General features: G+C 48.3%; 2 protein-coding genes across 5 annotated transcripts in view; both read right to left on the bottom strand.

Moving 5' to 3' along the window:
* The window catches only part of FAM83F (family with sequence similarity 83 member F), a 29,338-nt gene extending 22,369 nt beyond the window's left edge, over positions 1 to 6,969 (bottom strand). Inside the window, exon 1 of one of the 4 annotated variants that reach the window (XR_014252493.1) lies at positions 6,390 to 6,967. Coding sequence is in view for 3 of the 4 variants with exons in the window: in XM_082420619.1 (XP_082276745.1) it covers positions 6,390 to 6,878 (489 nt within the window). In the remaining variant the exon portion in view is untranslated. Of the gene's footprint in view, positions 1 to 6,389 lie in introns of all 4 variants that reach the window. The other 3 variants (XM_082420619.1, XM_082420618.1, XM_082420620.1) reach the window with 3 other exon arrangements.
* A 19,067-nt stretch (positions 6,970 to 26,036) lies between these two features.
* On the bottom strand, positions 26,037 to 46,047 carry GRAP2 (GRB2 related adaptor protein 2). Its single transcript, XM_082420695.1, has 7 exons — positions 45,811 to 46,047; positions 39,031 to 39,122; positions 35,896 to 36,015; positions 32,210 to 32,378; positions 30,174 to 30,362; positions 28,820 to 28,942; positions 26,037 to 28,218 (listed from the first exon to the last, which is right to left on the bottom strand). The coding sequence occupies exons 1-7, from the start codon at positions 45,886 to 45,888 to the stop codon at positions 28,039 to 28,041; spliced, it is 951 nt and encodes a 316-aa protein (XP_082276821.1). The 5' UTR covers positions 45,889 to 46,047; the 3' UTR covers positions 26,037 to 28,038.
* Between the last annotated feature and the right edge of the window lie 25,029 nt (positions 46,048 to 71,076).

The raw sequence follows: 71,076 nt of genomic DNA on the forward strand, positions 1-71,076 counted from the left end.
CAGCCTCCCTCTTCTCCAAAGACAGAAACACAGCCTGTCCCCCACCTCAACCCACCCCACCCCCGTGTCCCCATGCCCCAGCGCCTACTTGTGCAAGCTTTAGTCCTTGACGAGTCCTTCCAGACTGCCCTCGGGCTCTTTGAGCTGGCCCTTCCGGGTGACTCTGCAGGGGAACGCCCTCAGGGACCCCTGATTCAGGGACCGGGGAGCCTCCGTGCCTTCCTGTCTCATTTCGGCCCGTGGCAGATCCTAGAGAAGACCCTTGGCTGAGTACTCAGTTACCACAGCCCTGCAGACGAGAGCCGCCCTGACAAACGGCCACATCAAATCAAGGCAGCTGAGAAGTGTGGGGGTCGGGGGGGAGGGAGGGGAGGGCAGTTGGAGCTGCTCCTCTCACCCAGAGGAGGAAACAGGAAGCGCACCTGCACGGGGCCTCCAACCTGAGGACGAGAAGCAACCCCTGACCGTCCTAACTCTGATCTCCTGGCCGGCAGCCCCGCGTCCCGGGAGGAAGCTCAGCCACACTTCCCTCCCTGCTCCGAGAGGGGAGGGGACAGCGACGGCAGCAGCACCTCTCCAGGACAACTGGTATTTGTACGATACTTTCTTGGTATCCTCTGCTTCCATACAGTTTCTTCTTTATTTTTCAAAACCATCCAGAAATCTAGGTAATGCCCTCCAATTTTGCAGGTCAGGAGTCCCAGGGAGGGAAGTGATTTACCCCAAAGGAACACAGTTTGTAAGTAGCCAGGTCAGGACAGAAATCAAGACCTTTCAACTTCAGAGCCTATTCTCTGTCCTTGACGTGAAGCTGGGTCTCCATTGCCCAGAAACCCCAGCTCCCAGGATCAGTGACTGAGCATAAAAGACTCAGAATCCAATAGCCACAGAGCCAAGGGCTTGGCAGGGATGCTGGGACGGGCCGAGGCAAGATCCTGGAAGGACTGTGAAGTGCTCGGTCCCTGGAACTGCAGCTGCGTCATTATCCGCCAGCCTCAAGGGGACAAGGACTGTGGAACTGCCCCGCGCCTCGGAAATAACGCCCGTGAGGAATGGTCACTCAGGGAGGGAAGAAGAGTTAGGCAGGGGGGACAGTGTGTTGGACCCACAGGTCACGGGCTGCCCTGAGAGGCCTTTTCTTGCTCTGCACAGCGAATCAGGCTTTTCAAAGGCAGCTCAGAAGCTCTAGATAAAGCCTCTGACATGGAACGTCAGGAGAACGGGGAAAGGTATCAGGCGAGAATCGGGACCAGCTCTCGAACAAGGCTGCGAGGTGGCTAACGAACGTATCATCAGACTCAGATTTCACAAACCAGTAATATTTAAGTATATATATATGTAAACGCTTTCTTTTGTTTCCTCTCTCTCTCTCTTTTTTCTTTTTGAATCTGCTTCATGTCAACATCCCAGTGCCCAGCATGGTGCCTGGTACAGGCACCTGGTACAGAGAAGGTGCTGCGTGCTATTTGCTGGATGTATCTGAATGAGGGAAGTGCCAATTTGAGGCTAACGGGGGAAGACAGTGGCAAAGGCTGCCACCCGAAAGCTGAGCCTCCTGGTGAAGTGAACTGGAGCCTCTGAGACTTTGCCACATCCCCTGGGCATGTGTACCCAGCTGTTCACCCCCATCTGCTGCCCAGACCTCTAACCAAGGCTGCTAACCTGGCCAGCCATGCCTCCTGCCCTGGAGCCTTTCCCCAAAGCCCTCTGCACCCCCTCCTCCCAATTTAGAGCATTCTTCTCTCTGCTGCCAGGTGGCTTGTAACAGTGGGGATTGAAGGGGTCCCTCGGTAATGTGCAGTTCAACTGGGGACTCTCCAGACACTTGCTTCCCTAGAGGGATGGAGAGGGGCGGGTGGCCAATAGGAGGCAGTTTCCAATCAATTAAACAAACATCATTGGTTGCCCGTGCCGCTGGGGCCCTACAAAGATGACGGAGAGGTGTAGGAGGGAGTCTCAGCTCTTCCAAAGCTGCTATTTCCCGAGGATAAAATGGACTCTCCTAAATCGAGCTGTGTGCCAGGCACACACGTGGCACAAACCAGGAGCCATGTCTGAGAACAAAAAGTCACTTTTGGATTGAAAATTTGATAAACAGCCAAAGAAGGGTTAGCTTCTGAGCCAGACCCTGAAGGAAAGGGACAAACCATTGACAGGCAGAGATGGGGTAGGGCTGGGCCTGCTACCCATGCCCCTCTGTCCCCCACCAACCAGGTGGGCCTGTTCCTCTCACTGCCACAGGAATAAAGAGCAGCAGCTTCCAGTTAATCACAACTTCCTAGCCCAGCAGCCACCCTCTCCTGGGTTGTGTTTATATCTACACGGGGTCATTGGTAGTTCTGACCGGGGACCTGGGGAAGCTGTGTCCTCTCCTTGTCCTTGGTCTGAAGACAAGTCATTAGACCCTTCTGGACCTCAGGGGCCTCCCCTCTGCCCGACATGGTTTTTGAGGCCCAAAGGAAATGCTGGGGGGAGGCACGGTGGTAAGCAGTGAGGAGCTGGGTAGTTGGTACCCTTGAGTGTGGGGCTCAGGAACGCAGGGGCCAAGGATCAATCTTCAAGGTGGGTGGCCAGTAGGTTTTCCTCTGCTCCTGGAGCACAGGCAATACTCTGTAAACCTACCCAGCAGACCCAAAACTGGATGCCGCTGGTCAGAAGGGAGCTGGGGTGCAAAGATGGGTGGATGCTTGGTGCAATCTCACCCTTCTTGCTGCATTCAGACACGCCTGTAGACAGGCCCTCAGCATCAAAGGTCCTTCCCTCACCCGGTTCAGGGGCTGTGTCAGTGCCCCTCCTGCCATGCCCTCTGTTAAGCACCCATCATTCTGTATTAAAATGATGGTTTATTAGACTATTAGGCTATTTAAGAGCAGAGGTGTGTTTTATATGTCTGTTTTCTACTGAAGTGCTTAGCACATAGTAAACCTCGAAATATTTGTCCAATGACCAAATGCACTATGCTTCCAAACCGCAGTTATTTGGTCCTCTCACTCTGCCCTTGTAAACGAGAACCGTTTCCTTGTCTACACATGGTCTCGATTTAAGTCCAGTCCCCCCTGCCCCCTCCCTGCAGTTACAGTGGTCATAGCAGCCCAAGCGGCAGCAACCTCCCCTGGTCCTCTCTGCCAGCGTGGGAGAGGCCACGGACTCACTTCTGGGTCCCTGAAGGCACGTTTTCCGCCTGTACTTTAAGCAAAGTACATCATTCAGTGACACTAAAATAAGCAGATCACCTAAGGGGGATTAAAACAACAGGAAAAACTGGCCCCCCCACATGGAACCAGGGCCGAATGTCTCAATGCTGGCTCTCCAGCACAGCCTGGAGGGCGTTCTGCCATTTGCAGAGGCCCAGACAGCAGATAACTTAAGACTGACCAACTCAAAGGCCTCCTCCCATTCCATGCGGTCCCACCTCCACCCCTGCTGGGCTGTTTCCCCACTGGCCACCACCCTCTGCCCCTCCTCCCCAACCTCCAATCATATTTTCAAAGTGTCCCCTAGTTAGGCTCCTTTGTCCATAACCCTGAGGCCCAGGTTCAAAACCCCCACTGGTCTGCGCCTGTGGGCAAGTCACAGCCACTCCCCCTGAGGCTTGGTTTCCTGTTTTTCATTCGGGAATAAAAATGACAGCCCCTCACGCAGTTATTCTGAGGATTAAAAGAGATAAAATATGAAATTCTGGCACACAGCTGGACGTGTGTACTAGGTCCTTCTGACCCCCCCTCCCCCTTTTCCCCAACAGTCACCTGTGTCTCTGCACATAAACCATCTCGGTCTGTCCCACCCAGCCTCACAGCAGCCAGAATCTCCCTGGAGACAAAGGAAACTCCCTCCAGGGTGTTTCAGGGTGAAAAGGAAGGGGGAAGGATCTAGAGGGTTGCTTGCCAGTTGGACAAGCTGGGGTTGGGGAGGTGGGCAGGTAGTTGTCAGAAGGTGTAGCCTTTAGAGCGGAAGCTAGGGATCTGGGTCTTTCCATAACCAACCATGTGACCTTTGGGCAAGCCCCTTTTCTTCTTTGCACCTCAGTTTCCTCACCTGTGAAACAGGGTCAACCTCTCTGCCCTGCCTACTCACAGGATCTTTGGGAAGAAGGTACTGCACAGATGTGAGTGGCAGTGATTAACAGTTGGGGTCCAGAGGGCTTGTGGGTTTTGGGCACAGATGGGGCCAGAAGCTGCTTCTTCCTGAGGGGTGGTCACCTGCTTTGGACCCAGTTTTAGGACCAGGCTCTAAACACCAGGCCCCCCACATACTCAGCTCCCACCACAACAGCTCTTTCCTCCTGCCAGTCAAAGCCACTTGCTGTTTTGAAGCGAAAATCTCTCTCTCCTGAGTCTCTTAAGGAGAAACTGCCCATTCCACTTTCCTTCTCTCTCTCCTTTCAACTCTGCAATTTACGTCCCTTGGGAAATCCTCCAGATTGGGCATATCTAGCCTCAAAAACTGTTTTCCTTCCAGCACATCTCCCAGCATTTGAATTAACTCTTGGAGGGCAAAGGCCACCTTATATCCTCCTATGGCTAGTGCCTGGCACACGGTAGGCACTCAGGAAATAATTACTGGTTTAATATGTATGCATTGGATCGGTTCACAGTTGTTAAAGTTTCTGTTGTTAAATATTTAAAGAGTTAAGAACACTCCACTACATAGGAGATTCCTGACATCCCATATGGGACTAGAAGTTCCAGTGGGCAGGGCCCTGTCTCCACCTTCTTGTAACAGGGGTTCACAACCTGCAGCCCAGGTTGTGACCAGGCTAGTTCCATTCCAGCTCCTTGGTTTAGACTGTTGCACCATCATCCGACAGCACAGCAGTTAAGAAGAAGGATTTTGGTGTTTGAACCCTGGCTCAGCAAGTGACTTAACTGTTCTGAATCCAAACATAAGGAAAATACCCATCTTACTCCGTAGTTGTGAAAAGCAAAAGAAAAAATGTAGGTAAATCATTAGCACAGTGGCTGGCACATATTAAGAATGCATAAATCAAGGCTTGTTAGTATTACATCGTGAGCCCTGACCCCTGACCCCAACTGCACCCTGCTGCACGGTATTGTCACCCGCGTCCTTTCTCCTCCTCTGTCCAAACTTGTTTTTCTCTTTTGCAGAATGCAATATACAAAGAACGCTCAGGTAGACAAGCTGGAATTCTTTAGAGAGGGAGGGTGGAAACATGGACAGTGAAAAGTTAACCCTTCCTTCTGGCAGCCAATCTAGCCGACTACCTGCATTGCGCCTTCCAGGAAGAGGAGGCCCACCACTGGTCTTTCTAGGCTCGTTCAGCCTCCAGGGATAACAGGGCTCCAACCACAGTTACTGAGTTGAATCAGAATGGTGAACCCAAGCCACTCCTGCTGTATATTCTGAACTGGGCACCGAAGGCTGCTGATGTTTCTTAACAAATCTCAATGTAGGGGAACCAGACTTAGCAAATAAAAATACAGAATGTCCCCATTAAATCTGAATTTCAGAGAAACAGTGAATGACTTTTTAGCATCAGTATGTCCCAATGCAATATTTGGGTCATACTGAATAATACTAAATTTTTTCTTGTTTATCTGGAATTCAAATTTAACAGGACATCTTATATTTTATCTGGAAGCCCTACCCAGGTACCCCTACCCAAGGGCACAGAGTAAATCTTCCCCCTGCCCTATGAACTACTGGCCCTACCAGTATTAGAATACCAGCCACTCTGGAAACATCACCTCCTTTCAATCCCCAGGTAGAGTAGACGCCCTAAATGGGAGCTTCTGCTTGACCTGCTGAGTCCAGGGATCTGCCTTGTCAAAGCACCCAGCACAGAGTCAGGTACACAGTAGGTGCTCAAAATACATCCCTTAATTCATCCTAGACTGCTTGAGCTCTAGCACTGGGCCCAGAGCCGGAGTGAATGCCAGGGGCCAGGGGCCAGGCCAGCCTTGACTCTGGGGGGCCTCCTAAGAGCAGCGAGGCTTGGGGTGGGAGGCCACACCACACTTCCTGAGGTTGCCTGAGGATCAAATGAGAAAATGGCCAGGGACATGTTTTGTAAATCCCTGGGCAGCACATAGGTTATTATCAAGACCTCTGAGTGGCCCATTTTACCACAGGACTCCACAGCCCACACTCTTCTCTAGGGAGAGAAACCAGACAAGGAAACAGAAGCACAGAGCAGAGGAAAGCCAGCGCCTCTGGACACTGTAATGGTGACGACAAGCAACTGTCCCAGCACCTTGTAATTTGCCAAACACGTTCACATCCATGCTCTCCAGAGGACTCACCAGCCCCACGTTGGAAGGGAGGGTTCTGGGCCCATTTTCCAGAGGGTGGTCAGGGGGGCCAGGCCCAGGCCTTGCCTCGGAGGTGGCGCCTGGTCCGAGGGGACAGGCGTGGGGCGGGGCGGGGCCTACCTTCTGGGCCTCTTGGATCATCTGCCGGACCACCTGCTTCAGGTGGGGCGCCTTCTCCTTCCTAGGGGGGTGAGTGAAGAGGGTGACGCGGCTCACACCGCGGTAGAAGCACGATTCGGTCCAGCCCAGCTCCAGCGGGGGCACCTCGGTGTCGGAGCGGTCGGGCCAGTAGGCCAGGGACTCGCCGGACTCGGCCGCGGCCTGCGTCGGGGTCTCGGCCGCGGCCTTGCTCTTGCCCCGGGCGGCGGCGGCGGCGGCGACTTCTTCGTAGGGGCTCCAGGCGGCGCCGAGGGCCTGACGCTCCTGGCTGGAGAGGAAGTCCCGCAGCTGCTCCTCTTTGACCCGTTCGCGGTAGGCCTGCTCGCCGCCGCCCAGCAACGCCTCGAGCGCGGCCCGCCGCCGCTCGCAGTAGTAGAAGGATGCCTGCGCCGCGGTCACCTTCTCGTTCACGTGCGCCTCGTCCAGGCAGCCGAGCTGGGACTCGGCCATGGCGCCCCGGCCCGGCCCCGGCCCGGGTCCTACCGCCGCACCTGGAGCCGCCGAGGGGCGGGGCGCCTCACCTGGACGAGAGAGCGGCCAATCGGCGCGGGCGCGGGCGCAGGCGCGGCCGTCGGGCGGGGAGGGGCAGCTGCGCCCTCCGCCTCTGCGGGGCGCGAGCGGCGCAGGCGGCCTCGGGGGCTCGGCAGGGGACGCGAGGACGCTTGGGCCTGCGGGGCCCAGCCCGGGGCGGGAGCCCCGGAGCGGGCCGGAACTGGGAGCCGGGCCGTAGTTAGACCCACGTGCGGCCTCTGGCCAGCTTTCGTCTCCTGGCCCCGACCCTTCGGTGGGGGAAAGGTTGGGGACCTAACCCTTCCTGTTGCCGGGCCGGCCAGACACGTCCCAGCACGTCCATTTCCCCCGCTGTTAGGGCCCCGAGCACGTGGTCTGGCCAGGGTGCTTCTGGGGTGGCCGATCTGACCACTCCTCGGTTGGGGGTCCGGGGGCCCTCTGCTAGGCCGGATTGTGACGGCCTAGCAGGGGCGGTTGGTGTGCAACAGCAAAATGCTAATAAAACCCCCAGCTCCTGGCCCACGTCCACGTGTCCCAGATTGAGATCAGAGGCCCCTCCAGGGGCTGTCAATCCAACACTTTCACCAGGACAAAAATTTCTTTAAAAAAAAAAAAAAGCCACCCAGATACAGCAAAAGTGTAAGCAGCAGCAGTGGAATTTTTTCCCCCCATTTTAATTTGAAGTGGTGTGTGTGTGTGTGTGTGTGTGTGTGTGTGTGTGTTTGGGCAAGATAGGCTACCAGAGGCCTGATTACTATATTAGTGATCTAAAATATATGTTTGAGCTCAAGGGAGGAAGACACACACACACACACACACACACACACACACACACACACACACACATCACCAGCAGCAGCTCTGCTGTTTCCCATTGGATTAAGTACAATCTTCTTAGTCATTAACATATTATTTTGTTCATGCACTGCTGTACAGTTTGATTCTCCACATTCAAAATATTTTCAGATCATAGCAACCAAAGGTTCACATTTCTCTCATTTTATAGCACGGCATCTTAGAGCTGGAAGTAGCTTTAGAAACTAATTCAACCCCCTCATTTTACGGAAGAGGAAAATAAGGCCTAGAAACATGTGGTTTGCCCAGGTCTCCCTGTAAAGGAGAGGCAACACAGGGGACTATTAGGTTCTCTGTGTCTGGGAGATCTTTGCCCTGCACCACGGCCACCTTTGCCCTTTCTACTTCTCTTGTGAAATGACAGAAGGTTACTGGGGACATGGTTTTAACCCTGGGGACTTAGAAGAGATCACCTAATATTTCTGGGTCTTCCTTTGACGGCCTGGAAAAATGAGGGTTAGAGTTTCAAATATCTGCAACTTTTGTGACAGTAGTCAATTCTGGCGTCCTGTGTCAGGTCAGGGATGGGGAGCAGAGACGTGTCCATCATCTCACTTGTGTCCTCTGCTATTCCTGGGAATTGGAAGGCCTCACTGCTAGTAACACTCTAAGTATAGACAAATTTCATCTTTAGATGGGAGAGCATTTAGTTTGTTTTCCAATGACTTGAGGCCCTATAAGATGCCAAACTCTATGCCCTGGGTATACAGAGGAGCTCAGAGCAGTGGGAGGAATAGAAAAACAAACACACAGGAGAATAACACAGGTGTGATGAAAATGCTTTTAATAAACTCAATCAGCAATGCATTGGGAGTAAACATTTACTCAATGCCTACTATGTGCCTGGCACACAGTATGTACTTACTACGATTTCTTTAAAAAAGAATGTATTAGGGCCAAGAAAAGGGTAGGTGCAAGGAGCTGTGGGGACTTTGAGGGAAGAAGAAATTAATCTGACTAGCGGGATGTAAATAAGAAGGTCTTCACCTAGCAGGAAGGGATCTTAAGTGGAGCCTAAAAGGAGGAGAAGAAGTCAAGGGGGAGAGAGGGAGTGAAGACATTCCAGGCAGAGGAAGTTGGGATTGGGTGCGGTCAGAGCATCATGCTGGCGTAAGGCACACGTGGGTTCAGCTCAAGATACGCAACCCTCAGAGCCTTAAGTATCCTCATCTACAAAATGGGATAACAATGCTGACCACCCCCCGACCCTGTGACCTCCCAGATTGTTGTAGGGAATAAATAAGATCACATATTTGATTTAATTAGCAGTTGTGTCTGACTGATGGAAAGCAGTTTACAACAGTACTTCTAAAACTTTACTGTGCCCAGTAGTCACCTGGGGGGATCTTGCTAAAATGCAGATTCTGATTCAGTTGGTCTGAGGTGAGGCCCAAGAGTCTGCATTTCTAGAAAGCTCCCAGGTAATGTTCGTAGTGCTGGTCCATAGACCAATTGGCATAGCAAGGATTTCAGAAGCCAGTGAATAAGAGGGTGAACTTTCATGTCAGAGAGTCCTGGAATGGAATCCCACTTTCTTGGTGTAAGCTGTGTGTCCCTGGGGAAGTTACTTCTCCTTTCTGAGCCTTGGCCACATCATTAGTGACATATGGGTAATAATAAGTCCTACCTAATAGAGCTGTGCGAGAAGGGAAACAAATTAATGGATATATACCACTTAGTGGAGTGTCTGGCACAGCGTGGTAGCCTGTGAAGAGTAGTTAGTGTTAAAGTGTGGGAAGATGGGACTGGAAAGAGAGGGACCTGGAGTACAAACTGTGGGGACCTTGATTTTATTTTATTTTTTGACTGCACCACACGGCATGTGGGATCTTAGTTCACTGACCAGGAATTGAACCCCAGCGCCCTGCGGTGGAAGCGCAGCATCTTAACCACTGGACCACCAGGGAAGTCCCTGGGGACCTTGACTTTAAATCTTATTCCGTAGCTAGGGGAGCCATTGAAGGTTATTAAGAGACTGATATGGTCATAAAAAAAATAGCAGCAATTACTATGTGCCAGGCACTGTGCAAAATATGTATCTTTCAAATAAATTCATATAATCCTATTAGAAAAATTATTATTATCCTCATTTTACAAGTGAGAAAACTGAAACACAGAGAGGTTCAGTAGCTCACTCTAGGTCACCCAGCTGCTAAGTAGAAGAGCCAGGATTCAAACTCAGACCACCTGACTCCAGGGCTTGCCTGCCTGCCCACCTTGCTATACTGCCTCGGTTGAGAATGCTGGAAAGGGACATTAGAAAGAAAAAGAATTCCCCTTGTTTAATAATTTATCCATTCAACAAACATTTGCTGAATGTTTGTTGAATGGATAAATTCAACAAATGAGTGGTCAGAAACCACTCATTCATTTACCAAATCCTTATTGAGTTGTAACAATCACAAGGCCCTGCTCTAGGTGCTGAGGGTACAGCTCTGAACAAAACCAAGTTCTTGCCCATGTGGAGCTTACATTGAAGTGAATGACTGAGATAAGGATTTTGCTCTCAAAGACACAAATATTATGTGACACAAGTTAGAATAGGACAGAAGGTTAGAATCAGAGTAGACTATTTTAGTAACAGTTCGCAGTGGAAAAGAGCTTTCCTAGATCTAACTGCTATGAAACACACAGTGATCTTTTCGTGATAGTTCCCTTTACATACCAATGACTTATTTATTCAGCCAACTTTTTTGAGCAGTTGACGTGTACTAGATAACATGCTTGCCACTGAGAATAAAAAAGAGGAATCAGACGTGATCGTTAGCTGCTCTGGTGGCTCCCTTGGTTTAGCTGGGAGTCAGATACCCACAGCCTTCTTTACAAGGCAGGGTGACGAGTCACACAGTGGCATTCACAGAGAGGTTATAGGCTATGGAGGCACTGTCACGTACAGTTATCTAATTTGGTCCCCCCAATCTTTGGAAGTAGGCTGTGAAAGGGACTACCGTAAGGTGCTGCAGATGAACACGTTGAGGCCCTGGGAGGTGAGACAGCCTCTTCAAGGTTATCAGCCAGCAAGTGGAGGTGCTGGGACATGCATCCCTGAGGCCTGATCCCCTGTGCATTATTAGTGAGATTTTTTAAACACCTTACCAGCCCAGGAACTGATTTCTTTTGGGCACAGGCCCAATTTACCTTGTGTCTGTGGACATCCTATGCGGTGGTGACTCCCTAGGAAAGCCTCTGGTCCTCTACCGGTCCCTCAAGTCCTGGATCTGGTGTTTCCCTGAGCTGGGGGGCCCATCACGGTTGCATTTCTTCCAGCTTCGGAAGCCACCTTGCCCAAGGTGACTGGGCCTTCCTGAGAAATTGTGCCTCCTCCTCCAGTTCCCCTCAGGCCTCCTTCTCCTCCAGAAGACACCTCCCGCTCTGCCTGGGCTCTTGGCTGTCACTCGCCTTCCCCTCGCCCCGCGCACACTGCCGGCTGGGTGTGCAGTTGAGATCTGACCCCTTGGCGTTCACATTCATTGTAGGTGCCTCCATCCCTGTTTGCGTCTATTGACCTAGGTCCTCCTGTGTAATTCGAGTCACAGAATAACCCACCTCATGATATATTCTAAGATAAGCTTCTCAGGGCTGACTTTTTTTTTCCCTCTGCGGCAATTTGTGTCATGAAGACCTGTTATAAAACTTTGGGGGCTTTCTCACGCCTCTATGAGATTCGTGCTTTGCTGCCTATTCCTGGGGAGGATGAGGGAGGAAGAGGAGGTGATTATAGCTGGGGCCGTGGAGGAGGGGTGTAGATCCTGGTACTGAACTAGCTGAGCGGCCTTCACCTCCGACCCACTCTGCAGCCCAGAGAAGTGAACACACCGAGGCCTCTCCCCTGCCATTCATGACATATCTCGGGCTTTCATCTGTTCGTTCAGGGGTGATTTATTGCACGCTGATTTTGGACTAGGCAAGTACCTGCCCTCCCCGACCTCCAGACTTGGGGACTTGGTTGTATCTGCAACTTTGGAAGCCTATAGGCTCCTCTCCCTGCCGCTTCACAGCTGCCCTTGCTTCCCGACAGCCCGACTCCCTGACCTCTCTGCACCTCCCGCCACTCCTTCTCCGCCTCTTTTGTCCATCCCTTCAACGTTGGCGTCCCTCAGCGCTCGGCCTTGGCCTCCTCGTTGTTTAGACCTCACACGCTCCCTGGGTGCTCCCACCTCCCCAGGGCTCGAAGGACTCTCCCAGTCCTCTCTCAGCTCCAGAACTTTCTCCTCTGCTCCATACCAGTAGATCAGGCTGCCTGCTGGTCACCTCTGCTCAGACGCCCCACAGGCACCTCTGAGGCAGCATGTCTCAAAGGAACCCCTCACCCTCTCCTCCTCTACCTGCTCCCACTACACGTCCTTCTGGGTCCCTCTCCTCCAGAATGACACCACTACCTGCCTGGTGGCCCTAGTGGGACACATGGATGCATTTGGACTCTTCCCCCATCTCACAGCCACCAGGCCAGACGAGGCTCCTCTGTGATGTCTCCCATCAGCCCTTTTCACTCCATCCCTGTTGCCACTCCCCCCATCCCAAGCATTGTTACGAGAGCCTCCTAATGAAACAGAGCAGGACCCTCTGGTCCTTGCCCCTGCCACCACCATGTCTTCAGCCTGCCTTTTGTCTGTGGAAAACCTTTAGCCAAAGAATAAGTTTAATCAGAGAAGAGAGAAAATGCAGAAACAAAGGAAGACCGTCAAAGGAGACCAAATAATCGCTTAGTCATATAGTCAAGGACCTTTTGTGCCTCCTCAAGGGCTGTAGACAATATTCTGAGCCATGTCCTGTGAGCTGTCTTATAGATACTGAAACTCCCACCAGGTGGAAGAAGTGAACTACATGATGACCAGACTGTAGCCACGACATAAGCTGCCACAATTCTGAGAAATGGCCTCAAAGAAATGGAAACAAACCGAACCTGGAACTGAAGATTAACTGTACCTAAAACAAGCAAGATGAGGCTGGTCAGACCACCAATGACCAATTTCAAGATGACTGTCAGAGCTGACTGTATTGTTTCTGCATGTAGGCCCCTCCCTCTGTCTATAAAAGCTCTTGCCCCCTGATTGTCGGGGGCGGGGCATCGGCCTTTGGACAGACGTCCACACCCACCCACCCCACCCATCCCCGGGTGCCGGCATCCAAAATAAGGCGGCAAACTTTCCTTTCCACCAAACTTGGCTCTTTATTGTCTTTTGAGCGGCGAGCAGCCGGACCTGGGTTCGGTAACACTAACTGGTCTTCCCAACTCGATCTTGTCCCCCCAAATCCTTTCTAAAATGCAAATATATTATGACATTTCCCTGCACAAAACTCTTCCAAAGTTCCCTATTATCCCTACGCTACAAGTCAAGCACCTTGTGGCCGTTTAGGATCCAAACCTGTTAGGTTTCTTCTCCCCCTTCCTCAATACGTCATGGCTTTGCTTGGGGACTTCCTGCTGCCGAAATGCTTTTCTCTTCAGTCCATGTGCTACTCTTCTGAATCCTTTGTCTTCAGCCTGGTCAGTTCCTCCACAACATCTCTCCTGACCCTCCGGGTCTGGGTCAGGGCCCCTCACTTCACGCTCAGCCCCTGTTTAGCACTCAAGCTCTGTGCTGATGGCCTGTCTCCCCCAGCAGGTGGTAGGTTCCTGGAGGTCAGGACTGTCTTATTCAGTGTGGTGTTCCCAGGCATTATACCCTAAACACTGGACTTTCACCCCAGTTTCCCCCTTTTCCACCATCATTTTACTTCAAACTGACCAGGAATTCCTTCTTAAAAATGGGTAAGTGAAATAGATAGCTAATGGGAAGCAGCCACATAGCACAGGGAGATCAGCTCGGTGCTTTGTGACCACCTAGAGGGGTGGGATAGGGAGGGTGGGAGGGAGACGCAAGAGGGAGGGGATATGGGGATATATGTATATGTATAGCTGATTCACTTTGTTATAAAGCAGAAACTAACACACCATTGTAAAGCAATTATACTCCAATAAAGATGTAAAAAAAAAAAAAAAGGGTAAGATTTTCTCTCTTCCTCAGCATAGATGAAGTAAGAACATAGGAATAAGAACCTGGAACAAAAAAGGCAACTCAGTTGAATGTCCTTTCAGCCATTCAATTACACAGCTGAGAGAGAGAGAGAGAGAGAGAGAGAGAGAATATGTGTGGTAGGGTATACTTTAAACATGAAGTCGGGACTTTCCTGATGGTCCAGTGGTTAAGAATCTGCCTTCCAATGCCTGGGAGGCGGGTTGATCCCTGGTCGGGGAACTAAGATCCCACATGCCGCGGGGCAGCTAAGCCCGCGTGCCACAAACTACAGAGCCCACGCGCGGCAACAAGAGATCCCGCATGCTGCAACTAAGAGCCAACGCAGCCAAAAATAAATTAATAAATAAATTAAAGATGAAGCCGGATTTTGCCATCCACATCCTCCTGGGAGGTGCAAACGGAAGGGCAGGTGGGGTTGGGGGCAGGATCAGGAAGGGAACAGAGGGCAGAGTTCAGCCAAGGTCCTGCCTAGGAAGAGGCCCAGGGGATTGTGCTTTTCCCCACCTGGAGACTCCTCCCCTGGCCCTTCCCCCTGGGGCCTGGTTGCTGCGTTCCTTGTCAGAGTCAGACCACTGTGTGACCTGGGATGCAGTGACCTAGAACAAAAGCTGGTCACTGGAGAGGTGACCATGGCAGATTAGCTTGAGTTCTGCCCTGTGGTCTTCAATGCCTCGTGCTCTGCCTGTTTCCGCTGGTTTAATATCAGAAGGAGATTCCTGGCCATGAAGTAGGCGGACCAAGACAACCTTACGCCCCAAACCAGGCTTTTGCCCCCCCTCATCTCTCACTGCCCGGGCAGAGGCACTTAGCCTGACCAGAAAGGCCCCATCCCAGGGGCTTCACACCCAGAGTTAGAGGGCAACACGATCGCAAGCAAACGTGTTGCCTCCTCTGTTAGATTAAGTTTCCAAGGTTAGGAACTGTTGTGGTTTGCTTTGTGTTTCCCATAGTATCTAGCCAGAGTGCATGCACTAAATATTTATTGGACTGAATTCTGAGTATTGTTATCAGTGAATACAATGATTCTATCAGCAAACATACATAAAGCATTATGTTACAGGGGACTTAAGTAAAAACATGGACACACTCCCAGCTCAAAAGGAGCTCAGAAAACAAAGGGACTTCCAGAACCTGTCTCCCCTGCTGTCCTTGAAACATCGAAGGAGGCAGGATTTCTATATTATTTCAGGCCAACTGAATATATTCAAAAGACTTCAAAAATATTGACAAGGTTAATAATAGGATAGGACTCATGATCCAAATAATTATTTAATTTCTAGAGACAAAAACTCAGATTCAACATATTTTCTAAGCATTTTCTAGGCTCCAGGCATACATTTGCTCATTTCATCTTTACATTTATGTGTTACAACCTGTTCATGATGTAACTGATAAAGCTGAGGCTCAGAGAGGTTTAGCAACCCAATCAGGGTCACACAGCTAAGGATTCAAACCCAAGTCTACTTGCCACCAATTCCGTGGGACCCAAGGGCCAGAAGGTTTTACAGTAGAACTGCACTGTCCAATATGGTTGCTACTATTTAAATTTAAAGTAGTCAGAATTAAATAAAAGCTATTAGAAAGCTGGCTGAATAGTAAGTACTTCTAGGAGAGGTAAGAAAACTGTGCTCTTCACATTTGCATCCCAGCTTTAATATGGACCTGGCACCAAGGGAATGTTGGATGAATGAATGAATGAATGAATGAGTGAATGAATGTAATGCTCAAAGCAAATACAGGTTAAACAACAAATTAGTTTGGGTCATGTAAGTGTGTATATATGTGTGCATTTATGTGTGTATATAAAGTGTGTATTTGTATGTATGTGCATGTATATATGTGTGTGTATAAGCATGCATGTGTGTATATGTGTATGTCTGTATACATGTATGTGAATATGTACATGTGTGTGTGTTTCAGGGATCGGGCAAGGATGGGAAGAGCGATGGGCCAGAGATATAGGTTGCCTCATGAAAGTTCTTGAATCTTTTAATCTTGAATCTTTGAATTCTTGAATCTTTGAATTCCCAGGTGAGTTTGAACTTAACTCTGTTGGCAGTTGGGAGCCATGGATGGTTCGTGAGCTGGGAAATGGCAGGATGCAAATGGTGCTCGAGATGGATGTGCCTGGCAGAGGGCACAGGACGGGCCAGAGGCAGAGAGAGCCCGTGGTGGACGACATTAGGTGTTAGAGAAAGAACTGTGCTCTGAGGCTGGGAGGCTTTAGGAGGGAAGCTGCGGGGAGGGACGGAGCCTCCTCTCACTTCCTCTTGGCGGCAGCACAGACGTGGGGAGTTCCTGGAGCAGCACACCTGGTAGGCTGTAGACGCAGGGCAGACACGGGGCAGCGTGGGCAATCTTCACCCCTTTGGGCAGAGTGCTGCGAAGCACCTCCTCTTCCCAGTGGCTGGCAGTGCTGGGAACTGGGCTGTGTCTGCAATAGTTTTAGACAAATTTTATGACAGCTCTGACCCAACCAAGGGACCTGGGCTGGAATTATTTGTTTGCTTAGTATCTGCTCATCTCTGTCTTTGGGGAACTGGAACCCCCAAAGTCACAGGGCACAGGCTTCGAGGGCACACATCCCTCCAGGGCAAGCCCAGAGAGCAAGCGTCAGGAGAAGTTTCTGCAGAGGGAGAGTTACTCCAGGCTGAGGGTGGAATCAAGGAATCAATCAAGGAGGTGGCATTTTCCCTGGCCTTGCAGGCTGGCTAGGATGTGGACAGAGGTAAATCGAAAGGAAGGGGAAATTCAAGTGCAGACCTGCAGAAGCACAGTCTCCAAAGAAGGAAATGCCGGGCAAGGTTCAGGGCAGAGGAGCCCAGACATCCTGCCTCGACCTTCCCACCGCATCTCCGGGAGGCTGCTTGAACCCCAAGCCAGGCGTGGCAGGAGAAAGGTTTTCCAGTAGAGAAAGTGCCCGATCTGGGTAGCGGAGAGCCTGGGGGCAGGCAGACCAGCCAGAGGAAGTCATGGTGGCTGCGGGACACCTCTGCCTGCCCTGGCATTCTCCCTTCAAGAATCACTCCTTCATCTGGCCAACACCCTCTGTACTTTGTCCCCGGTGGGCCACTATGGCAGGGCAGCCGTCACCCGGAAGGGGGTGGGTGAGGCCCAGGGAATAGAGCTCCCCCAAAGTTGATTTACTACATCAGCAAGTTATCAACTTGATAGGGGCGGAGAGACTCACCCCAGGGGGCTGAATACAGGGCAGGTAAGTTTCAAAGCAGAGGAGGCCTTTGCAGCAACATGTCTGGGGTGGGGTGGAGGCGTGAGGAAGCCCATCTCTGCCAAGATGGCAGGGGTGGGGGGCTGCCCACGGTTTGCTGGGCCCTCACCAAGCAGTTCCTATCATTCCGCTTACTTCTCATGACAACTCCGTGCTACTCTCTCCAGTTCTCTAGAATAGCTCAGAGAGGTCAAGGAAGTTGTCCAGGCTCAGGACTCGTCAGGGGCAGAGTCTGGACTGGGGCCCAGATCTGTCTGACTCAAAGCTTGTGATTTCTCGGCTTTTCCGCATTGCCTACAGGAGTGTTAGAAAGAAGGTGGGACTGGGGTGCATGACTCAAGGATGGGGCTTTCTCTGCCCGGCTGGGAGGGTCTAGAGTGCCCCAGAGCAGAGCTGGCAGCTGAAAGGCCACTTGCCTTGACCACCCCAGTGGTTCTCATTCCCTGTGCACAAGGTACTAATGCCTCCTTCTGCCCCCAACCGGGGGGAAACTCTGTTGAGGGGGTGGAGAATGTTCCCTGATATGACTCCAGCATCCTGGGGCACATTCAGACATGATCCTTTACGCTGTGTGTGTATGGCAGTAGGGAAGGATCAGACGTGGCCAAGACTTAGAACTGGACCAGGAAGGCAGGGTCTAGGAGGAAGGGCAAAACACATCAGCTGCTTGGGGTAGGATGGGGTCACAGGGGCCACCTGTGACAACGGGCATTGTGTGGTGGTGGTGGCCGTGGCATGCAGCTGGCACACCAGGGGCTCTGGCACAAGGGCACGGGAATGCTGAGGGGTAAAGCAGCCTGCCGTATTTGGAAATTCAGGTGGGCAGACAGGCAGGATGGCAGCGGGGTTAGGAAACTTCAGTAGAAGGAGTCTGGATTCTGGGAGGGGGATTGGCATGAACAAGGGGCAGGGGTGGTGAGGAGTTGGGTCCTGCAGAGGTGCCAGCATGTGGGCCTGGGCGGGGAGCTTGTTGCAGGGACCAGGGAAGAGGGTGGGACCGGGTCTCAGAATGAAGGCAGGACCAAGTAGCAGACCCCAGAGGCTAGTGCAGAGCCCACACTGCAGGAGTCGGGGCTGGCCCCCGCAACCTGGGAAGGGCTGGGCCTGTGACGTGGCTCCAACGGGAAAAGAAGGGCCAGTAGAGCCCAGATAGGACAGCACGCTTTAGCAAGCTGTGACCCTAAGGGGACTTCTTTAGGAAGTCTGGGTTTGGAAAAGGACCCGGGGAGCCCCATGGACTTACGAACATCAATTCCAGAAGCTAAATTTCTGCCAACAGAAGGAAGATTCTCTGCAACTTCTTTTTTTTTTTTTTAACATTGTGTAAGTTTTTTTTTTTTAATTAATTTGTTTATTTGTTTTTATTTTTTGGCTGTGTTGGGTCTTCATTGCTGTGTGCAGGCTTTCTCTAGTTGCAGTGAGCGGGGGCTATTCTTCTTTGTGGTGCACGGGCTTCTCATCATCGTGGCTTCTCTTGTTGCGGAGCATGGGCTCTAGGCTCGCGGGCTTCAGTAGTTGTGGCACGTGGGCTCAGTAGTTGTGGCTCACGGGGTCTAGGGTGCAGGCTCAGTAGTTGTGGCACATGGGCTTAGCTGCTTCGCGGCATGTGGGGTCTTCCTGGACCAGGGCTCGAACCCGCGTCCCCTGCATTGGCAGGCGGATTCTTAACCACTGCGCCACCATGGAAGCCCTCTGCAACTTCTGCTTTTATTTATTTTAAAATTTATTATTATTATTATTTTTGGCCTCACCGTGCAGCATGTGGGATCTTAGTTCCCTGACCAGGGATCCAACCTGAGGCCCCTGCAGTGGAAGCGTGGAGTCTTAACCACTGGACTGCCAGGGAAGTTACAGATTCTCTGTAACTTTTATGTGTCCTAATGGAGACACAGGTTTGCTAGTTTCTCTATTTTCTTTTAAAGGCAAATAACTCAACCCATTCCTTTTCTGCACTCATGTTGAGTCATTCTTACCTAAGAGGAATCTGATGATCAGTGTTTATTTAGTTTATGCTGCCTGCATGTGTCAGCGGTTTAGAGAGAAAAGAGACCCAGCCTCTCCTTCATTTGACTGACAAGGAAACTGAGGCCCAGAGGGGTGAATAGACTTCCCCAAGGTCCAGTGGTCCAGAGAGAGTGAGGGCAGAGTACAGGCTGCAGACCCCTGGCCGGGGCTCCCTTTCCTTTGCACGCCCCAACTCATCTGGACTTGCCATGGTAAACAGGCCTCCTGGGCGGCGTGGGAAGCAGAGGCCGCGGAGCGGTTACCTAGCAACTCCCCATAACCAGGTCAGAGCTGGAGTGAGGCACCATGCGCTGCTCTCCCTGGGGAATTCAGACCTGTCAAAATGGGGTCACCCACATCAGACCGTGGCCAAGATGACCCTGGATAGAGCCATACCTGGAAGCACCTGCATGGGGGAGTCTCACACCAGGACCAGAGAGTTGCTGGGAGTATGGCTCAGACCTGGGCTGGCTGGGACCTCTGTCCCCACAGCAGACGCCGGGCCTTACTATGTACAGTTCTGGTTTCTTTGAACAGCATGGAACCTGTCCCCATTGACGTGTTGGCTTAATCTGCACGTGGGAATCCGTAGAGGAGGGCTGATGGCAGGGTGTGTTTGTGTGTGTGCATGTGTGCGTGCCCATGTAGGTATTTCAACCTGGAGAGGGAATGTGGGGAGCTGTGTTCCCTCGCACCGCCTTCTTGTTCCTTAATATCTCAAGAATGCTTATGGAATGGCCTGGTCATAAAATAAGTGAATCTTCTTCTAATATTTCCTGTAGATTGGGTCTTGACAGCCATTGCCCACTGCCACCCACCCCTACCTGCTTCTTCCATGCGGGCAGAGTCCTGCCTGGGTTCCCAGGTTCTGCCTCCTGGAGGGTCCCACTAATTGGCCTAAGCCAGTCACGGTGGTCTCATCCCTTGGAAGCGGTTGGTTTAAGTACGGCATGTGAGCTAGTCATTGCTGCTGGGATCTGTAGGAATGGCTGCTGAAGGGCTTCTGGGTAAGGTTTTTCTCACTAACTAAAATTGGGAGGGAATGTGCCTCTTCTTCACTGGACGTTGTCGGCCTGCATGTTATGCCTGGAACTGCGATGGCCGCCGAGGAGAGACACCACTGATCCTCAGAGGATGGCATCGTTGGGCCGTTGAATTCAGCAAGCCAGGAACTGCCCTCCTTCTGGACATCTTATGTGGGGCATCCCAGATCCCTGGTTGTTTAGGATACTTCCGGTCAGGATTCCATGTTCTTGCAGGCGAACCCTCCTAACTGATACCCTTGCTTCCTAGCCTCAGGCTCACCCACTTTCCTCTAATCTGAGTTGGGGGCTCAGTAGATGCTTGGACAAGGCTTGGTATTGAAGGTAAAGGACCCAAAGGAAACAAAGGTCTCTCTTCCTGAATAAGTCAAAGACATGACACCTCAGTCCTTTATCTGATGGTTTAGAACTGAAATCAGACCTGCAGCTGCATGCCCAGCTTCTTGCAGGTCTGAATAAGCTTCTTCCTAAAGAGCCTGAAGGCGTCTCTTATATTTCCAGCATCCAGCACACTTCATTCATTCTTTCGTTTATTCATGCAGTGGTGTGCTGGAGCTGGCTCCTACCGCCACTGGATTGCATTTGCGAGAGCCGATCCTGCACATCTCTTCCCCACTCTGAGTTCAGTGATGTCATGTTGGTAGCTTGAAGTCAGCCATGGTGGTTTTTTTTTTTAAATAGACTTGATTTTTGAGCAGTTTAAAGAGTAGTTTTTAGAGCAGAAGATAGAGATTTTTCTTATCCTCCTCATCCCCACACATGCATAGCCTCCCCCATTTTCAATGTCCCCCACCACAGTGGTCCATTTGTCCCAGCTGATGAACCTATATTGATACATCACTATCACCCAAAGTCCATAGTTTATGTCAGGGTTCACTCTTGTTGTGGATTTTTTTTTTTTTTTAATAAATTTATTTATTTATTTTTGGCTGTGTTGGGTCTTCGTTTCTGTGCGAGGGCTTTCTCTAGTTGCGGTGAGTGGGGGCCACTCTTCATCGGGGTGCACGGGCCTCTCACTATCGCGGCCTCTCTTGTTGGGGAGCACAGGCTCCAGACGCACAGGCTCAGTAGTTGTGGCTCACGGGCCCAGTTGCTCCGTGGCATGTGGGATCTTCCCAGACCAGGGCTCGAACCCGTGTCCCCTGCATTGGCAGGCAGATTCTCAACCACTGCGCCACCAGGGAAGCCCTTGTTGTGGATTTTGACAAATGTATAATGACATGTAGCCACCATTATAAAATCACAGAGATTAGTTTCACTGTGAAGCTCTAAAAATCCCCTGTTTTCACCTATTCTTCTCCCCAGTCACCTTTGGTAACCTTTGATCTTTTCACTGTCTCTATACTTTTGCCTTTTCTGGAAAGTCATATAGTTGGAATCATACAGTATGTAGCCTTTTCAGATTGGTTTCTTTCATTTAGTAATATGCATTTAAGTTTCCTTCATGTCTTTTCATGGCTTGATAGCTCATTTATTTTTAGCGCTGAATAATATCTCATTGTCTGGGTGTCCTGCAGTTTATTTATCCATTCACTTACTGAAGCACATCTTGGTTGCTTTCAAGTGCTGGCAATTATGAGTAAAGTTGCCGTAAACATTCACGTGCAGGTTTTTGTGTGGACATAAGTTTTCAGCCCTTTGGGTAAATGCCAAGGGGCATGACTGCTGGATCATATGTTAAGACTAGGTTTAGTTTTGTAAGAAACTGCCAAACTGGCTTTCAAAGTGGCTGTACCATTTGATGTCATTCACACCAGCAGTGAGTGAGAGTTCCTGTGGCTCCACATCCTTGCCAGTATTGGGTGCTGTCAGTGTTTTGGATCTTGGATTTTCTAAGAGGTGTGTAGTGGTATCTCATTGTTTTAATTTGCATTTCCCTAATGATATCCGATGTTGACCATCTTTTCACATACTTGCTTGTAATCTCATTATCTTCTTCAGTGAGGTGTCTGTTCAAGTCTTTCGCCCATTTTTGAATTGGGTTGTTCATTTTCTTATTGTTGGATGTTAAGAATCCTTTGTTTATTTTGGATAATAGTCAAATAACAGATCTATCAGATATGACTTTTGCAAATATTTTCTCTCTTTCTGTGCCTTGTCTTATTCTCTGGACACATATTAGGAATATTTGCATCACAGAATTGGCAAATACAACAAATCAGGGCTTTTCCTCTGAGCTAGTTAAACCTTTACCAGTGCACTTATGCATTCATGTACCAACCATTCATCGGGTGAACTGTTTGCCCTTGTCCTCAAAAATGTTCAGTCCAGTGGGGGAGGCAGGTTGATGCATCACTGGCTATAGAGAAGTTCTGAGTATGGGGATAGAAACAGAGCAAGGATGCTACAGGACACAGAGGAGGGGCATCTACATCAGCCATGAATTCGGCGTGGCTTCCCGGCACAGAACTTGAGCCCTGAGCTAAGTACTGTAAAGGGATTAGCACTTGTCTGGGTCCACACTGCCCAATAAGGTAGCCACTTCTGGCTATTTAACTCACTTGCACTAGACACATTGCACGTGTGGCCAGAGGCCACCACATCGGACAGAGCAAATAGAGACTTTTCCATCATCATTGCAGAAAGTCCTATTGTACAGCACTGGTCTAGACTAAAAAGTGGGAGAAAGACATTCCGGGCAGAAGGAACAGGGTGGGAAGACTCAGAGGTCTGAGACAACGTGGCTCATTCTGGGGAGAGATGGAAATTTCGGCTGAACAAACAGGCAGCAGTCAGATCACAAAATGTCTTTAGTGTGAAGCGAAGGAGGTTAAACTCTAGCCTGAAAGCCATGGGGAGGCCCTGAAGGCTTTAACAGAAGCCTGATGTCATCAGCTTTGCATATGAATAAGCTCTCTTTGGCAGTCTGGATTGAGGGGGCCAGCCAGGAGGCAGGGAGGCCAGTTCTGAGACCATGGCGATCACCTGGGAGGGAAGAGAGGGAAGTTTTAAATGAGGCAATGACTGTGGCACAGGTGCAGAGACAGGGCAGGGTCGACAGATGGAAAGGACTCAATGGCTGATTGTGTGTGGCCCCTAGGCGTGCTTTGTAAATATTTGTTGATTTAATGAATGAATTATAACCAAGCCCAGACTGTACAACTTGGGTGCACATCCCCTGGGACCCTATTGCACAGTTGAAGAGGTACAGGGGCATTTATTTCAGCTGAAGGAAAAAGGGGCAATAGGGAGAGAGACAGAAAAGACAGATGATGGGGCAGGTGGCATCCCTATCCTGTCTGATGGAGAGATGGCTCTGGTGAGAAGGGAACAAGCTGTGAGGGACCCTGGACCCAAGCAGTGCCTCTCTGGGGCCCACGGACAAGAGCTACTCAGAGTTGGGTGCAGGCTATTCTCGCCCCCACCCCTTGCCACATGGACTGTGGAGCAGGTTTGGTTTCCTGAAGGATTGGCCCATTTCACCAGCAGACAGATGCAATGCACAGTGTATCTGCAGCATCAGGGGAGACGCTGTCAGCAGAGGGTGTCCTGGGCAATGCAGAGGAGGAGACGCAAGCAGACTGGTGCTTAAACACATGAGAGACACCAGCCTCTGTCTCTTGGGCTTCCAGAAGTAACTGGAGATTTTGAGGGCAGATGGCTAAGAGCTACTATAACTCGGGCATCAATGTTAATATCACCTTGTTTGTACCTATGGGCCTGTAAGGCCTGGGACATTTGGGTTACAGAATGAATGATAAGTAAGATGAGGCAGTTCTCACTTGTTCATTCATTAAACAAATATTTATCGAACCTGGGTGTGCCATGAATCGTGCTAGATGCTGGGTGTACAATGGTTTACAAAACAGAGACAATCCTGTCACCAGGGAGCTTACCATCTAATAGTCATAGTAATCAGTCTGGCACCATCATCTGTATATGTGCTATTCAGGAAAAGTACCGGGAACCACGAGATAGTCTAACGGGAAGGATTAGTATTATTATTTTTTGGCTGCAGCACGTGGTTTGTGGGATCTTAGTTCCCCGACCAGGGATTGAACCCAGGCCCTCGGCAGTGAAAGCACAGAGTCCTAACCACTGGGCTACCAGGGAAATACCGGGAAGGATTATTTTAGATTAGAGGTCAGGAAAGGACAATTTGAGAAAGTGACATTTAAACCAAGACCTGGAGATGTATAGGAGTGAGCCAGGTGAAGAGCAGGGATATGCATTCCAGGTAGAGGGAACAGCAGGTGTGAAAGGTATGGGGACAAATCCTTGGCCATCTGGAGGCTGAAAGAAGGCCAGTGGGTCAGGGGCATGAAAGCAAGGAGGAGAGAGGAACCAGAGGAGGCTGGGGAGGGAGGGAGGGGCCACACCTCACAGGGCCACATTAGGACTTTGGATTTAAACCTAAGTGTAGTGGGCAGGGGAGTGGTGCCTTCAGATTCACTGTGGAGAATGAATTGGGTTCAAGAGGGTGTGCAGGGAGGAAAGGGTGGAGGTGAATTCAGCTGCCTAAGGGAGAGATGATGGTGGCGTGGCTGTGGTAATAGAAAGAAATGGAAGAGTCTAAGGAGTATTTAAGAGAAGAATTGAGATGACAGGTTTTTCTTAGGTTCTTGCCTTGGTATAGACAGGCCAACTTGAGACAAAGCAAACAGCAAATATTTTGACCACGCCAGTCTGTCCCACACGTGGCCTGTTTTGCTTTGAGTTACCCGAGATCTGATGACATCACAGGGCTATCCCCCCAGCCTCCAAGCAGGATCACAGCTGATGGGAGTTTAAGGATTTCCTGAGAAAGCTTTCACAACTTCTGTAACCACTGCTCGTGTTTACAATAATTACTGTTAGGAAATCCCTGTCTGTATTTCATCCGAATGCCTCTTGCCCTAAAGTTTCTTGATTCGAGATGGAGATGAAGATGCTAAAATAAGAAGTCTGGGCTGCCAAACGCAAATGATGTTATGACAGCTCTGAATCATGTCTGTCTATCCCACAGCCAAAGTGACTTACTTGTTAGCAACAGAGAAAAACGCCTAAATATCCCGAGAAGAGAGATTCAATTAGATTTTCGTAGACCGTTAGCTCACTGCCAAGTTCTTTGCCCTTGCTACTCAAGTGTGTTCTGTGGACCCAGCAACATCACCTCAGAGCTTGATAGACTTGCAGGACTGAACCAGACTCTGCATTTGAACACACTTCCCAGGCAATTCATAGGCAGGTTCATTTTGAGAAAAGCGCTGCCTCAGGTCACCCTAGGGCCATCTAAAAGTGGGTGGGCAGTGGCAGGTACAAGATATTTGAAATGCCGTGAGCCTCAGCAAGCGGTTAGGGAGACCGAACTGGTCCAACAGGAACCAGATTTTCTCTGGAAGTTCCAGGTGGCCCCCAAGTCACGAAGAGTGATTCATTCAACTGAATTCAGAGACAATGTGTTGTTTTCTGGTTGTGTGGTTGATGAGAGGCCCTGGGGCGACCCGCCCCTGGTGCTGAAATGCCCTTGGGTGGAGAGCAACTTCCCCTGGGCAGCACCAGAGGCCTCCCCTCCCCCGACAGTGTGGACAGCGGGGTCCTGGGCCTCTTAGTCTGGTCCCTGAGGGCCCTTGTTCTCTGTGGGTGGTTAGGATGACTCTCAGTTCCTTCTGGATTGAGCCTCAAGATGAGCAGGGACGAGGCTGTTTGAGCACCTCAGTTAAAAGCTCTGGTGGAACAGAAAGTCCAGATCCAGGGGTTCTGAGAGCTTTGCCCACACTGCGTGGTCAGCTTCTCCAGGCCAGTGACCCCCGCCCTCCGCCAGAGAGGCGTGTGACACAGACACCAGACCCAGCCCAGCAAAACAAAGGCATTTGTTTTATTACTGCTTTCTTGAGGAGTGTTTCAAGGCACAAAACCCAGGCCAGAACCAAGTCGTTTCCGTCTTCCCTGGGGCTGGTCCTCCCACAGAATCAGACAAATGGACCAAGTTCATGGACCACTGAAAGCATATGGTTTGTAAATACTGTAAAATCAAACATTACTTTTGGCTTTTATTTACTGTAACCTGTTCACATCACCCAGCACCGAAACAGCTTATCCGGGCTCCTTGGCCTTTGTTCTTTTGTCTTGGTTCCTGCAGTGTCTTCTCTGTCCCGGTTCCTCCTGCCCACCGGCCTCTGTCCCTCCTGCCTGTGCCTCATCTGCCCTCAACTTGTCACTCCAGTGTCTTCCTCACCTGCCCCACTTAACCTCCCGTCCCTCTTCCTCCCTTCGGCCTCTCACGCTGCTCCTGGATCTTTTGAAATGTCTCCGCTCCCTTCTCCCTCCTGCGCTTTCATTTCCGGAGACCGCTCCCCACTCGCTGGACTCCCCCTGCCTCTCAGGCTATTTTCTCTTCCCTCCCGAGACCCACCGCAGAGTCTTTTCTTTTTCTCTTTTTCTCTAAAGGCGACATGGGGATCAGAGAATGGCAGATTTCAGAGTCAACAGGCCATAGCCTACGTTACACTGACAGTTACTTCTGAGTCAGAAACTCTTCCTTCTTACGTCACCTTGGGCAATGGCTGCCCCGTCCCTCCTCAGAGCAGGAAGGGCTGGGAAGAGGACAAAGCAACAGGTCCCCACCCACCCCGGAGCTCCTTCACCAACACTTCCGCCAGAGCCCTTTCCTTCTGGTCTCAGTATACCCGCCCACCACCCCTCCCAGGCGCCCTTGGGCGGACACGTTTGTTCTGGCTCCCCTAAGACACTGAGCTTCCTTCTCCAGTGTCCCTGCTCCCCGGCCAGCCTGATCTGCGCTTCACGCGCCCAGGCTGAGCCCTGGGAGACACGAGTCTATTTTGAGGTGAAGGAGAGACAGTGGCCGTGGGGTTTCTTCCCAGGTACAGCTCGTGGGGCGGGGAGGCGCCAGCGGTGGCCCAACAGTCGGAGGGAACAGGAAGCTCTCTCAAAGCCAGCTGCCACCCAGGGTCATGGCCAGTCAATCAATCCATCAGTCGCTAAGCAGTGCTCTTGAGGAGTGGGCTTCTCTCTGTGTTGCTGGGCAAAAGCATCTTCAAAACACAGGAAACCAAGAGGGAAAACAAATAGAGCCCTGAAGAGACATCCCTGTAACCATAAAACAGTGGCTCTGAAATCTGCCATTCTCAGCCGGGGCTTCTCCGGGCGCTTTACAGAGTCTAGGATGCTGCTTTCTTGGTTGCTGGGGAAACAGATGTTACACTCAAGTAAGCCAGTGGGGGATTTGTGAAAAACTGCTCCGTTTCCCAGTGCTCGGTTCTCACAGGGCCTGCATTTCTCCACCTCAGCCACAGGGAAGAGAATTAGTTGGGGAATGTTTGCTTGAGGGAGAGGAAGGTCTCAGGTGAGCATCGGCCAGGGGACTAGTCTTGCCCAGGCCCCGGGATGCCCCCTGCTTCAGCCCTCCCCTCACATCCCCTCCCGCTCCCAGCTCAGAGCTGCACCCTCATCCTCCAGCCGGCAGTGCCCACCCTGCAGGCAGAGGAGGGCAGCAGCCCCGCGCACCCTCGGAGGGGGCGGGGAGCAGGACGTGCAGGGAAACGAGAACATGCCCCGCCAAGTCCAACCCCAGCCTGTTTTCCGCGTCCAATACCAGGTGTGCATCCCGCTTAGCTCCTCTCGGTTAGAATTCCCAAGACGAGGAGGGAGCAGTGCCGACTTAAGGACAGGAGGCATTTCCGTATCATTTCCCTGCCTCTCACTTCCCAGCGCCCCCACTGCCTTCTGCACACCCGCTGAGGGGAGCAGAAAAATAAGCATGAATATAATTCTCCACCTGAGTTCCTTTCATATCAACTAAGTCACCAACTAACTTGCCAATAAATTACTATTATAAATGTGTGGATACATAGGCATATTTATGTGTGTGCATATGTATATATACACATATATATATATATATATATACACACACATATATATATGTATGTGTAGTTCCAGATTTTCTTCCTTGTTCCGTCACTTGCAGGCAGCTTCAGACAGAAGCTTCCGAGCCCTCCAGAAGGGCCTCACCGGATCACGGGGGCCACGTAGTCGGCAGGGAAGAGGCCCAGCTTGTGGTGCAGGCGGCCGGTCCACCAGGATGGGTTGGAGCTGTCCAGGACCTCAACCACCTCTCCGCAGTGGAACCCCAGCTCATCATCTTCGAGAGCCTCAAAGTCGTACAGCGCCCGGGCCCACCGCACGCGCTGCTGGGGGAAAACACAGAGAGAGGTCCTGCTGAGCTGGGGCCGGCCGCGCTGGTTTCTGAGCCACGGGCACACGGAAGAGGATCTGCTGGCCCTGGCACCAAGACAAAGCTCGCCGTGAGCTGCCTGCCCTGAAGGCTGACGGGTGGCTCTCCAGAGACATTTCAAGCCCCATTGCAACTGAAAGCAGACCCGGATGCCCAGCTCTGAGCAACCGAGATGTAATTCTCCAAGGCTCCAAGAGGATCCTTGAGAACTACCCTCTCTACATCAATAGGTGGTCTTTTTATTTTCTTCAAGTGACAAACAGAACGCAGTGTGCCCAGACTAACAGCCCTCGATGCCAGCGCAACAGATCTCCCTCTGCTCGAATTGCAGTCAGGAAATATGAGGATCGGGCAAGGCCCGACAGCCAAACTGAGAACAGCAGGCTGGATGGTGCCAGCTGGGATCGGCTCTACGGGGAACTCTTGCCCCACCATCACTCGCTGGGTTCCCACCACCTCTGTGCGCAGTTTGACGTCTCTCGTGGAGGACCAACCGTTTCTCTACTTGACCCCTTGGCCTCCTCCACTGAGCCCAGAGAGGGAAGTTCACATACCCCGGCTGCTTGGAGTTGCACGGGGTCTGTGTGTCTCCGGTGCATGAGGGCGGCATTCATTTCGCTGCTGTTGCCTATGCCACAGTGCCCGTCGTTTATGTCCAGGCTGCCTCCACGGCGTTCCTAGAAACAGATGTGACAGAAGAGCCATCACCACATCGCCGGAAGCGTCCCTCACAGGCTCCCCCAGCACCTTGCTCTGATGCCATGGACACAGCCCGTGCTCCAAGGATACTTACTGCTGAGGACAACAAACCCTAGATAATGGAGAGAGGGGAAAGGATGACAAGCAGACCTTAGATGGCGAAGATGATGCCAGATTTCATTCGTTCAACCAAGGAATATTTATCTGGCACCTACCATGTGTCTAGTACTGTCTTGAGGATATGTAGCTGGAAAGAGAAGGCCCCTATCTTCATGGAACATCAGTTTCGAGGGGGAACCATACACTTTTAAGTGAGGAGTGAGCATAGAGAAGAGAGTGTAAGTTGGCCTGGGTGATCAGGGAGCAGATGATGCTTGAACTCCAGCTTCAAGAGGAGCAGAACTGACGAAGAAAGGGCATTTCAGGCAGAGGGGACAGCATATAAAAAGCCTCAAAAGCATGAGAGAAAACGCAGTGAAAAATTCTGGTAACTAAAGGGAGCGCAGCGTTGCCAGAATGTATGTTCACGTGGCGCGGTAGCAGGGGATGGGGCTGGGGAGACAGATAGGGGCAGCTCACAAAGGACTTTTGTATGCCCTGCTGTGGAATTCAGGGATGATGTTATCTGGCTGTATTGTCACTCTGGGCAAGCCACGTAAAATCCCATCTGGAACAAGGCGGGGGATAAATAAATAAATAAGCAAGGCTCCATTTCTGGTGTTCATCTGTTTTTCTTGTAGATCTTGACAGCCAGATGGGTTAAAGGGCATGAAAAGGTTTGGAATTGTGCTGATAGGAAAATGAAACAATTGTTCACTAAGTCCTCAGGGTAAGAGAGAGAGAGAGTGTGTGTGTGTGTGTGTGTGTGTGTGTGTGTGTGTGCGTGTGTGTGTGTTTTCAAGCAGGGAGCCATTTAATTCACAGAGACTTCTTCGCCAAGAGCAGTTTCCATATTTCTGCCATCTGGGGGTCCAGGATCTTCTATATGGGCCCAGTGAGAGCTGATGGGGCCAGGCCTGGATTGGGACGTTCCTCCCCCAGTCCTGGACCCAAAACAGGCCCCCAGCGTTTATTTGCTTTGGTTGTTTCCGGCACTGTGGGGAGTTTTCACACACTAAGTGGCAGTGGGGACAAGGTGACTGAAGCCTGGGGGGGAGAGCAGGTCCTCCTCCCCACCTCGCTGTGCCCCACATCATTCTTCCCAGATACCTGATGAAAATGCTGCTGCTGCAGGTACCGCTGCTGTGGTGGCGGCGGTGCGGGGGCAAACTGCGAGGGAGGGGGCGGGGGGCGATCCGACAGCTTCCGGTTCATCGAAGGCCGGACTTCTTCTCCCACAGTCCCACTCAGGGGTGGGCCTCCCTGGGACCTCCGGTCCAGGCTGTTGCCCCGCTGACCCTGGGAGAGAACAGAGATGATGCGGTTCCATCCTCCTCAAGCATTTCCTGGCCCTGCCCCACTCTTCTGGCAGCTGTTCCCAGACTTAGCTCGTGACAGCTCCAAGAAACAGCTGATGGGGTGAGGGCAGCTTAAGGAGAATCGATGGTTCAGACCATTACATTTTCAAAGTGGCCGCTGCATGCTCAGATTCTCCCAATTTGGGGAGTTTGGATCTCTGGTTCACAGACTTTCCACGTGGTACCCAACTAGCCCCTTCCTAGTGGGCTTGTTTTTCTCTGTGTAATCAAGCTTAAATGTTCCATTTTACTGACACAGTGCCACCCCTCCTTATCACATGTTGCCACACTGCTGGACATCCTATCCTCCAGATAAGCTCTGCTATTGACTTTGCATGATTTTGAACTGTCATTTATAGCCTGGTGATAGAGACCCAAACAGCAACGCTCTTGCAGCACCATGGAAACCAGACCTGCTGCTGGGCATGTTGGGAAGAAACAAGATCTTTCTCCTGACTGCTACCACAACCTCGTGACTCAGAGACACTTTCTTGTTATTTTTATCTAACAAACAATTACACAGGGCCCTCGGCTTCGTATATGCCAGGTACTGGTCTAAGCACTTTGCAAAATGAACTCATTAAATCCAGTTTAATGCAGTTTTATATTTCCTCTTTCACCTCAGCCTGCACATCCTAATAAATGAATACCTCTGTCCATTTCCTGGTTAAAAGAATTTACAAGGTGGGGGGGTTAACCTTTGTTTATCTTTCTGAACTGCTGTGTGCATTTGGGAACACTCTTTCCTCCTTTGACTGTAACTTCTCAGGCTTAAAATCAACCCATTACTTGCAAGGGATGGTTTTCTTTACTTTCCTGAAGCACATGTTGCTTTGAAAGTCTCAATGCCTTTTCAAATAACCTGTCGCTGGGATTTCAACTCTTCTAGTCAATGCTTGTTCCTGTAATACCCATCTCCTATAACCATGTTATTTCCTTTGAAACATATTGTATAGATTGTGTGTGTGTGAATTTACTTATGGAGGCTAGTTAACATTTCCTTAGTGCCGACTGTGGACCAGACCCTGTGGCAAGGGCTGTAATGATGTCTCATTTATCCTCACAACAGCCCAATGAGGGAGGCATTATAGTCTCTCCATTCTATGGATGAGAAAAACCGATACTCAGAAAGTTTTCGTCTCTTGCAATGAAATCAGGTTTTAAAGAAAGCCAGGTCTGTCGGATGCATTTTCTTTAAAACAATACTTCATATCCCAAACTGTTCCAAGAGCAAGAATCCCACCTCCAGTTATCTCCTCCAATGCCCCCTGCTTCTACCCTCCCCCACCCCCAAATTCGGTCACAAAGCTCTACCTGCTGCATTAGTCCTGGACTCTAGGCTCTAATATCCCCACGTATAGTGCCCCCCCCATCTCCCCCCCACTTTCATCCTTGGGCAACTCCTGAGCTAGGCTGAAAACTGTGACATAGTAACATCTGTGAATAACAAAATAAGAGCGTCCATAATAAGAGCCCACATGTACTGAGTGCTTGTGGCGTGATTAGGAATGATGCAAGGAATGGGGATACATTGTCTTCTCTAAACTTCACACCATCTTATGAGGTGGCTGTCACTATTATCTCAGTTTTAATGGATGAGGAAACTGAGCATTAGAGAACTTTCCAAAGTCACATAGCTGGGAAGTGTTAAGCTAGGATTTAAACTGAGATCTCTGCCTTTCAGAATACGCAGGGACCTGCCCATCAGATGCATGGTCTTGGTGGTTTGTGTTTGACCCGAGCTGCCCAGAATCTCTGGACTGGGGCCGACGGGGACCTGCAGCATACCTGTTCCTCCCGGGTCCTGTCCCTCAGAAAGATCTGCTTCTGTTTGGAGATGGAAGTCGTCCTGTAGTAGTCCACCAGCTTGTTGAGGGATGGAAACTTCTCTGTCCACAGGAAGTAACTACCCTTGTTGTCTTTCATGACTTTGAAGTGCTGAACGTCATCCTCATGCCTAGGGATCAAGGCAAATCCAAACTGTCTATTACATGGTGACCATGTCCTTGCCTCCAGGGCTGACTGCATCCAGGGATGCTGGAGTTCTGTTTGGGCAGGAAGCAGAGGTATGGGTGGCTGGCCCATCCCTGGACAGGTGGGCTGGCCCAGGTGAACTCCAGAGGGAGATTTGTGGGAGGGATGGCTCTGGACACAGGCTGAGCTAGAGGGGATTTTTTTTTTTTTTTTAACATGAGGAGAAGGTAATCTTTCTTCTGACACTGGAACTGACCTTTTATAAGAAAAAAATGTTCCCAGTGCTTCAAAGACTACAAGGTCAAGGACTTTTTTTTACAATGTTTATTTGAAACATGGCAACACCTGAGAACCTACCAGGCTAAGGACTGTGCCAAGACTCGGAGGAGAGGAGTTTTTCAAGCCCTCGTTACCTGTCTGTTAACAGAAAATAGTTTGAACCAGCTCCTTTAAGCCCATAAACTACCCTGAGAAATCTGCCACGCTTTGTTCTCTACATAATGGGTATCTCTTGGTCTTGTTTTGCGTAAATAAGGTTACAAAGTATTTTGAGCTTTTGGGAAAAAATGTGCTGAGCCTCAGAGAGGTGGAGGGGCCTTGTCAAGGTCACTGTGAGTGAGTGGCAGAGCTGAGACAAGGACCCGGGGTCTCTGATTCCAGTCTAATGAGCTGGGCCTGTCACACCATGCCCACGTGCTAACTTCTTTTGTTTTTTATTATTATTTTTTTCATGCTAACTTCTTCTAGATCAGCACCTTTGAAACCAGCTGGGCTCACAAGTGATGGAGTATGTTTGTACCGGGGATGGAGAAATTGGATTTTATTCATTGGAAAGAGGGGACCGGGCCTTTACTAATAGCTCCAGCCTTTTTCCATCACCAAGTCATTCTCGTTGGGATGTCAAGTTTTTTTTTTTTGTCAAATTGATACGCATTTCTGTCTAAAAATAAACTGGCGTTAATGACACCAGTTGCCTGATGCAGAAGAAAGTTCACAAACTTAAAGCATGTTGAAGAGTAAAGATACCTCGTTCTTAGGGATGGATTTCGTGGTCCGTGTTCAGAGGGGACAGGAATTCTTTTTTCAAAAATTTACTTATTTTATTTATTTATTTATTTATTTTTGGCTGCGTTGGGTTTTTGTTGCTGAGTGCAGGCTTTCCTCTAGTTGCAGCGAGCGGGGGCTACTCTTCATTGCGGTGTGTGGGCTTCTCATTGCAGTGGCTTCTCTTGTTGCAGAGCACGGGTTCTAAGCGTGCAGGCTTCAGTAGTTGTGGCACACGGGCTCAGTAGTTGTGGCTCACGGGCTCTAGAGCACAGGCTCAGTAGTTGTGGCGCACAGGCTTAGTTGCTCCGCGGCATGTGGGATCTTCCCGGACCAGGGCTCGAACCTGTGTCCCCTGCACTGGCAGGCAGATTCTTAACCACTGTGCCACCAGGGAAGCCAGGAGACAGGAATTCTGATTTTCCTTCTCATCTTTTGTGTGGGTCTCTGCTCATAGCCAAGTGAACCCATGCAGTGACCTCTGCTTAACCACCTTGGGGGTCGTAGCCAACACTTTGGCAGTCATTGCTTGCTCTTCGCCTTTTGGCTGTGGTCACTCACATATGCTTTCTTCAGTGCAACACCACATGGCTCAACTCACAGCCATCACTCCCCACATCGGGGTGAGGAGGAGGAAATATTCTTGTGATACAATTATTCATCCACCACCTCTTAGTCAAAGAACTCAGAATGAGAAACATTAACCCTTTCACCCCCATGTGCTGAGAGGATGGATGTCAGGGCTGTAGTGGGTCATCTGGGTGTTGGAGAGAGAGTGGCTGGACCACTGTCTCGAGTTCTGAGAGGGACAGAGAAAGGGTGTAATTCAGGGCTCCAGACTCTAAAGTCTAGTATTTCAGACCCGTAACAAATGCTAAGTGATAGAACTACAATTAGCTCTTAATTATCTGTGCCCATGACAGAAAGCAGACGTATAAATAAATAAAAATGATTCTGCTTTGGAATATATTATGCTACATTTCTGCAGAAGAGGTAATACTGATTACAGTAATAATCACCATCACGAGAAGCTGCATGGCCTCAACAGCAGGGGAAGACCGTGGCAGACGTCAAGGCTGATCGTTTTTTGTAGAATTCAATTTAATCAAGGAACTAGAAACCCTAATTCCTCACTGAAAAAGCCAGACTCAGCAACATCATGCAAACCAAAGGCACCAAGAAATGCCTTTCAGTCGAACAATTTGCTTGGTCTTGCCTTGAATTGTGGCCCTTAAGAAATAGGTTTGACTTGCAAGATTTATTAATAGAGCAAAATCTCATTAAGACCTAACAATTTTAGAATTTGTGATACATCAATATTGGCCTGAGCTAAAATTTACCATCACCCAAGATGTGAAAAAGAACACTTAAGTTAAGGGAAATGAAGGGTTTAAGCCAGCCTGAAAGTGCAATGCTTAGGAGACCAAGCTATTCTTGAGCACGTTGGGGGCACAAATGCACACAAATGGTTGACCTATTATTTTTAAGTCCTTCCTACTTATTCCTTACAGGACACTTTCTTTCTAAATAGTAAAGTGGCCTCCGTTTATTACCCGAGATTGGATTTATGAACTTAAATCTGCACGCCTTTCAGATTACATTGCAGAATCCAGACAGCACTTCCGGTCAGGTAACTTGACAGTGAGGTTTCACTGTACGGGTTGCCGCGCCACCCCCTGTACTGCTATCACCATAATTCTTGCACTTTCACATGTGGTCACCAAGTCCGATGTGTGCCTTGAGATCCCCAACACACTGACCACATGCCGTGTGTTCAGACTTGGGGCTTCTGCGTGTGGGGCTGTGTCGTGTTAAACTGAATCACTTCCTCCCGGGGGTGCTTCACTTCCTCCCAGGGGTGCTGCACATTAACGAGCCTTTGCTGTCACGGGCCCCCCACCCCAGGACTCCTGGGCTCTGCTCTGTTCCTGTCAGTTTTGCTGCATTACGGGGCATAGAGGTAGCCTTTCGTTTTGTGCAGCCACTTACAACTACAGATGTGTCCTACGGCGGTGACTTGGGGTTTTGATTTTTCTCTACCCTTCTTCAGGCAAGCATCAGTAGTAAAAGAAAAGGTTAAGATCGCAACCCCAAGACGGATGTGGACAGTTGGGAATTCTCTTTTCCTTCTCCATTCCCACGCCTTCCACAGATACTCATCCAGCACCTACTGGGTACAGGGTGCTGTAAAAGGCACAGAGACAAAGTTGATAAAAATCCTCTCTTTCCAGAAGCACCTGGGCTGGAGGGGGAGGCAGATGAATGCACATGTAATTTGGGCCACAAACTAGGGAGTTGTGTACGTGTGTTACGGAAAGAAAATGCACAGCATCACAGTTGATAAGATGCCTGGGCCCCTTGTCCACCATTCTCCTGAGGAATAGGTCATGTTCAAGAGGTCACCTTGCTGCTTTAGTGCTTTAGTAGGTCAGGGAGGAGTCAGGAACAGCCAGTACCTGACGGATATGGAGAAGTCCCCTGGGGAGCTCTGGCTGGCCCGGATGATGAAGCAACCAACCTCCTTGCCCATCAGCAAGCTCTCTGCCTGGTGTCGTGAGAGGCCTTCGTGAAACCATCTATCAGGTGAGATAAAAGCAGAGGATCTTGGTGAGACGCCAGAGTGATGGTAGGGGTGAGGGTAGGGAGGGAAGGAAGTAGGGGAGAGATGACCCGAAGGGAGAGAGGCTGGGGGCTGCTCAGCAGAGAGCTGACAGAGACCAAAGGGGGGCCAGGTGCTTTTGAAACTAAACAAACACTCCAGCAGTTTGCAGGCGAGGCAAGTGAGTGTTCCCCTTGAGGCACCGCCTGTCCCGTCCCCCCAGGAGAAGTCTCTCTCCTGCTTGGAAATCCTGAATCATGGAAATGTGCCACTGCACCAAATGGGACAGCGTGGGAGTGACTCACTGTGGGGAGCGGCCGCCTGCCGGCAGCTGTGAGAGGGATGTCTCCAGAAAAGAACTGCAGGGACAGGGACCCCTCGGGGCACTGGGGGCAACGGGCAGGGCCTTGGGTGCCGGCTCCGGGCTGAGACCTTGGTGGCCGGGAAAGAGAGTCACAGCCCAGGGCCCCTGGGTGGCGTGGGGCGGGAGCGGCTGTGCTCCGTGCCTGGCAGAAGCTGCAGGGCACACAGGGAGGCCCGCACACACACTTGGAAATAAGCGAGGCTGGCAGCAGCCAGAGAGAGGCGTCTACACAGCCAGCTCCTGGGCCCCCTCCAAAAACCAGGCTGGAAAATAATCTTTATCCTGGAAAAGAAGAAACCAAGGAGAAACTGCTCTTTCAGGCTGGCAGCCTTTGGAAGCATTGCTGCAGGGGTTACAGCGTATGTGAAAAAGACCAAACACTTGCACAGGGGCAAGTCAAACAGTGGCTACAGCCACGGGGCAGGAGGCCAGAAACCTCTCTCAACCATAGCGAAGCGGAACAAGTGTTTGCAATCCCTCAGCGGCCAAAGCGGGGGCGGTGTCCTTTTGCTGCAAGGTAGCTGCTCTAATTGCCACCCCTGGAAAGCCAGTATGTGTGTCCCTTTAAGATGAAGGTCCAACAGGCCACAGCTTTGGATTCCTTTGTGAGCAGTTCCCCGTGCTCTTTGGAATGTAGGAACTGAACAGACAGGGGTGGCGGAAGAATGTCCTTCTTCCAGACCCGGGACTGCAGGGGAAGGTTGGTCGGGCTCTGAGGGGCCGGAAGCAGAGGGTTTCTGCCAGTCATCTGCCTGGAGATCCTGCCAGAGTATTTGCCATACAAACCTACAGTGCTGATGAGTGACCACCACAGGAAATGTAACGGGGAGGGGAAGAGAATGGGACCCCTCCACAGCAGCCGTCCTCAGAGGAGATATCTCAGAAGAGGCAGCAAACAGTGAGGGGACTGTTTAGAAAATACACGCTTGTCCTCCATCTGGAATTTGATAAGTGACCTCCCTCAAGACTTGCAAAAATGTCCACACACTGCCTATGAAACGAGTGCCAGGTTTTCCTATTACACATCATTCCAAAAGCTATTCATTCATCGCTAACAGCTTTTATTAAACATCTACTGTGTGCTGGGCCTCCTTCTGGGGATATAGCGGGTACAGTGGTGAGCAGCACAGACAAGGACCCTCGTGGAACTTCTTATATTCTAGTGCGGCAGGGAGAGACGCACCATAAACAACAAAGTAATTAGAATATTAAGTGTGTCAGCTGATGTAAATGCTGGGGAGGAAATGAAGACAGAGGAGAGATGGGGAGGGGGAGTCATTTAAAATATGGTGATGGGGAGGGTCTCACTGGGAGGGCGACATTCTAACTGTAAAGGAGATGGGGGAGGCGAGGAGAAACCGGCAAAGGAGCCGGGGAAGGAGCAGCCAGGGAGGCGGGAAGAGAACCAGGAAGAAGGATGGTCTGGAAGCCAAAGGAAGAAAGTGTTTCCATGGGAGGGAGAGATTCCCCACATTGAATCGTGCTGACGTGATGGCCGACGATCAGCCACTGGGACCAGCAGTTCACGGTGACCTTGAAGTTGTGTGGGTTCCGGGGAGAATGGCAGGAGAGGACTTTAGGATGGCAAATATAACGATTCTTTTGAAGAAGTGGAGTCGTAGCTGGAAGGGGGTTTGGAATCAAGGGTTTTGTTGTTTGGTTTTGCTTTTTGGTTTTTGGTAAGATGGGAGAAACTGCGGCATCTTTGTTTGCTTCCGGGAATGATCCAGCAGAGAGGGAGGCAAGTTGATGCGCGAAAGAGGGGAGAACTTCTGCTCGAAGTGCAGACGGTTCTTTCCAAACAACTGCAGGAAAGGCAGTGTCTGCGCAGTTGCAGGATGTGGGTGGATGCAGCGAGTCAGGTTGGGTGGGGTCGAGGGGCTTTTCTGGGGGCCTCCGCTGTCCTGGAAGCCAGGCCATCCGCTGAGAGTGCGGTGGAAGAGGGGCTGCAGGTGTGCCGTGCTCACCTAGAAGATGACAGGGCAGCCTCAGGGGCCCCCTGGCTGAGGTCAGTGGTCGTTCTATTGGTTCAGTGGTCAGTGCTGGCTCCTGACCAGAGTCACCAATACCTAACAAACCTTTGCTCTTCGGCTAGACCCTGACCCTCACACCACGTTAGATTTCTATCTCACCCCTGTGGTCAATTCTTGAGACGCACGAGACCCAATTTCAATTTTTCGTTTCCTCTTTATGGAGGGAATTTCCCTGACCTCTCTCACTGGTGCGAACGTGGTTTCAGGAAGGCCGAGAGCTTTGCCCTCCTGGTTGGGATGGAGGGTGGGTTGGGAGATAAAAGAGAAGAGCCCTGACGGAGCCTCTGTTGAGGTGGAGCGGCCGGGAGCGCCCCCCGCGCCCCCCCGGAATTCTTGGAAACCCCATGGTTACAATTATACATGATGTTAGTTTATAAACTTAAAATAGGTGATTCTTGCCCATGGTATAACATTCAAACGAGAATGCTGTGCGATGCAAATCTCCCTCCCAGCCCTGGCCTTCAGCGGCGTGGTTCCTTCTCCAGAGGCAACCATTTCTGACAGCGTCTGGGCTGCGTCGGGATAATTTTAGTGGCTGCTGCAGTAAAGGGGAGTGTGTGGGACAGACCCATCTCAGCAGGCTGGAAATACTTACTCAGGAAACTTGATGTCTATAAAATTCTTGGGCACGTATCCTTCTTGGCTCCTAAGCTCCGCCTTGAACCACTCCTCTTGGTTACTTAAGATCTACAGGGAGGAGAAGGAAGGACAAAGACACTGTGGGGAGGACGCCAAGAAGCGGGAGAAAGGGGTTGCAGGGCAAAGAAAGCGCTTTGGGATTTAGAGGAAAATAAGCCGAAGAAGCCACACAGCCGCTCGAGTGGGGAGCGGCTGGCTTGTCTTTGGAGTTTGGCTTCCCTTGACCCCAAGCTATTTCTGTCCACGTGGGCCACCCACTCATATGAGCCCACCCTGGCGTGACCTCCCAGACTCAGGGCTCAGGGGCTTCCCTGAACCCCTTTTCTCCTTCTGTTTGGGAGATTCGTGTCCCAGATCTTAGCACTTTAAGCTCCTTACCTAGGCAGGTAGTTAGTTTCTCCTTCTCTGCCAGGTAACAAGGAACCTTTTATAATTTTAATTTGCTCTTCCTTTTTTACACCAGCAGATTAAAACGTAAACATCAAGTGGGAGCAGCTTTGAAAACAGTAACTCTTGGTGTTCACACCCCATGTTTTCCCAAACAGTTTGGACATAACTCAAGATACCTGGAATGCCTTTGCTCAACTTGCTTTTAGACCCAGATCATAGGCAAAACCAGAAGTTCTGTCTCATTACTGTAGGGTCTTACCTCGACCACGACCTCAAATGTCATCACCTGCCCTGATTACTCATATGACCCTCCAGACGTGGCTCTATGTGGCTTCTGGTTATTTCAGAAAATCTTTTACCATCAAAACACAAATATTTGCCCCCCTCCCCCCCACCCCCCCACTGAGAATGTTTCTAAAATATGTAGCGCAGACTCAACAATAATTCAAAATGAAGATGGCAGAACAAAAAGATGGGAAGAAACTTGGCGATGTCACGGAGCCGCTGAATTAGCCACCCAGGAGCCCTCCTACTTCTGGACTTCGCAGGAGAAATTATAAATCTTCTGTTGTCGTTTAAGCCAATTTTAGTTTCTGTTTCTTGTGGCTGAAAATGTCATGCAATGATAAAGAGGAAAGCAGAAGATGGCTAGGAAAGGTTGCCCGGAGGAGAGGCCATCTGGGTTGCCCAGGCAATGAAAGGAGCTACCCAGGCGAAGTCTGATGGCAAAAGAACTACTTCCGGGGAGTGAGGAAGGAAGGTGCGTTCTGGGGACAAAACACCTCAGTCAGGGGGCAGTTTAGATTGTGACTCCAGGAGTAGAGAGAGGGGAAACCAGGGGCACAGGGCCTTGTAGCCCACGTTGAAAAGTCTGGATTTTTATCTTGAAACGTATGGGGAGCCATGAAAGGATTTTCAGCAGGGAAACAGCACAGTGAGAGAGTTAAGAATGGCATGCTATATCAGAGCGTGAAGATGGATTGGTAGGTAAAGTCAGGGGAGAAAGTGTAGGAAGACGCGCGTAGCCATCTAGGCAAGAGACGAAGCGGATCTGGCCTGAGAACAGGTGAGGACAGATTTCAGAGGAGTCAGGAAGCACAAACGGGCAGGACTTCCTGACTGTTCGCAGAGCCTAGGGAGAAGGGGGATTCTGGGATGGCTCCGGATTTCTGGCTTGGGAGACTGAGTGGGTGGTGATGCCTTTACTAAAATAGAAAATACAGGAGGAGGAGCAGGTCTGAGGGAAAACTCACAGACTTCAGATCGCCTTTAGGGGAATCAAGTTGCCCCGGGACGCTCTGAGAAGGAAGGCTTAGCGAGCGTTGTGGAGATGTGTGTCGGGCTCAGCGGAGAAGTGGGGGCTGGAGCTAGATTTCGGAGTCGAGTCATCCCAAAGTGGGTGGACTTGAAGCCTCTGGTTTCTCCCTCCCAGAGATGGGAAGAGAGCTGAATAGAGCTAAGTAATTGAGAAGCAGGGTTGACCTATTTCTAGTATCACTCCTGAGTTTTGGATGAGAAGGCCTGGGGTCTAGCTTGGTCCTGTCACTAGCTGTCTGACCTCAGGCGAGTCAATTACCATCTGCAAAATGGGGGCAATAAAAACTGGCCGGCACCTCACGGAGCTGATGCAAGGATCAAATGTGCCCTGGTACCTGGATGTCCTTCAGAGAGTACAGGCTGTGTTTTTAAATATCATTCTGTAAAATGTGATATTCTTATGAGGGAGAACTCCAGCTCTGAAGGACACGGAAGGGTTTACAAGTTCTTTAAAGTGTTATATTTGTATGTTTTGAATGTAATCATGTGTTCTGAAGAAATAAAAGTGTGTCCCATGTTTGAGTTCTAGAATTGCTGAGAAAAGAAAACTCTATAGTTTCTGACATCAAATATGACTGTCGGCATCACTAAGGGCGTGTGGGTACGTGTGTGGTGAGGGGCCTGTGGGGAAGGTGGGAAATCTAGGTCAAAGGAAGAACCAGGGAGCTCAGCAGCAGGGCCTGCCTGCACATAAGGAACACGGGGGCATTTCACTCTGCGCCATCTCCCCCAAGTTTAAAGGCTTTGGAATTCCTTTCTACCGTCGCATGGGAAGGCGATGTGCGGCTTGGGTAGCAGCTGTCAAATACCGGGGTGAACAGGGATGAGGTAAAAGAGGCCATTTGGAAATCGATCCTGCACGGTAAAAACCACACTTCGCACTTAGCTCTCTGACCCCAAGCCGGCTGTAATTTTAGTAATCGTGGCTCATACCCATCTATCCCCTCTAGCAACCAAAGATTGTCCCACAATGCCAGCCATTTTCCCCACCACCTGGTGCTCGGTCAGCCTGAGATCGTGTTCCCAGAGAGGCGCATTTATAGGCTTTCTGTGGTGTATAGAAGGCAAGGTTTTAAAAAGATCTCATTTTCTGCAAAGAAGAGTCTTTGGGGGGAGGTGGTTTCCTCCTGCCGTTGTTGGCTCAGGGCCCATACTTCCTCTTCCTCTCATCTCTCCATCTCCTCCGTCCCCCTATCTCTTTTCCCCATCGTGCAAAGCTGGGCAAGTTCAGCCTAAACGCATGAGGTTTTACCCTTAGCTTTGCTGTGACTTAATTCTTACAACGTTGCCTACCGGAATCATTTTCTGGGTTACATGGCCTGAGAATAAGTTAGACGTGGGAAGAAGACAAAATGTACGGTTGGGTGAATTTTAAAATTGGATGAAATTTTAGCTGTTAGAGGCATAGCAGAAATGTGAAGTGCTGAAGAAGTTAATTACGTAGGTCTAACTCTGGGGGCTTTTTGGTTGCTGTTTTAGTAGGAAGAAACGGGGTCGTGTTAGACGTATTACAGAAGCAGATAGAGATGGCCTGGGTCGAGAGACATTTTGTAATAATGACCGGCAGATTCGAGTGGGAAGTGTAAGTTGCGAGCTGTGTGCAGCTGCGGGTCCAGAGGGGCTGATACGAACACGAAACATCCAACCCCTGACTTTTGGAATGTGTCTCTCACAGGAGAAACGGGATCGAGTCATTTGGCCAGAGTTCTGTGTCCAGCGTCTTGTTCACCATTCTGGGATCAGCATCTAGTGAGCGCCTGCTGGCTGTTTGTACTTAGGTGCCGGGGATACAGAGATGAACAAGCTGGGGCCTGCGCCCCGGGGAACTCAAAGTCTGCGGGGGGCGGTTGATGCTGAGCGAGACATTTTGTGTACCTTCTAGTGAAAACGTCTGTTTAGTCTTTTAGCACTAAAGGCCAAACACGAAAGAACATTCCATGAGTGAATTGCCGGGGCAGTTAAGAGCTAGCCTTGAAAACAATTTCCCCCCCCCAAAAAAAAGAAAAGAAAACAATTTCCAGGCCCCTGGGGCTTGTTACCCATCTCTGGAGGAGAGGGTTGTACGTGGAGACCTACAGGCAGGCCCACCGACCACCATGATACAGACCTTCTGTGAGGCTCAGCCAACAAGCCCCCTCCCCTTTCCTCTTTACCCCTGTGGCCGCAATGGATAGAATTTGAAAAGAAGGAGGGGTCTGGCTTTCTGATGGAATTCTAAATGAGTGTGCAAAAACGCAGTTAACAATTCAAGAAATATGTACTGAGCCCCTATCTGGGGCCGTGACTTGCGTTAGGTGCTGGGAATATACAAAGATGAACCCGGCAAAGCTCTGCTCTCACACCAGCGGAGGGATCACGCATTCGTTCACTCATCGGATGTTCATCACCTTTCTGTTGTTCTGGACACGAGGCAGGCCCGGCCGCAGCCCGCGCAGAGCTCTGGGGGGTGGAACAGCCACGATGTGCGCGGACAGTCAGGATGGCACGGGGTAAGGGCAGCAGTAGAGGTGGGTGCTCAGGGCGCAGGGAGCTGAAGCTCGGCCTGCTTGTAAATAACTGTCCCGTGAGGCCAGGCTGTGAGTGCCTTGAACAGTGTGTGTGAAATGCTGTGGGGGAGCTGAAGAGGGAGTATTTATTCTACCGGGGTGGTCAGGAGCGGGGAGGATTAGTGAGGGTTCCCCGGTAGAGGTGGTCAAATATGTGTGTGTGAGAGAAGGGCATTCAGAATACGGGGAGAGCCTGAAAAAGGAGAGTTTGTATATTGCAGCGTGACCTGGGGCATTTCATACGCAAAGATGTGTGTGTGTGTGTCGCATGTGTGTATGTATGTATGTATATGTGTATGTATGTGTACATGTTCTTGCACGCGAGCATGATGAGGTTGGGCAGTAGGCTGGGGCCAGATGGCTTAGATTTCCATCACCTGGTCATGGGGAACCACTGAACGCTTCTGAGTAAGGAAGTAATATGATCTGATTTATCTTCTGGAAAGATCCTTCTGGGACTGGTACGTAGAATGAAGGAGGAAGAGACGGGAGGCAATGAGGCCAGTCAAGGGAACATAGCAATAGTCTGAACAGTCAGAGGCAGCAGGAATTGAGTGATATCGACAATACGGTGATCATTTATTGAGCATCCGATTTGGGCTGGGACCATTACCCCTAATCCTTTCTATACCTCTGCAAGATAGGCATGGCCTCCACTTATAGATGAAGACACTGAAGCTCAGAGGGGGCATGTGACTGACCCAAGGCCACACAGCTAATGGGCTGGGACTCAAACTCAGATTTATCTGGCTCCAAAGTCCATGCTCCTTTTTATTGCACCAGACTCTTCTCCAGTGAAGAAGGGATTGCTTGGGAGATATGATAAAAGAAAAATATTCAGAGCAGAGTACAGTGTTTAGGTGTGGGACAGAGCTTCATTCAGATACAGGAGAGGGGCAGTTAGCAGTGTCTAATCCTACAGGCGTTTAGTAGGGTCCTTACATTCCACATTGAGGAGATCACCAGTGGACTTTAAGGGAGTGTTGGGGGTAAAAGACAGATTCCAGAGGGTTCCAGTGGCGTGAACAGGAAGTGAGGGAGTGGAGGCACCCAGCATAGAGAATTCTTCCCAGTGCTGGCAGTGAGGAGAGGAAAGAAATTAGGAGCTGAACAGAGAAGCAGAGTTGAGGAAAGTTGTTTTTTTTTTTTTCCTTTTTCCTTTTCTGGGAAATAGGGAAAATTTAAGCCAGATAGTAGGTTCTGTTTGAAATGGGAGATGAGGGACGGGACTTGCCCCCAACCCCCCAGGGAGGTTCTCTTTTGGGTGAAAACACTGGAGAATGGTAGATAATCACATGGTCACAATACCCCACAAGGAAGGGAGGGACTGCTCACCTTTTCGCAGACCCCTCTGTGACCTTGGTAAGACCCCAAGGAAGTGAAGGTCACTTTTTCCTGGGTCAGCGGCCCAAGCAATATTTTGACCTTGAGAAGTTCCAGCATTGAAGGCATACTCTTGGCAGCCACATTACCGGATCTTGCCAGATGAGAGCAGTCAGAGGGATAAACATTGGGGGGTTAAAATTCCAGACCACGTCATTCCACCTGGGCTGTGCTCCACAGACACTTTCCGAGTCACCCTCTCACGTATGATAGGGTTCTTTCCATAGCAAGCATTTATCTTCGTGGAGAGACAATGGTGGTCTCAGTGCCACTGGGCAGTCTCAGGAGGCCCATATGGGTTGCTGAGGACAGGGGATCAGGGTATCCGAGGTGCTCTGAGGCCAGGCAGGGGGGCATAGGTGCCAGAGACTCCCCAGTGGCCTCTTGAAGGCCTCCTATGCTATTTTGCACAAAACAGGGGCTAAGATGCAGAGTGCGTAAGCATGGTGCATGAAATGTGGGAGAAGTCCAAGGCCTCTTCAGCTCAGCAAGTGGCCACTACAACTCAAGTGGGGGCAGAAAAGTTGTAAGGAGCCCCTGAGTGGTCGGGTGTGCGTGGCCTTTGTTGACTCGCATCTCCTCCAGCTGACTTTCCAGGTGTCCCCATCCACACCTTCCTTCTGTAAGTTCCAGCCGTGCTGAAACTCGCAATGCTGACCTAATTCTGCCTGGGTTTGCCCATCTCTGAGCTTTAGCCAAAAGCCCGACTCACCTGCATTGTGTTCCCTGACAACTGATGTTGCCACCCATTCCTACAACCCCATCTTTCAAGGTGGGATCACTTGTCCCCTCACCTGTGCTCCTGAGCCCTCAGATAAGGACATCTATGACAGCCCTTTGGATGGATTTGTTTCCCCCTCCAGACCACGAGCATCTCAGGACAAGGATGGTGGCTTATGCCAATCGGATTTCCATCACCCGGCCTGGTAGCTGGTGCACAGGTGCTCAGAAGGAACCCTTTTGAATGAGGCAAACTTCACATTTTGCAAGGAACTGTGTGTATTTCTTGAGAAACAAAGGATGGATTGTTAGATTAACTCAGTGGCTAAACCAGAGTAACCTAAACTCTCCCCGGCTCTCCTGGGTCCCGCATCACCTACCTTCAGAACATCTCCAGCGTGAAAGCTCAGTTCATCCTCTCCTGAGGCCATGAAATCAAACTTGGCAATGGCTTCCATGTTGTAACGTGAAGCTGGAAGGGAAATAATGTGGTCATTGTGTCTTTCTGCCAGGAGGAGGGCAGTCTTAGCAGTTGGTGGAGAGGGTCCAAGGTCTCCAGGCCAGAGAGGGAGGCGTAGGCACACAGTGAGGGCTTTTGTTTTCAGAAAGAGCTGCACGAGCTGCTAGGATCCACTTCCCGGCATCATTCTCTGAATCCCCAGATGCCAGGAGCAGGAAATGAAGGCCAGCAACCGCCTTTCCCCTTCTCCTTTCATCCCCATTTGCTGTCCTGGCCTGTAAGCGTTTCTGGGGCATCCCTGTTTCCGGTTGATAAGGACGGAAGACTTGCTATCATCTCTAACTTGAGGCCTGGGGGGCTGGAAAGACTGTTCTGTAAACACTGTCCCGAGGCCGTCCCTCGACAGCTATATTTAGCCAGGCGGTGTTAATTAGACAGATGCCATTTTCTCTTTTACATCTGAATCATTTAAGAGAATTAGACAGCATTGGTCAGTGGGGAACTTAGCGGCCTTCTACATGGTTTGAGAGTGGAAAGCATTCTGGTTTTAGAATCGGGAGACTCAATGAGTCAGATTCCTTATTTTATTATTATTGTGTAAGCCAAGTACATTTTGGAAACTTGCATTTTAATACCTCTGAATTGAGTTAAAATATTGGCTCCTCCTAGTAATACATGAGACCTGTGTAAAGATAAATAAGTCAGCCCACAAATGAAATATGGTTGGGTTTTTTTAGGAGGCAGTGGGGTTGTAATAGAAAGAGAGCAGAGTCCTGGTTGTGTCGGTGAACAGCTGTGTGATCTGTGCAAGTACTAAACCTCTTGGAGCCTCAGTTTCCTCGTTCGTAAAATGGGAATCATAATGTTCAACGAATAAGGATGTAAGATGAAATTAAAGAATAGATGCAAAATGTTATACAAGATAAAGTTGAGTAGCATAGCATTTATGTTTTAGAATAACTTTATGGAATGAATTTAGCCTCAGCAAAGGCAGCCTAGCCAAAAGCCGCAAAAATTTTCTTCTGGTTTCTCCCACCTCCTCTAAACTTTTCTCACTGAAATTTGAGGCTTGGGCTTCCCTGGTGGCGCAGTGATTGAGAATCTGCCTGCCAATGCAGGGGACACGGGTTCGAGCCCTGGTCGGGGAAGATCCCACACGCTGCGGAGCAACTAGGTACGTGAGCCACAACTACTGAGCCTGCGCGTCTGGAGCCTGTGCTCCACAACAAGAGAGGCCGCGACAGTGAGAGGCCCGCGCACCGCGATGAAGAGTGACCCCCGCTCGCCGCAACTAGAGAAAGCCCTCGCACAGAAACGAAGACCCAACACAGCCAAAAATAAATAAATTAAAAAAAAAAAAAAAAAAGAATGCATTGCTTTAAAAAAAAAAAAAAAAAGAAGAAATTTGAAGCTTATTCTCCCTGACGCTCAAGTTCTTTGGTTCTCTGCTAACTGTCAAGGACACCGTCTTGAGAGCTATTGCTTGGCATTTATGTTTTGCAAAATTTGCTTAAGTCTGAAACCCTGTAGGTTAGAAACCCTCAAACCTAACTGACTTTCAGCGACCAGGAAACTGGGACCACAATTATCCTCTCAGTGGGAATTTCTGCCCAAGTGACAAGATTTAGGTAAATAAGGAAGGTGGCTGTCCGTGGGAGGGGGTGGCACCCGGAGATCAGGGGCTTAAAGCAGACTGCAACCCTGGTGATAGCAAGGGGCGCCTTCCTCTGATTCTCCACATTTGCTTGGTCTTCCACAGGCAATTTATAGAGATGAGTATTACCAATCCCAAAGATAGATATTAAGCAAAAAATATTTCAGGATCCAAAGGAAAATGTCATAGCTCACCGTCTGAGCTTTATCACCAGCCAAAACTTATTTCCAAACCCAAAATATATATACTTTTTGTGCACTTTCTTCAAGATCTGTCTGTCTAAGGCAAATTAAAATTTTTGTGACCTAGGATGACCCACTCAACAGGAAGAAGTATTCTGTCCTCCTGAGTGAAAGCTAAATGCCTTTGCTGATTTGATTCACCCCATTACTTTAACATGCAAAGCTTTCCCTAATTAAGGCCTTGCCTCTGGTGTGCAGGAAGATGGGCTTCTGTGGGTCACCCACATGGTATCAGCAGCAGACACTGGTCACATCAAGAGATCAAGTGTCAGGTGAATAGTCCTAAAAACCAAGATCCCATTTCTATGCAAATTTACCTTAATAAGCAGGACGGAGACAAGGGGAGGGCAAATGCTAAACATATTAGAAAGTCACATACATTAGAGATGGAAAAAAATATCCGACGCATGCTCTAGATATGACCTTGAGCTTGGGGAGATCTTTCCTACATTACATGTAACTCAGATCAGGCCTGGGTGCTCGGTCCAGGCTGGCTGTAAGTCATTCAGTGAGAAGGCTGAGGCAGAAGTAAAATTGCTTCTGAATGGTGGCACTTTTCTCTGCCTTCCCCCAGGAGGCAGGTGGTGTGGCAAAGCCAACAACAGAGGCACATCACAGAGCTCCCCAGCTTGTAATATTAATCCTGGCTCAGAAAACCCAATTAAACAGGCCCACTCTTCATGAAATCACTTTGAAAAAATCTGTTTGCGTCCCATTTCCATTTGTGAAATGAAATCTGTTCAGATGTTGTTTGGTGGGAGGGAGATGCTCAGGGTGGAGTGGGGGATGCTCTGTTTTCATTCAAATCACCGGGCTCTGCAAGTTCTTCCCCTGAATTTACCATTCTCTGCTTCCCTAATAGCGGAGAATGGTAAATGTGCCAGCCCCAGGGGTTGGTCTTCTGTTTGATCATAAAAATGCGTGGAAAGTTATATCCTATTCCTTTATATCCATTAGTTTTAATTTTGAAAAGTTAAAAATTACCACCAGGGAAAAAAGAAAACGGAACTAACATAGTTTATTCAGTATTTATCCATTTCGTTTGGTAATCTGTACCTACCACCACTGCATACTGCATCTGGAAAAGAAAACAAATAAATGATGGAGATAAAACATGGTAGCAACAATTCCAAGAGAGAAAAGAGTGAGGAGAGAGAGAGAGAGAAAGGGCAGCAGTCTCAAGAACTCAAGAATGTGGTGGAGCCTTCTTGCTGCTGTTTGCAGTTACGCTGCTGCTGACCTCAGGGGAAGATGAAGACAGACACCTCTTCAGAGAGCCTCACAGATGGGTTAAATGCGTTTTCCCTTCCAGTGATCAGCTTTAGAAACGGCTGCAGTGCTACCTGCCATAGAGCGTGAATGAGAAGTGACAGCATCCAGGTGCCAGGCCCCTGCCAGCAGCCTCCCCGCCCCATCCCAGCCTCAGTGATGGGGCCATTTGTTCAGGAATCCCGCCTCTGAACCGTGCAGGGCTCCTGCCTCTTGATGCTGGCTCTGCTTCCCACCAGCCCTCTGCATCTCTCTCACTCTCCTGTTTTACAAATTGCACGGAATACCCATTAGCAGCCCTGAGACACAGATCACCACTGGACAACACCGCACAGGACATCCTCAGCACGATTATCTCTGCCCTGGCCTTTCCATTTAGGCTTCTTGTACCACCAAAAAACCTGAAAAATACTCAGGCTATATACCAGGAATGCTTATCTACTTCTAAAATATAAGTCACCGTGGAGGATGAAAATAAAAGCTAGGAGACAGCTCTTTAAAAGAGCCTCCATTTGAAAGCCAGAGTCAGGGGATATGTTCAGAAGAAACGCATAGTTAACAACAAAATGGTACCAGGCAAGCAACTTCTTGAACGATTTCAGTTCCTCCTAATTTGGCTATGAATAGTGAAGGTTTCCGTTTTACTCGGCTCTGAAAAAGAGCGATTGCATAACAGCACGGAGCTGTTCCGAAGATTCCGGCTCAGGACCCAGGGAAAGAAGGAGCCAGGTCCTAAACTGAATCGCGACAACACTTCCTGTTTTGCTGGGGAGAGCCCTAATCTGAATATTATATGACTTGCCCCAGTTTCTGTTGTCATGTGGTTAAGATTATGTCTCAAAAAAAGAAGAGAAACATTGCTCTTGATAAGTATTTCTTATAGCCTATTTATCAGAACATGAGCAACATAATTTGTATTGATTTATGGATTGATAGAATAATAGTGAGGAGTTTACATTTCAGGACTTTGGCTGCACTGACCAAGAGGAGCTTAGCTAAAAATGTAAAATTATACCAGTTCTCTAGGTTCACACAATGCGCATGCTTGGAATCCACACCCTTTCATCTGCCGGGCAAAGCCCCTCTTGGAGACGGTGGGGAAGGCAGTGCCTCCTCCTCCTCTGAATTGACAAGGTCAGCTCAGTGACTTTTCAGAAGTGGGAAACCTCTCAGTGCCAGGAAAAAATGATGATAGCTAAACCTCACTGTACACAATAGATCTGTTCTTGGAGAGTTATTATGAAGAGGGTATTTGCAAATAGAATCATATTAGCATGCATTATGGAGGCTCATTCTACAAAGGAACCCCGTGGTGAATCCCTTTACAAAATGGAAAGGAAAATTTGTTATGCAGATAGCTATCTTTTAATTGATCTGTTTGGAAGGCTGGGTTTTCCTGCACTGAGTCTTAAAACGGAGCGCACCTGTTTATCCCTTCTATCACCTCACACTGTGGATTAAATATTAGTTCCCCCTTTCCTTAACCCCCAAATGCTTTCTAAAAACCTCTTCTACTGATATATAACATCACACCTCGGAATATAGAGTAGGAGTCCTCAACCCTTTTCTGTAAAGGGCCAGAGAGAAAGGGTTTTCGGCTCCGCGAGCTGTACAGTCTCTGCCATGACCACACATCTGTGCCGTTTTCCAGAAGCCAGCCTGAGAGAACAGTAAACGAACAGGCAGAGCTGGGTTCTGATACAATTTTATTTATGCTCACTGAAACTTGAATTTCATATAATTTTTACATGCCACAAGATATTATTATTCTGATTTTCCCCCACCATTCAAAAAAAGTAATAACCATCTTAGCTTGTGGCCAAAAATATGTATGAGTTAAATTTGACCTACTGGCCGTAGTTTACGGACTCCTGGTATAGACGTTTTTATCAATATCCTATCTATCTCCCCTGATAGTCTGTAAACTTCTTGGGGTCTTAGGAGTAGCTGGACCTGGATTGGAACCTCAGATGTGGCATTTACTTCCCAAGTATCACGTTTTTTCATCCCTAACCCGGGAGTAGCCACCCTTACTTCATGGGGGTCCTGTGTGTAAATGTGTAGAAAGACCCTGGCGCACAGTAGGCATCCAATAAATGGTAGTAACAGTCATTATTTCTTCTTGGATGCCCTACGATACCTCACCAGTGCTTAGGCACCTAGCAAATGATTGTTGAGCGACTGGAAACATGATAAACGGCCTGCCGTCAGAGTTACAACTGTAATTGATTTCCTCAGGGAAGGGGCAGCAGACCGGAGGACCCATTTACAAGGATGGATTAATTTCCCATTCAAAGGTGCCCTGACTTCTGGGCAAACTCAGCCAGAGATAATGAAGCATGCACCCACGCTAAAGGTCTGATTTATTTAATCCAATAGAGGGCAATGGTGCGCCCCAAACAGTGGATTCCATCTCATAACTTTTCTATGCATCTCGAGTCCCCGCAACCTCTCTCCAGACAGTTTGGCGACTGTCTTCTTTCTCTCCGGTGTGTTTTAAGGCATATAAACTTTAACGTTTCGAAGAGTCTCAAACCCATAAAATACAGAATTGCTTTGATGGATAAAAATTGGAAGACACCTGCTCCTACACATTTTCTGATGCTTAAATTCTCTCTGCGCTCCCTGGAAAGTTGGTCCCCTTTCATTTCAAAGTGACCAGTTCCTCTCTGCTACTTTTGAGTCTAGGTTTATGATTTGTGTTGAAATCCCTACTGTGTGTTTTTCTTTCATCTGAACCTTACAGTTGTGGTTAGGGCCTTTCTGCCTTATCACCTCTTACTGGGCATTGGACAGAGCAGGAAACCAAGAAAGGTCATAGATGGGTCTTCTTGAAAATCTGTAAGCATAGGATGGACAACTACCTGTAACTCACCTGTTAGCCTCTGCTGAAATATTCTTCTAGAGACCCAAACCAATCTATTCTGGAAAAGAAAGTGAAAAAAAAACAAGAAAGAAAAGAAAAAGGCTGCGCATGGCCAAGTGATCAAGGGCTGGCCTTTCCTCACTGTGCGCTCTCAAATGACAACATTTTGGCTCTATTCAAAACCAGCAGAACCCTCGCTTACAGGCTACCTCTTCATTAGCTAGCCATGTTGGAAATGTTAACCTTATCTCTGAATGTCTAACAAGGCTTACAGATTCCTTTACTGTGCCTGTTCTTGAATTACTTCTAACTCATCCTCCGGGGCCCTTAACATAGAGAGCCTCCAGTCCTATCCTAGTAAGATCCTCCTTCCGGTTTCTCTGGAGACTTGGATCTGAGGCCAGGTGTGGAGGGTGAAGTGGGCGTTGGAATCATGGCGGCTACAACCAAGCTTGCAGATAGCCGTGAACTTGGGAGTGGCCACCATGGGCTTCTCCTTTAAAAGATTTACAACCAACAACTCCTATGCTTATCTGGATCTCCCAAGTCAGAGAGGCAGGACCATTTCTTTTTGGGTTTAGGATCTCAGGGGCCTGCTCAGGAGGACCTGGCCTGTTTCCATAGGTACTCTCTCCACGGGATATAAACATTTCTGATTTTTATTGCAACCAGAGTAAGCCAAGACAAGCAAAATATACCCCACAAACCATTTCTGGCTAGTTGGCTGAGAGTTTAGCACTGTACCCTCTAAAAGCCTCCATTTTAAATGATTTTGTGCCCATGGGACATTCTTATTTTCCTCTTGTCCCCGGGTGACTCATTATTTCCCCCTCATAAGTCCCAGGAAAGCATAAATCCCCTGGCATGACCAGCAGGGGTGAACACACGGAACTAGAGGGGCCCTTTGAAGCTTGTCCGAGGACGATAATTCCTCGGCGGCTGATCTGCTGATCAGAATTCTCTCTGAGCTCCCTGGAAAGTTGGTACCCTTTCATCTCAAAGTGACCAGTCCCTCTCTGCTACTGGTGAACGGAAGCCTTCAGGGAGCGCTCCGTCTGCCCGCGCAGGTGTGTTCCGCACCGAGCAATGCATCCTCTAGCTGCTTCACTGCGGAAAGTGGCAACAGAGCGGTCTCTGATGACAGGTTAACTAATGGGCAGCAGGCAGTGGGATAGGAAACACGGGCAGGGGAGGCATGCTCTCTGCAATGGCCTCAGGCTCAGCCCATAACCATCCACTGCGAGGCTGGCGGTACCCACCCTGACCTTCTAATGCCTCTCTCTGCCAGCACCTCCTGCAGACCTTCTGCCAGCCTCTTAGGTTCAGTCCAACCTGGGAACCCAACCCTGCCTGGACCCCTTGGCTTTGCCCTGAGATTTTTTTCCTATTTTCCAAATGGGAACATCTCCCCAGCTAGAAGGCACTTGGTTTCCAGGTTTGGAAGGCAAAGAAATATATTTCAAAGACTAACAGACAAACGTGACACAACTGGAGAGTCCCTCTAAGTCCCTGATATCCTTATTTAATCAAATTGCTCTTCTGCTGGTCCCCGTCTGTCACTGTGGATTATGGAGATTTCACTGGTCTCAAGGATGCTTTCCTCTTTTAAAATTAGCTCCTGCTTAAGGTTTTTTGTTGTGTGTGTGTGTGTGTGTGTGTGTGTGTGTGTGTGTGTGGAGGGGGGAGGGATGGCAAGGGGAGGGAAGTAGAAGAAGGAGGAGACAAATCAGGAGATGGTCCCTGTGCAAGTCGCTCCCCTCCCCTGCCTCACAAGTTGAGTGATGCCCAGATAAAGGGTCATTTGCTCTTCCTTCTCCTGATTATTTATCACCTTACTTTTCTTTCATCAACACCAGTTTGGCTTATAAAACATAACTTTCTTTTTAAGTTCAAAGCACATCACATAAAATCTCATTCGTCTTCACACTTTTTGTAAGAAAAATCTTGCTTGAAGCAAAATGTATAAGTTCTTTCAAACTCAAGCAAATTCTATTCTTTTTTTTCCTAATTTACCAGTCTCTGCAAGGTGAGGCTGCCAGTAACAGTGACCTGGTTTCAAATCTCAAGTCTGTTGCCGACTTGGTAGCTGGGGAAACAACTTCTCTGTGCCATGGTTTTCTCAGCAAGACTTGAGAAAATAATCCTCACCCCACAGTGTTTTGGGAAGAGGATGTAGAAGGCATAGCTCATCATTGGGGATCAACAGTTTAGTGTGTCTTTCTCCAAAGCATTTTTGCCTCTCAGCTATCTACTATTCTTTCTCGTAAAGAATTCCAAAAAATTTCAAAAATTTCAAAATTCTAAATCCAAGCATATACTCCTTTTCCGCTTTTCAAGGCCCCATTTTCCCCCACTTACCCTGGGCAAGTGTTAGCTTTTCCCTACTTACTATGGGGCCCTGGCTGCAATGTCACCAGAAGGTACAACGCTTGTAATCAAGACAATCCAGTAAGTAAAGAGAAAAGATAGCACTAACCAAAGGGAAGTGGGGAAATGGAAGGTTGAGAAACACAAAACTGATTTGGCTTCTAAACCCTGCCGTGGGCCCAGAGCTCGGTCACTGCGTTGCTATCTTTAAACAGGAAGCTCCAGGACAGTCATGTAGGGAGAGCACATGGGACATGTCTCACCAATGGCTAGGAACAAGAACCACCAAAGACTAAATTCCATTTATCGCCATGGTCTAGCACGTGCCAAGGGCTTCACAAACGGCCACCCTTTGCAACATGCATTATTATTATTATTATCATTCACATTTTATGAATGAGAAAATGAGGTGAGAGTTTAGGGTACGTGCTCTCCTCCGTCCTAGAAAAATAATGCAAGTCTTGCACTAGTTCAGGATAATCGCTAACTCGCTTAGGGCCGCCTGAACCTTCCTGGGCTGCTGTCCATCAGCCAAGAAATTAATGGGAGCAATTCTTACATACTTGCAAAATTCAAGCCCATTGCTCCTTGGTCAAAGAGGCAAAGACTCCAATAAACCTGGCGGACCTCACACCAAGCAATCATGCTTTAAGGCAACTGCAGATGTGGAAACAATCTCAATTAATAAACTTACAAGCAGCTGTTTTCTTTTCCTTTCCTTTCTGTTCCTCTCCCTCTCTCTCTCCTTGCCTCTTTCTCTCTCATGATATCATGGTTGTCTAACCTTTCCCACCATCCACTTTCCCCACAATGTGTTCTGCTTTTTTCAACTTCTTTTTCTTTCTCTTCAAAACATTAGTAATTTACCATGGATCTATATAGTTAGAAAAAGTATATCTAAAATGTTCCTGTTTAAATATCTTCTACACTTTTCTTATTCAAATAACCCCATGAAAACATCACTCTAAAACAACAACAACAAAAATGAAACAGAAAGAGCCCACGACCAAGAGATATTACCTCTAGCCCAACTCTGCTGCAAGACTTGCCACTTTCTCATTTTATCCTGAATTGTTTCCTAAAACTGTAATGATTGTCTACAGAAACACCAGGAATCCTGCTGGCAAAACCCAACCAGGAATGAAGCATTAAAAATACCCACCTAAAATCAGAAATTACTTAGTGAGCCCTATAAGAAGGGCAAGGGGAGTGGTGGTGGATGTGAGTGGAAGCCAAGAACGAGACAGAAAGACAGACAGACAGGCATTTTACACATCTCCAGTCTTCCTTTTTTTCACTTCTCATTTTCTATTCACATCCTGATTTACCCTGGAATATATCACTGGGATTTTATGGTGCCCTCTCTTTTCCTTCTTCCCTTCTGTTTGCTTCGTGTTTGTTTTTATTGATTTGGGCTCTGAAAGCTTGGCTCATTTATCACATATTTGAAAGCCTCCATCTTCCTGCTCCGTCGTCACCAGGGCTGTAACATCATTCACAAACACCACAAACACTCTCAGTGCCTGCCCCCCCCCTTTCCCTCACCATCTGTGCTCTGTGCTCCCTTAACTTTACCAAAGCACAAAAGGGTAGAGTGAATGACTGCATGACCACAGCTACTTTCATCTTCTTGTCACATTTACTTATATTCCCCAGCCCCCATTTATTATTGGAATGCAGATCATGTTTTTAGCTCACTGGTCTCAAAAGCTTGCAAAAGTGGACATGAACCCGTATGACAGTGTACCTTTCTTCATTTGATAAGTCTGTCCCTGAGAAATTGGAGGTAATTACATTTTTATTGATCAAGTCACCCCATAAAGGTACTAAAAAGCTGCCAATAGAAGGGAGGATATTGTGAATTGCTTCAATCAAATGAATAACTGTAACATTCTTACTTTTTGGAAATGTAGGTCTTAACTGGAGTTTGCTTGAACTGAGGAACACCTGTATTAGCCTTGTTTAAAGCAGTTCTCTTTCTTTTTTAATTGCTAGTTTTGATCAAGTAGGGCCCTAAATCTTGGATTCTCAAAGTCGGAAGTGACCCAGAAAGTTGGTCTGGTCTTTCCCTAATGTATTGAGATGACAGAGAATGGGCATGGCGGCGGGGAGGGGTGCGGTAGGAAGGGTGGACTTGGAAGGAATAGACTAAGAGCTTGGTGAGCTGGTTATATGGAACCAAAATGTCACATGATAATTTTCAGTCTGAAAGCTTAGACATAAGAATTTGGGACTTGTGAGTATCATCTTCTTATATTCAATTTTTTTTTATTCTTAGGGTAAAATTCAGACTGAAAATTATTGTATTCCTTCCCTCTGCTTTTCTCTTCCATCTCCTTTTTTCATAAGCAAACTTAATGCCTTTTTGGTCTTTATTCCATAATAAATGGAACGCGGGCTTTGGAGTCAGGCAGAGTTGGATTTGAATTCTGACTCCTTCATTCACCAGTTGTGTGGTGATAAACAAATTGGTTATCTGTGAACTCAGTTTCCTTACCTAAAAACTCCCTCCAGGTTGACATTAACCTCTTTATATTTTTTGCTCATCAACTCCAAACCCGCCCGTTCTGGTAGTTATCACTCGACGTGTCTTTCTTCATTTTTTAAAAAAATTTTATTTATTTATTTTTGGCTGCGTTGGGTCTTCTTTGCGGTGTGTGGGCTTCTCATTGACGTGGCTTCTCTTGTTGTGGAGTCCGGACTCTAGGCGCGTGGGCTTCAGTAGTTGTGGCACATGGCCTCAGTAGTTGTAGCTCGCGGGCTCTAGAGCGCCGGCTCAGTAGTTGTGGCGCATGGGCTTAGTTGCTCCATGGCATGTGGGATCTTCCCGGACCAGGGCTCGAACCCGTGTCGCCTGCATTGGCAGGCAGATTCTTAACCACTGCACCACCAGGGAAGTCCCTCTTTCTTCATATTATTCTCTAGGGTATCATGAAAAATGCAACCAAGTGCCTTGCTAAAAGCAAACTGTGCTGTGCCCTTTCCAACCCTCAGGAAAAGAAAAACCAGAACAGGTCAACTCTTCCTTGAGGGACACACTTGGGGAAATGCAAAGTGGAAGAAATTCACCTTCTCACTCACTTTCCCTCTTTTGTGTTTTCTGTTCCCCACTCCCTGAGCCCTTTTCCAGTCTGTTGAGTTTCCTTTTCTCATGTCTTTTATTTTTTATTTTTTTATTTTTTGGCTGCGCCGTGGGGATCTTCATTCCCTGACCAGGGATCGAACCTGGACTCTCTGCAGTGGAAGTGTGGAGTCTTAACCACTGGACCGTCAGGGAAGTCCCTTCTCATATCTTTTAAATAGGCTGCTGTCACATTAGCTATCGTGCCCCCATCCTCCCTCTACCCTATGCTGCCTGCTTGATGGAGCAAAGACCCCTGCGTGTTGAAGATTTCTGACACACACACTATCTGAGGGTCATTTTTTCATTCAGAATTCGTCAGTGTCATGTTGCCATGCCACCTCCCAGATCCACTCAAGACTCTTGTTGTCATTTCAGGCCTTCAGCAATCTCTCCCCGGCCTGTCTCTCTAAACTGACTTCAGAGCACCACCTACCCTGTGCAAACGTGCTTTAGTGACTGGCCCCTCATTATTCTCTCAGCACTCTATCTGCATCCTGGCCTCTGCACTGGTCCTCCTTCTGCCATCTAACTCAGGCTGCTATGTACAGCTGTGCAGGTTGTCCACTGCACAAGGGCCCCTGCCTAAGGCTTCAGTGGGGACTGAAATCCATCTGGTGCTCTTCTAATCAAGCTGCCGGTCCTGGTGTGGGGCTGCATCTGCCTAGAGTTAGGGCCACCCTTTTCCAGCTTAAATAAAGGCACCTTGTCTAACTTCAACTGCTCCTTCAAGGCCTCACTCAGGGCCCGCCCCTGCCATCCCCTGTGCTCCCGCTGTCTCTTACTCTTTTGGGGGACTCAATGTATCTACCCCTTGCTTGCTGCTGCCACCGTGTCCGGTGAGGTGGGCAAGTACATGGGCTTTGCAGTCAGACTGCCAGAGTTCAAGTCTTGGCTCTGCCAATGGCTATCTGGGTGACCCTGAGCAAGTTATTTAATCTCTCTGATTTAATCTCATCTTTAAAACAGGAATAATACTAGTGCCTGCCTCCTAGCGTGCTTGTGAAAAACATGTGAAATATCCCCCTAAACCACTTAGCATGGGGCCTGGCACATAGTAGGTGTACTCAAGAATTGTTAGTTATTGAGACTTCCCACACATTCCTCGATTATTGAGATGTGTGTGGCTCACAGGCAGTACGAACGAGAAAATGTATACCTCACTAAGTAGGGGTGTGAGATAAAACACAGAAGGCCCAGTTCAATTTGAATTTCAGATAAACAGCAAATAGCTTCTAGCATAAGTATATCCCAGATATTTACCTTCTCCACAGAACTCTCAAAGAGGACTGGCTCATTGTCAAGAATGATGGCAAAGGATCATTTGATCTTTTCACCCTCTCACCTCAATTCTCCCTGCTGTCCCTTCTCCTCACACCATGCCTGTCCCATGAGGCCTTTTACATGAAAACTGAGGAGTGGGCTATCCTGTGGGATGAGACCTGAGGTCTCGGAATGAAGCCTTTAGGTGTTCTTGTGAAGGTTGTGGTTTGTGTGTAGAAGTATATATTTTCCCATTCATATACCCTGTGAGCCACAAAATGTTGTACTTCCTACTTTCTCTACCTTTCTGGTGTTATTTGCTAGTTTTAGTATTGTGTGTGTGTCAAAAGACATGCGTTTAGCATTATGCATTCTGGAATGCTACATGTTTTGATAAATGGATTTTATATAGTGGAATTTCTGTCTTTATAAGTGAATTTTCTTGTAATCCATATTTGTGGTAAAGCTGGAATCCTCTAAACCTTCTTACGCATTCAGATATTTCTCTTGTGATTATTCTGGCATTTCACATCGTTCTTCTCAAATTCACTATCTGCTTTCTCATATCTATAATGTGTCAAAATTTTCCATGCTTGGCATTTGCACCACAGTAAAAGAATTCCTGGGCACCAGCCCCAGGAAATTATTAGTAGTCTCATCACGTAGTCAGCAGGTTGACGTTTACTTGTATCACCCATGTATCTAGTCCTGATAACAAATAATCCTTGAATGGGTTGCTGATACCTCATCCTTTCTTTATATGATTTGTGCCTTCCTAGAGCCTTGTTTCTTCCTGGAATCATTGTAGAGGAAGTTACTAAACCACCGGCAGTACCAAACGTGGTTCTGTTCTTTTCATGATCTTCTCTTTTTTATAGTCTTTCATTTCAAATCCTCCATTACTGACTCCTTGCCCAGATTCTTTCCTCTCTCTTAATTCTGTCTGCATGGCCAAGGAGCGTCAATTTCTCCTCGGGCTAGTCTTCAGATTTTCTGCTGCTTGGCCTCACTAGCTCTCACTCTCCTTATTTCCCACAGGAGCATCTCCTGTACTTTAAGCATTCACTCAACAAACATTTACCAGACCCCACTTTGTGCCGGGCACCCTGTTCAGCGTGGAGATCCCGAGTGGACTGGGGAGCCCATCCTAGCCCTCAGAGGGCTCAGAGTCTTGTAGGACAGACAGACACATCGACCAAAGAAGCAAGGGCAGTGTGACAATGGAGCCAGACCTCAAGTGGTTGAGGACCCCAAGGAAGTGGCTCCTGATCCAGCCTGGGATGGGTACAGGCACAGCAAGGACCAGGGGAAGCTTCCCCAAAAAGGTGTCAACTGAGCTGAGACTTGTGGACAGGTAGAGGGCACGTACATCACAGATAGAGAGAGAGGTGTGTGCAAGAAGGAACTGGGGAGCCCAGTGGGTTCATTATAGCCATCGGGGATTGGCAGGAGGTGGGGTTGGTGTTTCCAGTGGGGGCAGGTCATGGAGGGCCTTGCATAGCATACCAAGGACGTTGGACTTTATCCCAAGGGTGATGGGGACTCACTAAATGTTCTGATAATATTTGCGTTAGAAAATGTTTAATCTGGTGGCAATATGAAGGATTGGAGGGCAGGATGAACTGGAGATGAAGAAACTATTACAGTAGTCTTGGCCTGAAATGATGAGGGCCTGAAATATGACAGTGAGAGGCTGTGCTCTTTCTCTTGGCATTGGGCCTTTGCACATGCTTTTATCTCCATAGTAAGTGCTTTACATGTATCCTCTCACTTAATGGTGTCTGAACCTAAGGGGTAAGAACTAGCATTATATCCATCTGACAGATAAGGAAATTGAGGTTCAAAACGATTAAATAATGGCCCAGGTTCACATGTATCAAAAACTGGTGGAGCCAAGATTCAAATTCAGCCTGCGCACGTCGCTGATATTGTATACCTTGTCTTAACTCAGGAGAACCACTGTGACTTTTTGACCAATTAGGAGTGGCTAAAAGGCAGAGAAGAGTCTAGAGCAGCACCATCCAGTAGAAGTATAATGCAAGTCACAGATGCAAGCCACACATGTAACTGAAAATATTCTAGTAGCACATTAAAAAGTAAAAGGAAATTTTTCAAAATAATTTGTTCTATTTAACATTATAAATCCAAAATATCATCACTTCAATGTGAAATCAGTATAAAATATTAAAATATTTTGTCTTCTTTTTCTGAACTAAGAAGTCTGGTATGTGGTTTACACTTACAGCACATCTCAGTTTGGACCAGCCATATGTGAAGTACGTAATAGCACATGTGGCCAGAGGCTACAAGACTGGGCAGCATGGGTCTAGAATGGCTCTCATCTTTCTGCCATGGACAATGTAGTAGATGGCGATGACATTTTTGGAGATAAGGGAATATAGGAAGAAATGATCACTTGGAAAGAGTTTGAAATGCGAAATATCTAAGTAGAGATTCCCAGTCAGGGGTTGGATACGTAGGTGTGGATCTCAGCAAAAAGGTCTGAGTGGACATATACATTTGGGAGTTATTCTCATCTAGATGGTTGTCAAAACCCCAGATAAGAAGGAATCACGTGGGGAGATTATGTAGAAGGATGAGCCTTTGGAAACATCAGGAAGGCATGGATGCCTTGTGCAGGTGAAGGAGTTCATCTGTAGCAGCAAATGAGGTATCTCCCCTTGAACAGGAAGGAAGGAGGACAAGGTGAGTGCGGATGCAGAGGGTAAGTCTGTGCAGGTGAAGGGTGTGGGGAGGGGCAGGTGGTAGGCCTTCTGACCCGATGTTGGCAGGGGTTCTCCTGACTCATTCTGACTCATTCTCCTTCTTTCTTCTCTTCTGTAGAGAAATGAACCCTAGCTTTTTATATCTGACTGGTCACAAAAGCTATATGTGAAAAGGGGAGGAAGAGGAAAACAAAATATGAATATTTGTCTAGCTGGGGACCAAAACCAAGATGAGCATTCATTTCTCCTAATTGCCACCCCATTCTCCTTCTCTCTTTCTTTCTCTCTCATTGAACTTTTTATTTTGAAGTAATTATAGACCCAAAGGAAATTGCAAAAGTAGTACAGAGAGTTCCCTTATACCCTTTATCCTGCTTCCCCCAATGGTGATAAAGGTATCACCATAGTATAGTATCAAAACCAGGAAACTGACATTGGTACAATACTACTAACTTCTTTTTTACCACTTCCTAGAAAGTAGTCTGAATAAAAAGAACCAAAATGATGTAAGATGTAATGTCTTACCGGGTCAAGAGCTCTGTGTGTGTTCAAGAGGTTTTATCCCTGTAACTAAATGACATGCATCAGACACCACACTAAATGCCACCGAAACGCTCAGGCCAAAAATACCTTCTTACAGACATTTGTAATTTGCATCAACATTATTTGGTTAAACCAGACTCTTCTCCGTCTGTTTGGTGGTTATCTCATTATGGAGGACAGCAAAGAAGAATAGACTGTTCTGTTGTTCCCATCAGCATCTCTAACCAGGAATGTGTGGCTCAGAAAAGGGAAGCCATATGCCCAAGACTGCACCATTTTACGACCTGGGTCTCGCTGACTACAGCACTCTAGTTCAGTTTACGACATCGTGCTATCTCTTGGTAGATGGCTCTTTCATGCCCCCATCTACACAGATGGATTAGGAGGGAGTCAGCATTGAGATAAGTGACTCCATCCAATGTTCAAGCAGGGAGGATTTCAGAGGAACCCACAGCACCCAACATAACAGATTCCTCAATAAATGCTAAGGGGTTAATTGAACCAGCTCACGAAACAAAGACCGAAAGGAGACAGGCACATTCCTCAAAAGCAGGATCAAAGAAAGAACCAAGAGTCTCTTTGCTTCAAAGAAACAAAAACCAAGGAGAGAAAATTAAGCCAACTTGAAGAGAGCAGTGGCAGTCCATCCAACCAAGATATGGCCAAGGCGAGTAACACATTTATCCGCAGAGAGTGAGAGAGTTCTGTTGTATTTTCACTGCAAGTGATAATCTGTTAACGGGTAAATATGCAATGACTTTCTTTCTCCCTTGGAGATAAATGAACTCACGTTCTCAAAACAAAACAAAACAAATATACAATATATCTGGCAAGAGGTAGAAGACAGAAAAAAGAAGTATCTCATCCATTAAGATCTGAAAAGCCAAGGAAATACATATTTCCGGTAGCTGGCTGAAAAGAGTTTAGCCTTGACAATTCCTGAGCAGCTGAAGAAGGAAAAATTTAGCAGGAATAGACTGAATAAGGGTGGTCAGGTGCCTTAAGGCTGAGCGATCTCTATAAAATGACATTTCTCCTACATGGGCTTCTTATTTATTTTGTGTATCTACACCTTCCCTTATATCACAGAGTATTATATGTGTGCTACCAGTAATAAAATAGTTTTTGTCAAATCCAAGAAGACAGGCTGAGAACAATTTGCAGCTGTGAAGACAAACTAAAGGGAACAGGACACAGAGAAGGGGTTTTGTAATCCATTGTAGCCACTGGAAAGGGTCTTCAGTCCTCAAATGCAAAGACAGAGCAGCACACACATGATGAGAGCAGAGGAAATAGCTAAAATCAACTCAGCTCTACAAATGCTGTTATCAAATAGTCAAGGGGAGGGGAAAAAAAAATCTCTTGTTTGATGGACTGGCTCTGCATCGACCGGAGTTCAAATTCAGCCAAGAGGTCAGTTTTGTCGTTGACCTCCCCCTCACCATGCCACTCGGCCATTTGTATCAGACCCCGGCCATTGGTTTGGGGATGAATGAATGCAGCCTGCATTTTGAAATCTGTGCAGATGCTCAAACAGACCCTCCTCTCCAGGCAGACAACATGAACCCCACCAGATATGACTTCAGCTCGCCTCACTGTTTAGCTGTGGAAGTGTGAGAAATTCCTCCTATATCTAGTCCAGTTCAGGGGGCTATTTTTATCAGGGTCTTTCAAGCCCGGCTCTGAGACACATCAACAGGTATTCCCACAAAAGTTCCATGAGTGGACAATGAAATAAACCCAATGCCAGACAGACACGCACACCCAGGCAGGCAGAGAGGGTAGGAGTCACGTCACAGCAACGTTCCCCGAGATCGCTCTGAACTGCAGATAAGCTACTGGGGGCAGCGCGGCCGCCGGGGCAGAATTAAAATGTGATCAACAGGGCATCTGGTTTCCTGTGTCTCTGCAGCGTTCACAGAAGTGATCATGAAAAAAAGGAAGAAGCAAGGAGGAAAAATAAGGAGAGACATGGCCCCTTCTGGGGAAAACAATTCTAGTCCTAAATTCTCAGCTGTGCATTCCACCTCAGAAGCCGGTGATGGCTTCTACTGAGCCCCGGGTGACAGATATGCTGAGTTAGAAGCAGGCTGGAGCCAGGCAAGGGGTGGCAGCTTCTGCCTCAATCTTCCTGCTCTCCCTTCCCAACTCCAGTCACGATAAATATATTTATACTCACTTGATTATGTCAGCCAGACAATGTTCCCCTAATTGGCAGTGATCAGGGTTTCAGAATTGCTTGGGTGAACCCGCTGTCTCTCTAACAGGCAGAGCAAGAAGGGGCCGCTAACGCGGTCCCCATTAACAATTTCCAGTGGAATAAAAAGCAATCCCCCGACTCATGCATGGCAATGAATTTTCCTAACAGCTCCTAAAGCCAACCCTTGAGGAACTCAGGCTTACATGAACCTGCCCAGCATAGAATGATTTTATAAGTCTTCCCCACCCCTGGGCTTGAGTGCACAGAAAAAAAAACATAGCCACTTCCTCCTGCTCAAGTTTCTTTTGTTCTTTTGCGTTTTTTCGCTTTTCTTTTATAGGGCTTATATGGAGCTAACTGTCATTTTTGGTTCTTAGTTCTTTGCAAATTTCGGAGACATCTGGCACACAGTTTACTGCATTTGCCAGCTCTGGTGTTTGTAGACATGTACACAGTCTCTGTTGCGTGTGCATGTGGACACGCCACGTGCATAAGTTACGCGTGCAAAATTTGGAGCTTGAGTGCCTTGGCATATTTTGACGTGTAAGGGTGAACCGCAATACTGATCATAAGTAACTGCTCAATAAATATTTATTAAATGAATGAATGCACCAAGAAGGCAAATGCCATTCATTCATTCATCAGACATTTGAATGCCCCGTATGTGCCAGACTCTGGGCAAGATGCTGGGTGTTCAGTGATGCATACTCAGTCTCTGCCCTCAGGGAGCTCACAGTTGAAGGGTGGGAGGCAGGCACATAAACAGGCAATTATAAGACATCTAAGAGACACAGGGATACAGCCTCGTGTAGGGTAGCGCAGAACTCCAAGGAGGGAGACCTGAGTCCGTCTAGGGGAGGGGCTGAGGCCAAGGGGTCTCCTGAAGGTGATGAGGCTTATGCTGGGACCATAAAGGGTTCTGGACAAAGAAGACAGCACAATCCATGGCAAGACCCAAGAAACAACAGGGTCTGAGCAGAGAACTGGAAGCCGGAAGATGCTGCGGGAAAGCATGGAGGCAGGGAGTTGGCAGCAATGAAGAGGGGGCTCAGGCAGGGACTGGATCTGGGGGAATGGATTCTGGGAGAAGTCAAGGAAAGTAGCTTCAATTATCTCAGTTAGGGATCGGATTTTTCTGGATTCTGCCAGAATGTATATACACACACACCTGAAAGCAGAATTTGGACCGGCTTTGGAAGCTTTGCTGGGGTGCAGTAAGGAGATCTAGTCGCGCCCTGAGCCCGACATTGACGAGCTGTGTGAACCTGAGAAAGGGCCGGCCTCTGGATCGGTAAACTGAGGGGGTGGACTTCGCGGGCTCTGAGATTCCTCCCAGCTTTTATCCTCTAAGTTGCCTAGATTCTCTGAGGTTTGCAGAGAGACCACACCTGGGCCTGTTGCATGTACACACTGTGGGGCTCTAAAGGAATGAGACTACTTCCAAGCAGCACGCAGTATCACAAAATCACTGTCTTACGGTATGGAGCCAGTTAGGCATATTGAGTGCAGTTTCGTAGAAAAGCCTAAGAAGCATTCACAGGAATGTACTGCGTGATGGAGATATCCTACTGTCCCCAGCCTGGGTCATGGTCTCATTATCTCAATTCTGAAGACCCCCAATTAAATTCATAGCATGGATCTCTGTTTGATTTAATTTCTGTAAAGCATTACTTAGCTCACATCCTTTCTGTTCCAAAATTCTCAATGATTCCACTTTACTTCTAGAATCAAGCCCCACAATCTTAGAGTGGCATTCAAGGCCACCCCCAATCTAGCCCCTACCTTAGCTGCTACAACCTTCACCTCAGCCGGTGGGACCCCTAGCAATGGCATCCAGGAATGTTCCTACCACTTTGCCCTTTCTCACTGCAGTCTCCCACTAAAGGTCCAAGTCAAATTTAAGTCCATCTCCTCTAGGAACACCGTCTGGTTACCACTGTCCATTTCTGAATCCTGTGTAGCACTTACCGACCATGTAGTTCATTAGTAACTATTAATTTTACTTTGTGGTTTCTGTCTTACTGCCCCAGCTAATTTGTAAGCCCCAGGGGATAGGAACCTTGCCTCGCTCCTCTTTGTAGTGTAGGGACCTAGCACAGTATCCAGCTCATGGAAAATATTTGCTGCTGCTGCTGAGTTTCCTACATTGTAGCCTCTAGGAGACTATTGGGTAACATCCAAGGGAAGTGTGATTGCTATTACTGTTATCTTAGTGCTGTGCGTTGAAGTTTTTTTCCTTCTTCTTGGAAAATAAGGAACCTCGGAGAGAGTGGTTTGGAGCAACCGTGTTGGAGTGATGAGAATGTGAAACATTTCTCCCACGATTCATAAACAGTATTTTACATGCATCATTTGGGAGCTTAAAGTTTATCTGGGAATGAGCTATTTCACAGATCAAAAGGAGCATATGTGCAATTCACCAGGAGGAATAATCTCTCTGCTAAATTTAAAGGGGAAAACAATTGAACACCCTAGCCTGAAAGTAGAAATGGTGTAACACCACCTGACCAGAGAGGAACATGAGAAACTTAATATCTGGCCCCAAAATGTTCGGGTTTTCTTGTACGTGTTCTGTTGGACAGCACACGGGAATTTTCACAAAAGAGGAACTGGCATGAAATCAGTAAGGAAAATCATCATTTCCTTACTGATCCAACAGCATTTAAGGAAGCTGAGCTCTGCCAATGTGTACAACTGTGCAGAATTTGTAACTGGGCAGTTAAAACCACCATCTAAGCTGGCAGCTGTGATTTTCCCAGAAGTAGAGCTTCAGGAAGAAAAATAGCTTTTAAACGTCAGTTCCATTTTTGCAAATTGGATCTGTTCATGAAAAATTGTTTTAAGTCCAGGTTTTTTTTCTTTTCTTTCCACATTAGTAAAGGATATGATGATTTCTTTTTACCCGTATGGAAATTCATTCATTTACTCAACAAATATTTATTGAACAACTACCGTGAGGCAAACACTGTTTTAGGGGCTGGGGATGCAGATGTGAACAAAAGAGGCAAAGTCCTTGACCTCATGGAGCTTGTCTTAGTTGGGGGGAGACAGATTAATAAATAAGTAAACAGATAAGTAGATATCTTAGTGGTTATCAGGCACAGATAACTGAGATAATGCTAACATCTTACTGTATCTGGAAAATTAATTTCCAGAAAATTAAAAATTAACTTAATTTTAAATTAACTCCTACATGAATATTATCTTACCTCATGTAAGTCACATATATTAAGGGGTCTTTCGAAAAGAATAACTAGTAGGGAATATATATACTGCCCTCTGCATACAACATTGACATTCCCTACTGACCTTCAACAAGACTTATGTCTTTGAGGAGCATTTCTAGGAGAAGGATTTGTGCCAACTTGTATTCGCTCTATTATGGCACAATATGGCACCGAGGCCCTCACAGGGGTCCACACTGGAAACCTCGAATTCCTTCTGGGCTCCTCCTTCTCTTTTCCTCCTATTTCCCAACTCTGGCACCCCTCTCTACTGGGTCTTTAAACCCTGTCTTTTAAATATGCCTAAAATGACTCCCTTCTTTCCTTCACCCTCTCCTTAGTGAGGCTTTACAGTCTCTCTCCACGACCCCAAAATCCTGCTTTTCCTCTCTGACTCCAGACTCAAATGCCTCCAGTCTCCCCTCTTCACTGCTTCCAGAGTGATTTGTGTAAAACACACCCTCTCCACTCTCCCTGGACCTGCAGGACGGAGCTCAGGCTTCTTGGGCTGGTCACTGTGGGCCCAGCCCCAGCCAACCTGGGCAGTTCTGTGTCTCTGCATCCTCCCTAGATCCTGGCCCCAGACATACCAGCACCCTGGAAGCTAATAGTTTCTTCTTCTTTGAATACTCTCCTCCTTTTCTCCCCTGCCTCTTTTTTTTTTTTTTTTTTGTCTGCGCCGGGTCTTAGTTGTGGCAGGAAGGATCTTCGTTGCGGCATGTGGGATCTAGTTCCCTGACCAGGGATCGAACCGGGGCCGCCTGCATCAGGAGCACGGAGTCTTAACCACTGGACCACCAGGGAAGTCCCTCCTTGCCATTTTTTAATATGGCTCAAAAGTCACCTTCTCTGTGTAGCCTTCCTAGACCCACCAAGCAGTGCTGAATTCTCCCTCCCTTCTGCCCCAAGTTTATCCTGCCACCTTCTCACTTCAAGTACAGCATCTAATGAAAGACTTTGACAATGCTTTGTTTACTTCCATGTCTTCCCTCCGAAGCTATAAGCTCCTCCAAGCAGGGCATGTCTCATTTGTAATCTTAGAGGCTAGCACAGTGCCTGGCACATCGTAGGCCCTCAACAAATATTTGGTGAATGAATGAATGACTTCTGGTCTTGTCTGGTTTGGCTTGTGCTGAATTATGCATTTGAGAATTAGTTGGCTATGGCAATATGACAGAATAAAACCAACTGACAAATATGGTAAAGAACTTAACTTTGATCTTATGAACAATAGTTTTAAACATTTGAGCTAATGGACTGTAGATGATAAAGGATTCCAAAACCAAATTTTCCTAGACAATATTTCTGCGTGTACTAAATCTAGAGATGGTTGAGAAGTTCAAATACATGATTACAGCATGTAAAACAGAACGATTAAGTAATCTGGATCATTTACCACAGAAAAGAAGCTTGAAGACACTTAATAATGGTTTTTAATGAAAGGAAAGATTGTACTCCAAGGATGGTTAAACACCTTCCTTCTGCACATACATAAAAGAAGAAGAAATAGGAAATTAAGTGCTACAAAGACTAAAGTGATGGGAATTCCCTGGCAGTCCAGTGGTTAGGACTCCACGCTTCCACTGCTGGGGGCCCAGATTCGATCCCCGGTCGGGGAACTAAGATCCTGCACGCCGCGTGGTGCAGCCAAAAAAAAAAACAAAAAACAAAAAGAAAAGAAAAAAGATTAAAGTTAAAAACAAAAGAGAACTCAAGAGTTTCCTGTTGGGATATGTGAGCCCATTTGAAGTTACTGTTCCAAATAACTCCCATATCTTGGGGGCTTGCTCTGAACCAGGCGTTGTTCTAAACACTTTACCGCTATTATTTCATCTGCTCTTCATAAAAAACCCACGGGGGTTAGTTTTAGTTATATTATTCCCATTTTACACGTGAGGAAATGGAGGCACAGGGTAGATAAGTACCTTACCTGGGTTGTACAGCTGGAAGACAGTAGAGCTGAAATTCCAGCCTGGGGTGTCCGGCTCCTGAGCCTTCGTTCTTACCTACTCTGCTTACTGCCTAAGGCTGAAATCTGTGCCAGCCTTCCATCTGAGGATGGAGGCCTAAAGCCAAGCTCACTAAGCTCATGGGAACAGTTTAAATTTAAACAGGAAAATCCTGGAAAACATTAATTTTCCTTCACTGCCTGGGCAACTGTCTTGTGGGCTGCATTACACAAATGTGTGGTGTGTGTGTGTGTGTGTGTGTGTGTGTGTAGAAGTTAGAGTCTCCATTTTTCTTTTCTTTATTCTGGTGAGTTGGCCTACCAGCTCTCGTCTTCTTAATGAGACAGTAAGTTTTTTGTTTTCGGCAGTCAGCGTACATGGTTTAAGCATCCATGCACCAATACGTACGTGGTGCGTGTATTTATCAGACTTGACATAAGTCGAATCAAATTTAGATATTATGGTTTTACTTTCAGAGTGATGGAATTTACTCTTGGGGCTCAAAAACCAGCATCTTCCTCCGTCTTATTTTTTTACAAGGCGACCCTGTTGAACTGGCCTCAGGGACATAAGCGGTGGGGTTACCGGCAACACAGAGCAGGGGCGGCTGGCTGAGCAACCCTACCGTCTGTGCAGGAGGGAGTTAGCACTCATCTGGTCTGCAGAGGAGAGCAATCAAGCCCTGAGCTGTACTCAGGCTGCAGGAGCCTGGAGGCCGGTTCAGGAGAAGCCGGGCGGCCCGCAGGAGCCCTGTGAAAAGGGTGTGAATGAGTCACTGGACTTTTCAGGTTGACTGAGATGACTTCTGTTGATTTTCTTCGAATTTAGATGTGTTATCAGTGTTCACACATTGGGCATAACGGGAAGATGAGCGAACACTTTCTTGATAGAGACTGACGTTTGGCAGGGTTGTGATAAGATTTGGGGTAAGATGTGACTCTGCAAGAATGCCCCGGTCAGCACGTGTGGCATGTGTCCCCGTGTTCACTGAGGCCTCATTGGGGCACGTCAGCGTGTTCTGAGCTGGGAGGAAATCCAGCGTGACAGGTGCGAACGTTTTCTGTCATTGTGCACAGGTCGGTCTGGGTTGATATTTACCATTTTAGGGCATCAGAAGGCACTGCTAATTTGTCCCACTTTAACTTCATGGTCTGGGAAAAGCACTTGCTTTCTAACTTCGGGTCCTCCACAATAACCAGAACAATGGTTGGTGCCTTGGTCAGGTGTTTGAGTTCTAGAAGCTCACTTGAGCTCTCTGTCCTCAGTTTCCTCATCTTTAAAATGGATATAACGATGTAACCTACCCCCCTCGGGTAGGGTTAAATAGACTAACGTGTCAGGTGCAAGAACAGTTCCTGGTACTTAGTTTGCACTAGATTCGTGTGTATGTGAATGCATGCATTGTGGCCATACGACTTCGTATTTGACAGAGGCTGTTCCACAGCTTGCACAAAATAGGCGCTTGGTAAATATTTGTTAAATGTTGAAGGGATTAGAGGAATGGATTTAGTGGAATACCTGTGTGGTAACCTGTTCTGACTGCTCAGTAATCTGTAATTCAGGGACAGACCGACAAAATTGGATATTAAGATTTAATCTCCCATAGAGAAATAGATCAAAAAAAGCAGAGTGTTCAGCAATCAAACATCTCTGCAGAAAAGAAGAGAGACAGGACAGTTTTGCATGAAGATCACGAAGGAAATCGCCTGAAGAACTGAGTTGGGGAATATCACACTTGAAGAAGAGGTAGCAGGGTCCGTGA

The sequence above is a fragment of the Balaenoptera physalus genome (assembly GCF_965194825.1).
Source record: "Balaenoptera physalus genome assembly, chromosome: 13".
NCBI lineage: Eukaryota > Metazoa > Chordata > Mammalia > Artiodactyla > Balaenopteridae > Balaenoptera > Balaenoptera physalus.

Bases quoted from the DNA above. Each gene is read 5' to 3' on its own strand.
- GRAP2 (XM_082420695.1), bottom strand. From the start codon at position 45,888: ATGGAAGCCATTGCCAAGTTTGATTTCATGGCCTCAGGAGAGGATGAA. The intron at 36,016-39,030 runs GTAAGTATTTCC...CTCACCTGATAG, and splicing joins ATAGACATCAAGTTTCCTGA to ATGGTTTCACGAAGGCCTCT. The intron at 28,943-30,173 runs GTATCTGGGAAG...ATCTGTTTCTAG, and splicing joins AGCAGCAGCATTTTCATCAG to GAACGCCGTGGAGGCAGCCT.